Source organism: Simochromis diagramma, unplaced genomic scaffold (assembly GCF_900408965.1).
Source record: "Simochromis diagramma unplaced genomic scaffold, fSimDia1.1 OVJJ01000618.1, whole genome shotgun sequence".
NCBI lineage: Eukaryota > Metazoa > Chordata > Actinopteri > Cichliformes > Cichlidae > Simochromis > Simochromis diagramma.
In genome coordinates this window covers 181,685-253,773 of record NW_024387423.1, presented here as the reverse complement: position 1 = coordinate 253,773, position 72,089 = coordinate 181,685, and the positions used below count along the sequence as shown (strand labels likewise).

The 72,089-nt window shown below is 39.7% G+C and overlaps 1 long non-coding RNA gene across 1 annotated transcript; it reads left to right on the top strand.

Moving 5' to 3' along the window:
• Positions 1-18,950: 18,950 nt before the first annotated feature.
• LOC120721960 lies at positions 18,951-25,304 on the top strand. The gene is made up of 4 exons (XR_005693310.1): positions 18,951-20,607; positions 21,046-21,127; positions 24,607-24,643; positions 25,263-25,304. It is a non-coding gene; the product is annotated as an uncharacterized LOC120721960 (long non-coding RNA).
• The last annotated feature ends 46,785 nt before the right edge of the window (positions 25,305-72,089 follow it).

Sequence of the window (72,089 nt, the reverse complement as noted above, 5' to 3'; positions counted from 1 at the left end):
GAGAGCATAGAAGTCCATGAGCTTATTTTCCAGGGGCCTGCTACTGGTTGCCTGGGATTTAATCACCAAGTTCACCAGTGGATCTGGCATGTGTAACAATGGTCTGACAATGTGTGCCACGGCGGCAGATGGAACACATACCTGTTCATCTTGTTCAGATGGCTGAACAGATAGGTAATCACCTGAAAAGGGAAATGTTGTCCTATATGGATGCAACACACTGGAAAGTATCAACATTAATCTTTGCTGGGCCTTTGCGGAATCACTATCCCTATCAGAGAGAATTGCCTCTGAGGTGGGCAGGGTGTACTGAAAGTGAAGCAGTGAACCAGATACAAAAATATTATCTTTGTGGTAAAACGGTAACACTCTATTGGACTGACACACCCAATGTGCTGTGCAGGAGGGGGCAACAAACAAAATAAGGTTGCTTTCCCAACAACAGGTCGAGATAGTATTATTTATATATCTCAAAATCCCAAATTTACCTCAGTGAGCAAAATGGGAACAGGATAACACACCGTCTGTCCTTATAAATAACATAGACTTCTCTATTTAGATTTAGATCTACTTAATTATATACATGTGAGTAGCAAAAATAATGAATGGGTTCCACAGTAATAGCTCAATGTTTAATTCCAGGCTTCCTTGACACACATTTGTAATGTCTACTATGTGTCCACTTTCTGGAATACGCTGACCACCCATCTTTTATGTTATCATAGGGAGGCTGTAGCTCAGGAGGTAGAGCAGGTCATTTACTAATCGGAAGGCTGGTGGTTTGCACTTTGGAAAAGATACTAACCCCAAGTTGCTATCGGATGCATCCATCAGAGTAACGTAGAAAAAAAGTGTTTGTTTGAATGGACGAAAGAGGCAAGTTGCATAAAGTGCTATAAGTGCTCAGGAAGAGTAAAATTAATAAAAAACTAAAAAACAAAAAACACAAGATAAAATATTAAAGTTGCTTCCATACACGATGTTTCATGTATCTCATGCAGCAGGAACATTACAACATTACTCTGGCTGCTCTAATAGCTGTGATGTCAAACGATATTAATTTAGATCAGATCATGCCCAGAAGCAAAGGTGGTGGTAGGCCAGTTTGCTGTAACTTTGGAAGTTGCTTTCTCACATCCATGTAAATATTTTAATACTCAAGTTTACAGTATATACTATATGCTGGCTTCCTCCTATTTTCTAGGTTGAATGACAAATATTTCTCTTTGGAGGTGGAGGAGAGTGGTAGAGCAACTACCTCCTGACTGTTGTGATAATAATTCAAGTGAATTTGAAATATGACATTTTATTCGTTTTGATTCTTTACATTGTATTTTTTTTTTTAAAAAAACCTCTTTAAATTTATATGAATTGTATATGCTTTACACTTACCAGGAGGTTATGATTTCACCATCCACAGCAGCACTGCATCAAATGAATGTGTGACTAAATTTCACTCCACTGGCTGCAAATGTGCAGCAAAGAATGTATTGTGCACAATTAACCTTCCTCGAGAGACAGACAGAGAATATGACAGGGGAACTGTTGACTGAGAGTTTTTTTTTTTGTTTGGTTTTTTTTTTAAGGTAAAACCTCAAAAAGTAGACACTTGAAGGAAAGTGAAATAATAGCTGTGTCCGAAGTCAGGGGAAGGATGCTAATAAGGACACTACCTACCTACGTCACAAGGTAGTGTCCTTAGATGGACGGGTAGTCAGGAAGTGAGCGGCTGTGGACAGCCCCCCCTTTTTTTTCCATAGAAACTTTATTGAGCAAACAATGAGTATCCAACATAACCGATGGGCTGTGGACAGCCTCCTAGCCTTCAACTCCGCCCTTGCGTGTTTTTCCGGTCGCTAGCGCCACAGCGCGAAAACTTTAAAATAGACCCAGAAATGTTGCTCTGTTGTAGGGCTGGGTATCGTCACTGATTTCTAGAATCGATTCGATTCCGATTCACAAGGTCCCGAATCGATTCGATCCACGATTTGATTCAATTCGATTGATTCAATTTAAATCTGGGAAATTTTGCCTCAGACAGTCAGAAATATTATAATTCAGATCAGTACATTTACATATTTTGGTGTCTATAAAAAGGAAGCTGACACTGGCAAGACTTTATCAAAGGTGTAAGCATCACAGCAGATGCCTTTGTGTCAAAGTAGCTGAAGATAAAACACAGAAAAACATGAAGGCGATTTTCCTGGCCTGGGATTTTATAAAAATATTCTGCAGTACATCGAAAACAAAAGAAAACCATTAATCAAGATATGAACATTACCTGATGCTGCTGAAGTGAAGCAGAGCAAAGTTACAGCGGTTTTATTAGAGACACGGCTTTTGCATTTTGCATAATTTTAAAAAGTTTACATTTGTTCAGAAGCCTATTGAACAGCAGAAATGAGGCTTTCTTTTCGGAAGTAAGTAAAAGGAAAAAACACAGCGGCCGACAGCGTTTTAAACAGGCACGTGCAGGGGGGGTAGAGGGGCTTGAGCACCCGCCCCTCTTTTTTTTTTTTTTTTTCTTTAAATGACATCAGAAACAGCAGTATGCGACATTACGTGATGGCAGAGCTTCAGTTCATCCTTTGTCATTTTTTTTTTTTTTTTTAATTTTTTTTAATTTTTAATTTATTTATTTTTTTAATAAATAGGACAGGGGGAATGAATGAGAGAAAGAGGGGGAGAGAAAGAAAGAAAACCAAAGGGGAGAAGAGACGGTGAGAAGGGGGGGGAAGAGAGAGAAAAAAAAAAAAAAAAAAAAAAAAAAAAAAAAAAAAAAACTCCTGGGTCACCTGTATGGAGAAAACAAACAAACAAACAAACAAAAAAAAACAAACAGAGGAGACAGCAAACAACAAAGAGCAACATAATAATAGAGAAAACAAAGCACCATCACAATAAACTAGCTAGTCATAGATATCAATAGTTACTAAATAATAAACGATATTGTGCAGCACGCAAGATAGACAGCGCACAGTGTGCTTTGAGGCAGCAGCCAAGAAAGCTTTAGTCCGCGTCTGTGAATACCCATGTGTACACCTGTGTGCATACCTGTGTGGATCAGCATGCTTGCATTCCAAAGGTTTCTCCATGTAATGATCTGCTAGGGAGTGTGGGGGGGCCACAGCCCCGTCCTCCAGGGTGTGAAGCGGGTATGGAGGAGATCAAAACTCCAGACACCCGCCCCTTTCCTGATGGGTGCCCAAGGTGCCCTTTCGTTGAGGCAACTTTAAAAAAAAAAAAAAAAAAAAATTATTATTTTTTTTTAATGTGTGTGTGCGTGCGGAGTCCTGTCTGTGCCCCTCAACAATAATATTTAACTATTAATCACAGTTTTGCTAAATAAAAGGATCTGGCTTGCATCAGTCACATGATCACATTTAACCAATGATCGCCCTTGACGGCAGAACGCGCTGGTTACGAGCCGGGAACGAGCTCACAAAGAGCACGCGCATTTTTTCCGGTCCGGAGCTGTAGGAGAAACACAAGTTAACTCAGAGACACAGACTGATGCGACAAAACCAGTAAGTAGGTGTACAGCGTACACTGTAGTGTGTAGCACCCAGGAGTATTGGCTTATTACGTACACATTGGTAAGCTGTCTTGTTGCAACTGACGAACTGAAACAAACGAGCGTGCTGTGTGTGCAACAGCGCGACAAACATTACCTGTCCTTTTATTAACTGCACAGGTAGTGCTGGTCATAGCTGCTGGCTACCTGTGTAAGGCTGTCATGGGTCTGTAGCTCTGTCACCGTTTTAGGGAACATATTTAGTTTTAAAGTATTTAGAAACATATTTAGTTTTAAAGCAAGTTACAGGGCTTTTCCTGCCTTTCTGGAGGGATTATATTTCACTAAAAAACGATCTAATATGCATGTCCACATAATTACGCATTATTATAATTATAATATATTAAAAACACGCTGTATTTTAAAGAACATACATTAAGAAGCAGATTATATTAGATTTATATTTTTAAATAAGACAAAATTTGGATTTTACAGCAGTAAAATTATTGTATCTCTACAGTTTAAAAATGTAATAAGCTTTGCCCCTGCACAGAGTGGATAGTGAAACAAATGGAATCATCATCAATACATTATTTCATATTTATTACTTCCCCCTCCTCATTGCTTTATTATTGTAGCTCTGGTAATAAATAAATAAATAAAAAAGATTCTGGATCAGCACCATGATGCCCATAGTATATACAGTATTCTGAAGAAGGTCTAAAATGTCATTGTGTGTGCGTGCATGTGTGTGTTTTATGTATATGGATTATTTTAAATTATTACTCATGATATAACATTGTCCAGACATGCTTGGTAAGGACATGAGGAGGAAACAGTAGGAGCTGTGTGAGGCTACTAAAGGCAGTGCTATAACATTTTTCTGTCATCCTTTTATTTTAGATTAAGTGCTGGAGTTGTTAGGTGTGGATAATTAGTAGGGGTGCAACGATATTCGTATCGATATTGAACCGTTCGATACAGTGCTTTCGGTTCGGTACGCATATGTATCGAACAATACAACATTTGTAATTTATTTTATCAATTTTCCTTCTGACGATGCTGTCTGTGTTGAGCGCTCAGTGAATCTGTGTTCGACTACTCCGCCTAGGCTGCACTGTCGAGCGCAGATCCACTGAGCGCTCAACACAGACAGCATAGTCAGAAGGAAGAGCGCAGGGCAAGCTAGCGAGACAGAAGTTAAGCTCTACTTGCAACATTCAGATCTGGCGTTTGGAATTATTTTGGTTTTCATGTGACGTATGACCCTGAAGGTAAGCGAGTCATGGACTAAAGTAAAACAGTATGTTGGATGTGCCATGCAATGCTCAATTACATTGGTGTGAACTAGTGTGTTAGCGCAGTTAGCTCGTTAACGTGTTGGCCGTCTAGCCCCATGCACGGAGCGATCGGCGGTAGCTCGTTAACGGAGATTTGCCGTGTTGTGGCGTTAAGGTCATTTCAACGAGATTAACCTGAAAGCACTAGTGGGAACACAACGAATATGACTGCACATTTACGCCGACATCATCCTAGTGCAAAGACAAGTGGAAGCAGACAAAAAAAAGCAAGCATGCTACTAACTTTAGCCGAGTCATTTAGACAGCTGTTAGCACATGATTCTCCTTATGCTGCTGAGAATATAGCCCAGAAGAAGCGGATAGTATAGCTTTTATTTTGGAAAGAGCCATTTCTCTGTAATAAACTCTCTTTTCCAAAGATAAGTGATTCCTCAATCAGATACAGGGCTTGCAATATCGCTAGCCCGACGTCCCGGAGCTAGCGATTTTTTCAGTCGGGCTACCAAAATCTATCTCTTCCCTGCCCGTCGGGCTATTGTAGGAAAAATATATGTCAATGCTTTTGCATTCTTTCAGAAATGTAGCTGGGTAATTATGTCATTGGCATCGGTGAGCCACTGTCAATATGTGACATATTGAAGTCGCGTTTGAATTTGCGCTTGTTTTTTTGCTTTCACTTTGCAATCGTGCGAACTGTGTATAGAGAGCGACAGCACTGATCTGTGAGTGATGATAATTTGTGCACCAATTCCTCTGACATCGTCTTATTAATCGTTAGCTTACTATGCAAACATGACAAGTGAAATCTCCCGCAGCAAGCTTAAACATGTGAGAGGTTGATCGCGCAGAGAATCGCTGAGCTTATGTGAGTGAGCGTGTAAAAGCATTTCAGTTCTGCTGAGCCAAATAAGACAGGTCAGGGTGAAGAAGTGACAGCCAAAGAAAAGCTTACCACAAAACGGAGAAGTTATGACAAATCAGACTATAAGGCAAAAAGAAAGTGCAGCTTTATGGTTTCATGGACAAAAGAATTTCTGCGGCTGCAATATGATGAGCTAAATAACCAGGGCTGCACATAAGTGGTCCGCAGGTGCGCATTCGCTGTCAAAATAAAAAACACGCACAAGGGTTAGGGTTAGGGTTAAATTTAAAAACTGTACTTTTGAGTTAAAATATATATTTATAATTTTAATAAATGACAAATTAAAAATGCATGAACATTTTTTTGTATCGAAAAAATATCGAACCGTGACACCAAAGTATCGAACCGAACCGAACCGTGAATTTTGTGTATCGTTGCACCCCTAATAATTAGATTATAGTTTATTGCAATAGCAAGTTGTGCCTTGTTCTCAGATAGACAGCAAGTGGAGAGTGATATATGAAATGATAGGATGGAAGGAAGAAGAGAAGCAAAGAGTGAATCACAGGCAGAGCCCAAATTATTTCTCACAGTTTTTTGTTGCCTTATGGTTCCAAGCGCTGTCACCAATCTTTGCATTTTGTTATTATCTCATGACACTTGTTTAATCAGCTACCACTTTTTAATGTTTACAGTCTCAGATCAACACAGCCCTGCCCTCCAGCACTATCCACAGCAACCCCTCAACAGCAACATTGTACCCATCGGGTAAAGCATCGGCTACGTTTGCTTTGCCTTGTTGCCCATATTAGATTCTTGATGAATGTGTGTTGTTGTTATTCGGCCTGGTTCAGTGTGCCCCTTTTTAACTTTGAGCACCCGCCCCTTTAAACCTCTCTGCACAGCCCTGGTTTTAAACAACGGTAGACTTGTGCGTAACAAGCAAGCGAATAATGCAGAAAACAGATTTTAAGATGGGAAACTGTTCTTGAAGTATACAGAGAAAGCGAGAGAGAGAGAGAGCTGTGCATGAAGTGTGATTTTTATCGTGGTGGAAGCAAAACAGCAAAAGTAAGAGGGAATTCATGACGATGTTTTTGTGAAGTGTAGTTTGGATCTTCTTTTGCTGCTGGTTCGGTCAATAATGTTTGGAGAGAGATAAAACTAACAGCTTTAGAATCACCGCAAAAAGGGCGTAAACACAAAGCGCGGACCCGCCGAAACATCGGAATCAGCGAGCTGTTGGCTTTCAGCCCCGACCGTGTCTGTGCCGTCGGGTGAGAAAGGCGACATCTCACTGATTCTGATCAGTCTGTGGTCCGAGCTTTGTGTTTATGTCTTTGTGCAGAATCTGTGTACCTGCTCTAATTTACTGTTTTAGCTGTTTGGTGGTTCTTGAAATTTTGTGAGGTTTAACCTGAGATTCTGGCGTTTCTGGCAAAATAAATTAATATTAAAAAAATCGATTCAGGATTTTAATGAATCGATATCACGTTATCCAAGCCAGAATCGATTTTAATCGATAAATCGATTATCAAAACCCACCCCTACTCCGTTGTTTGGACAATTTTAATTCTCGAGGAGCTAGAAAAACCTTATCGTCGTCGCCCGCAAGTTTTGTACCTTAGGCTCATCAGAGACAATCAAATCTAGGTAAAATAATTTCCTTTAATCTACACGCATTTAGGAATTACTTAGCTAATTACACGGATAATTGAATTATAGCCAGCGTTGTGCCAAAAAGTGTTCGCCTGCCAAAACTGATTTCCAATGTTTCCGTTTGTAATATCTTTATGTATGTTGGTAAATAGACTTCGGTGAACATGGTTTACAAAGGGGTTTTATATATACAATAATTACCTGTTGTTCAAGTATCTTTATAACTCTGGTTATAATGTAGGTACGATTGATATATTTGTTGCGCTGCCTGCTGTCCTCTTGACCAGATTACTCTTAAAAAATAAATTTCTAATGTCAACAAGATTATTTATCCAGTTCAGAAACAAAGGATATATAAAAGTCACTGCCAAAAACTGACTGTAGCTTCTACCTTGTTACAGGAATGTTGCTGGTGGCTCAAAGTGACTTGATATCATTAATGAGGGATACATTTTGACATATGTTTCACGTATTATAGACCAACAAGTTATTCATAGCAGGCAGGTTAGTTTGCAGTTTAGGGCAAAAACCGGAAATCAGTTTTGGCAGACGATCATTTTTTGGCACATTGGTCATTCTTACACATGTACTGTATCATATAAAATATATAAACTAAATATCTTTGAAACGTATAGAATCTAATCTTTTGTTTGTTTTTTTACATAGCACTTTATCAAACTGTTGTCTGCTACAGAGTTACAAGTATTATACTAATAATATAACATCTTCTGCTTGCATATTTCTGAAAACATCTTAGTGGTGTGGCAGCCGTTGATTGAGCCAGCCCTGCAAACCCTGTGAGTAGTATTACGATGGCACTAGTCCAATATGGCGGCCAACCAAACCGGTTTGACAACCTGTTTGACCGGTTTTGTGTGTGTGCGCATGCACGTTCAGGTGTGTTCGGTAGTGATGTGCGATACCACTGATTTTCTTTCCGATCCGATACCAAGTAATATTCAGGGTGGTATCGACGATACTGATCCAATACCGATACTTTGTACAAAAACTTATTTATTGTATCTCAAATTATAGCGTCATAATGATTACAGGACATCAGATTACTTGTTCTTATCACTTACTAATGCAGAGTTCATCATATAGAAATAAAAAAACTGAAGTTGTGCTCTATTTGAACACCTTGCCTGCCTGCAGCACTAAAGGACTCCGTGAGAGACGTCTGTCTCGCCCTAGCAGCACCTGACTCTCTCCTCCTCTTCACTTTGCCTCAACATACGCTCGTCATATTCTGTGATATGATTTACTCTGAGGTGTTTGACAAGGTTAGTGATGTTGCCACAACCATACATGCCAACCCTCCCGATTTTTCCGGGAGAATACCGAATTTCAGTGCCCCTCCAGAAAATCTCCCGGAGCCACCATTCTCCCGAAGTTTTCCCGATTTTCCACCCGGACAACAAAATTGAAAAACCATATCGCAGAATTCATAGCCCGGCCCAGCCAATTCCAGTTTCCAACAATGGCGGCAGCTGCTTAGTTTTAATATTACTCTTATTTCTCTTTCTGGGTCGCAAAAAAACTTTTAACATATTTTCAGGTGAGAATGTAGCTGTGTAAACTTCAAATATCTGAGCCGAGGAGACACATCGTTTTCAAACCCCCGCGGTCTTTCGCTACTCGGGTTAAACGTGATATATAAGTCACTTTGATAACTTAAAAATCTTATTGGTTTTTTTTTTCAGTGTTTTATTTGTTCGTGACTAAATCGGTTTGGCTGAGATTAAAGTTATTAGATTAGATTAAATTAAATTAAACTTAATTAATCCCTCGGGAGGGTTCCTCCGGGGTTTTCACACAGCTGAATAAATGTCAAACAGAAAATAATTAAACAGAAGAGTTTACGTCAGTGCCCGGTTATATATTAGATAGCAAGGAGCAGACGGCAGAGTTTCACTCCACAGAGGGAGCTCGTGACCTAGGCCGGGTCCTCAGGTGGAAGCAGCCTCTGAATTTGGACATCCCTGCTGTTTCCGGGCCGGCCAATAATAACGGTGACATTTAACGTATTGTATCTGCTAAATAAACACTGTAAAGTGTATTTATCCCCCCCCCCCAAAAGCCCCTTTGAATGTCTCCCTAGTGTGGCCACAAACACCTCACTCTTGGAGCACTTTTTTTGCCACGTGTATCGCAAACCACGTCTCAGCTGTTTGTGGAGGTAAAATACGTCTGCACAATTACGCTCAGCCATTGTTGTGAGTGCGCACGCCAAGGGGCTGCGAGACATTTATGCAGCCGTATTTCGCACATGACTATGAAAGGCGGAAGAGGAAGTAGTTCCTCTGAATGTAGACAATCCGAATGTTATAGTTTCTTTCCACTGTGTTCCTGTTATCGATAAACTACAAATTTACTCTAAATTACTAAAATATCGATATTTTAATGTGAGAATCGATTCTAGAACATAAATGACTGGTATCGGATTGATCCGCACATCACTAGTGTTCGGGGGAATGCGAGTTCATGTGTGGAAACACACAGGGCGTCATGTGTTTTTAACTGGGTTTTAATTTAAACAAACCATATGGTTTTTAATAGCTAGGTTTCATTTGACGTAGACGTGACGTCGACGTAAAGCGCGAAATTTGACTGGCGGTCGGAAGTGAAAAAGATAAGCGCAAAATCACAGACAGACAGTACGCAAAATGCCTATGTCCTGTTGTGTTTACGGATGCTCCAGTAGGTCGACCCGAGAAACTGATAAACGGTATTTTAGGGTACCAAAAATAGCCCAACGAAGAGGAGAAAAATGGAAAATTCTAACCGAAAAACGTAGGAAAAAATGGATTTTAAATTTACGTTTACAGTCGGGAGGAGCAGAGTCTGCCAATGCCCGTGTCTGCAGCGACCACTTCGTCAGAGGTAATGTTATGTTTGCAAACGAACTTATTAGCATTAGGTTGTCGTTGAATTCTCGTTTACTTAGTGCTTTTAAGTTAGTAGTCTAATATTGACTTGATTGGGACTATAGGCTGCCCAAGTGCTTTGGATGACGAAGAGTCGGAGGACTGGGCTCCGACGGTCAATCTCGGCTACGAACGAAAACCCAGATCGGAATCAGTTCTCAAACGAGAGAAAAGAATGAAGCTTAAGGCAGAACAGCATCGATGTGCAGAGGCGATTTTGGATATGCAACAGACGGCTGAGAGCCCGGATTTGAGCCTAGTGACAGTGGAGAACCCCGAACTGCAGCTTCCAGCTGAGAATCCACAACCAGAAGACTTCAGTGTGAAGTTAGACCTCGTTAGACCTCTGAGAATGGTTTACCTTGAAACAAACAACTGTCACTCTAACGAAGTCCTAAGGATGTGGCATGTTTGTTGACGTTAAAGCCGCTACCGCTAACTGTTAGCGTGTTTAAGATAAAGCAATATAAGAACAAACACTCACCCTTGCAAACACCAAACTGTATCCATCACGGAGACGTTTTGTTCCAAGGTTGTGGACCCACCCGCTGACAAAAAAATTGTACGCCTCCAGACTCTTGAAAGCTTTCATTTGCTGCCTAGTGTAGTAAGAAGTCTGGAGGACCAAGTAGTTGGTGATATCCACAGCCTCGATAGTAGGCAAATCCTTTACTTCTGTGGTGTATTCGGACATTTTCAAAGAATACGGATCACGTCCGATATATTTTTTAACTATCTGTTTATATCTCTCCCGAGAAACGGGGTCTAAAGTTGCACAATAGCTGCTCTCCTGACTCTCCACAGCGTCCTCCATGTTTACTTCCGCCCTCCACTCAAAAATCGCGCTGCCTCCGCACGTCATCAGAACCACGTGACCGCAACCCAACTATTAAACTATTTCTATCGCTTTGGCGTGTCTCAACATTCAGTTATGCAGACATATGTGTTCTTAAAAGCAATTCTTTGTTTTTGCGTGGAGGGGTGGAAGCCGTTTTGGTTCACAGTGCGCCTTAACAGAGCTGGAATGCTTTTTATTTACATCTAGTCAAAAGCGTTGGTAATAGTGTTTTAATCACACTAATTTTGTGATTCTGACAATGTCTCAGCTTGCGGTGATGCAAGCATTTTAATTTAAAAACGGCACAAATGGGAATTTCTTCTGAATGGGCAATGTCAGCTCTTTCACAAGCGTTTCATTTAATCAAACCACTAGTTTTAATCTAACTAGTTTTTACGCATCTACTGGGGTTTCTTTCACAGGTTGATGTGATCATTTTATTTAAAAATCGGGATTTCGGAATGTTGAACTAAGAGGGAGACAGCCAGCTAGTTCTTTAACACAGTAAATGGTCACAAATAACATTCAGCCCCTTTAGAAAATAAATGCTATAAGCAGGCAGTATCGCTCTTTCAAACTAATTGTGTCTTAATTACACTAATTTTATGATTCTGATGTCACAGCATGCAGTGATGCAAGCATTTTATTTATTTAAAAATGGCCCAAGTGGGAATTTCTTATGTACGGGTAATTTCAGCCTTCATGACTGTTCAGAAACATTTCATGTAATCAAACCACTAGTTTTAATTTAACTAGTTTTTACGCATCTACTGGGGTTTATTTCACGGGTTGATGCGATCATTTTATTTAAAAATCGGGATTGTTGATCCAAGAGGGAGACAGAGTCTGCTAGTTTTTAATGCAATAGATGGTCACAAATAACATTCAGTCCCTTTAGAAATACAGTGGGGCAAAAAAGTATTTAGTCAGCCACCGATTGTGCAAGTTCCCCCACCTAAAATGATGACAGAGGTCAGTAATTTGCACCAGAGGTACACTTCAACTGTGAGAGACAGAATGTGAAAAAAAAATCCATGAATCCACATGGTAGGATTTGTAAAGAATTTATTCGTAAATCAGGGTGGAAAATAAGTATTTGGTCAATAACAAAAATACAACTCAATACTTTGTAACATAACCTTTGTTGGCAATAACAGAGGTCAAACGTTTACTATAGGTCTGTACCAGGTTTGCACACACAGTAGCTGGTATTTTGACCCATTCCTCCATGCAGATCTTCTCGAGAGCAGTGATGTTTTGGGGCTGTCGCCGAGCAACACGGACTTTCAACTCCCGCCACAGATTTTCTATGGGGTTGAGGTCTGGAGACTGGCTAGGCCACTCCAGGACTTTCAAATGCTTCTTACGGAGCCACTCCTTTGTTGCCCGGGCGGTGTGTTTTGGATCAATGTCATGTTGGAAGACCCAGCCTCATTTCATCTTCAAAGTTCTCACTGATTGAAGGAGGTTTTGGCTCAAAATCTCACGATACATGGCCCCATTCATTCTGTCCTTAACACGGATCAGTCGTCCTGTCCCCTTGGCAGAAAAACAGCCCCATAGCATGATGTTTCCACCCCCATGCTTCACAGTGGGTATGGTGTTCTTGGGATGCAACTCAGTATTCTTCTTCCTCCAAACACGACGAGTTGAGTTTATACCAAAAAGTTCTACTTTGGTTTCATCTGACCACATGACATTCTCCCAATCCTCTGCTGTATCATCCATGTGCTCTCTGGCAAACTTCAGACGGGCCTGGACATGCACTGGCTTCAGCAGCGGAACACGTCTGGCACTGCGGGATTTGATTCCCTGCCGTTGTAGTGTGTTACTGATGGTGACCTTTGTTACTTTGGTCCCAGCTCTCTGCAGGTCATTCACCAGGTCCCCCCGTGTGGTTCTGGGATCTTTGCTCACCGTTCTCATGATCATTTTGACCCCACGGGATGAGATCTTGCGTGGAGCCCCAGATCGAGGGAGATTATCAGTGGTCTTGTATGTCTTCCATTTTCTAATGATTGCTCCCACAGTTGATTTTTTCACACCAAGCTGCTTGCCTATTGTAGATTCACTCTTCCCAGTCTGGTGCAGGTCTACAATACTTTTCCTGGTGTCCTTCGAAAGCTCTTTGGTCTTGGCCATGGCGGAGTTTGGAGTCTGACTGTTTGAGGCTGTGGACAGGTGTCTTTTATACAGATGATGAGTTCAAACAGGTGCCATTCATACAGGTAACGAGTGGGGGACAGAAAAGCTTCTTACAGAAGACGTTACAGGTCTGTGAGAGCCAGAGATTTTCCTTGTTTGAGGTGACCAAATACTTATTTTCCACCCTAATTTACGAATAAATTCTTTACAAATCCTACCATGTGAATTCATGGATTTTTTTTTCACATTCTGTCTCTCACAGTTGAAGTGTACCTCTGGTGCAAATTACTGACCTCTGTCATCATTTTAAGTGGGGGAACTTGCACAATCGGTGGCTGACTAAATACTTTTTTGCCCCACTGTATGTAGTTAGGTAGGAGTCAGGCCATGTTTCTTTTTAGCTGAAAAACATTACACCCAAGTAACTTGCAGTGTTGAAAACTTTTCCAACGATGTTTGCTACCCTACAATCCGTCCTTTTCTGTTGTAAAATCAGCAACATTTGACCGTCCTGTTGCTCCCATTGAAATGTATACAGCCTATTTAAAATCTAAAATTTAAAATTGTCCGTAGCCTACTGTTGTTACCACTGTCCTGTTTGAAATGGATACTAACTGGCTAACTGACTGAATTCCTATTAACCTTATAACTCCCGGTGTGTGTGTGTGTGTGTGTGTATGTGTGTGTTTGTGTACAGAGTGACAGCCAGGTTCATAATGGATATAAGGAAGTTTTTTCAAAAAAAAAAAGAAGGAAAGAAAAAAGGAGCCACATTTAGGTAAAAGTGTAAAATCAAATGATCCGTCAATCAAGAATAATGTTGGATCAGTGTTTCAATATTTATATCTTTTATTAGATGTTCATGTGGTTTGGTTATTTGCCTTTTGGTTGAAAGTACACTGAGAGAGGACTTTTTGTTAGTGATTTTAATTGTATTTTTTCATATTAATGTAATTTTTCACCTAATTGAATCTATTTGTGTATGATTGTCAGTCCAAAGAGGGAGCGAGGAAAGAGGGGAACGTGAGGAGAAAGTACAAGGTCAGGAAGAACCAGGTAAGCAAACAGACAGGGAACAGTGACAGGCACAACAGAAACTGTTAAACTGACAAAGAGAAAAAACCTGATTTTACTCACAATCTGGAAGTTGTGTCCTCCCTATATTAAAGCTGCTGTACAGAATCTGCAAAACAAACTGGGTTGAAACATTTTTGACCCTCTTTAACAACATTCCAACATAATGTTATCATTGATTGGGGAGATTAAAATTAATGATATATTTTTATGTGGTTCAGCCACAACTCTACTAAAACCTCAGCCAGTAATAGGTAGGCCAACTTTTGGACCGTCCAGTTGTCTGTATGACTGCCGCAGTACGTGCGCCACATTTGCGCACTATCAGAAAGTTGCAAACGGTGCCCTGGTGGAGTGAGGAGCTGTAAAGAGAAGCAGAGTGCTCTGTTTATATTCTAAAAATGTTTTAAGCTAGCTTGTTTCAAAGATTCTGTACAGCAGCTTTAAATGTTGTCCAAAAGCACACATACACTTATCAGTGTTTCTCAAACTTTTTACAGTGTGTATATGGGCTCAAAATGTGGTCATAAATATTTTGTACTTGTAAATCAGGATTTGTATGTGTGAAAAGAATTTGTGTGTGTGTAAAAAAAGATTTGTGTGCGGACTTAGCCAAAAAACAAACAAACGTGTGAATCTCTGCAAGTTACAAGTATGAATTTTGACTCTATTTTTCTTCCTTTCATCTGATTGGTTCATCTGATTCATGTCAATCACAAATTTAATAATTTTTGTTACAGACTTTTCAAAGAAGTGTTTTGTTTTTCTTTCACGAATGTGGGATTAAATTCTGTTAAAATGTACAAAACAGTGATGTCATGTTTTGTGATGAGGACCCAGGCACAGAGAGACTTGATGAATTTAAGAATCTTATGATTTAATAAAGAAATTTGCAGACTTGCACAGAGATGGTAAAATTTTGATGACTGATAACAGAGATGAAGACAACAGACGATGAGGACAGGGAGGAACAGGGGTTTAAATGCACCAAGGAGACAGTCATCAAGAACTTGGGACAACTGGAGACATTTAAGGATGCAGGGACTGACAGAGACAGGGAAGAAGTCTTATCGTGACGTGTAAAGTTTATCTTGGCTGGCTGGGCAGCTCTCTGGGTGCTCAGCACCCCCAAAGCTCTAATCCTAGAATTGCCCCTGCACAGTACATTCACGTTTATTATTATATTTACAAAATATCGCAGTTTTTGTCCTGGTCGGATCATTTTATGTTGTTGTATTTATCCGCGATACCTTAAAGGCTGCTCCGTATCTGACATAAACCGATCTGTGGCGCAAAAAGGTTGGGGACCGCTGCTGTACAGCATGAAGGTTAATAGGACCGTACTCATATGACTATGATGTGTACATTGATTTATTCTTGTACCTCCACGCCGTAGCGGCCCAATTCGTCATCCCAGTAAAGAGGTGATCGTTTTCTCCACGTTTTAATAAATTAAGCCGTTTGGTCTTTGTTCCCCACAACATATCACCAATTCGAAAAAATCTAAATTAGCAGTATGTAAGCGGCAATACCGCAGGACCCGACATACAAGCTGGTTTACAGTTATTTAAATAAAAGAAACATGTCTATGCAGATGCCCAAAGCTTAACAACACGACCGCTATAACAATTTAACTTTTGTACAACCAGATTTTCATATACTTACATTTGAAAGTGTTTTCCTCTCCTGCTTCGACCACCATCGTTATCAGAAACAAATCTCCTCTATGACCCGCAATGAATCCTGGGATATAGTAGGACACAAAGGATACATTGGACCCATCCTTAAAATTTGGGGAAATGTAGGACGCATTTGTTGCCACATTTTGAGTACTCTTTGAATTCGGACAGCCTTCGTCGCGTCGCTGTGACGTCATTGCATCCAAATATGGCATTTTAAGCATCCTTCCCCTGAATTCGGACACAGCCATAGACAGTGTCTGAGTGCCATCAGTTGTGTGTATAGGTTTATGTGTGCAAGCTCCAGACTATTAACTTGATGTGCCGGTGAGTCAGTGTCCATATTTAACAGCTGTGCACTTTTCTGTGTCACAACCCTGACTCGAGGAGTACTGAGCTCTGATTCCGACAAGGAGTGATCATCTACCAACAGAGAGCACATGTGAAATATTCCAGTTGCAAATGGCATGACTAACACCCACCAGCACAACGTGCAGAAACAAATTATTCACTCAGCCTAGTGTCTATGAAGTGCTTACCGGACAGTGAGAATTCCAGCTTAAACAGAGAATGAGACACTATAGTGCTGCTCCACAATTAATAGTTTGGCCCCAATTAGGCTCCCAGCACTCTCCTTCTCTCACTCACACACACACTGTTAGATGGGTATACAAGTGCACATAACCCATATAGATTCACACAAACACAGTTTTTACAGTAACACAATGTACATACAGTATGAAACCTAGGGAAGGGAATCATTGCCATGGTAACAACAAATGGTAGTTAAAAAAAAATGTAGCATTAACAAAGATGAGGAGATACATTTACTGAATACCAAATAAAGACACCTTCAATGCTAAAGATATCACAGGTGTAATGTAATGTTGCTATGATTTAGATTTTATTTTCTATCATTCATAGACTATGATGTGTTTGTAGCCACATGGACATCTCACACTGATTTCAGGACCCTGCAAAGAAAACAACATGGCCACCATGTTGGATTTTTGGAGTCACAAATCTGGGCTAACGTTAGCAAGCTGCATTCAGAGAAACTATGGATTTTGGGACTTGTGAGCCATACTTTTCGCTGGCAGCTTTATCTACATTTAAATTAAATCAATGTCTCTCCCAGAGCTCCAGTTCAGTGGCGTCTTATATGGCTCGATCACCTTACACTGGTACCAAGATCAAAGCTTTCAAAGTACGGACATCTACATGCGTTTTCGATCTGGATGGGTAAATATGGTTGTCGTCAGAGAGGTGAAGAACAAGAAATTGTTGTTTGCTGAAATGAATGATCACGTGTAAATCTTATATTTTGTTGACTTGGAATTTTACAGTGAATCAGTCCTACAGTTTAAATGAGCCTCCATTGACAGACTAGGTTACTGTGGAAATGCAGGGATTGGCGTGATTTGACCTGTAAGGCAGGGTCAGGAGGGGTGTGTTCACATGTTGGTGCCATATTCTACGCCCTTCTGGCCGCTGTAAAGAAACACGAAAAGGCAGCAGCTATCCGGCATTTTGGCTAAACTCAAAGACGTTCATAAGATGGCTGGAGAGCAAAGGACTGCACTACTGTTTTGACTTTCATGTCCCAGTAGCTCTGATGTCACGTGAAGACTCTTTTAAAGCAAAGAAACAGATGAATAAAATACTAGCATTTTACTCAGCAAAACTGAAGTGGATGGTTTGTGGATGGTTTGTAGCAGTTAGCAGGCCAGACTATTTGTCATAAAAAAAAAATACTCCAAAAGGCACCATGAGCACAAACACAGTTGAGAGGTTCAGTTCAGCCACAATGTATTAGTGGAAGCCAAAGAGTTCATCAAAGAGGACATGCACCCAAACTTTAAGCCTCAGCAAAACTGAAGCAGTTTAGTTCTGAGAAAGAGTTCAGTTATCATAGACAGAAACTATCCATGTTTAAAGTTGGACATTTTAACATGGGACACCCATGATTCCCAGCCTCAAGTGGCCACTATTGGAACTGCATCTTTCAGCACCTCAGTGCTGCTTTTCTTTTCCAGCCCCAGATGATGTAGCTTTGTGTACCTATCTACACCCTAATTACAAACATTGGCAAAAAAAAGAAAAGGGAAAAAAAAAGTTTTCTTAAGTTTCTAACTTTGGCTTGATTCATGGCTTCCTCTTCATTGGTCCATACATGATGTAAGTATGTATTCTAGTTATCAACTAGAAAGTGCATTTTCTGAAGAAACTGCAGTGTGAATGCTTGAATCTGAATGTATGCATTGAAATGAATTAATTGCTGAATTTTAAGTTAAAAAGTTTGAATGAGATAAAAAGAAAAAGAATTTAATCTGAAAACAAAAGTGCTGAAGTGCTAAAAGCTGACGTTTACACAGAAGAAGAAGTTGGAAAAAAGCTGAAAATGTTTTAATTGTAAATTAGAAATACCTTAGAAATGAGAAAAGAAAATTTAGAGTCAGAAAACCTCTGAATGAATATTAAAAGTTCATATTCTTTGAGTCACTGAATGACTAAAATGTGATCCCTCCACTTGGATCCACACAGTTTAAAAAATTTAAATGTCTGAGCTTTGATTGTCGTTTGTGCCGCTTTCATTTTAAAGATATTAATGAAAATGTAAAGGTCAAAAGGTCAACCAGCCCCCCCACAGTAATGGAATCAAACAAAACTGGTGTCAAACGTTTGTGCTGGTTTGTGCTGCTAAAATTGTCGTTTGTGCCGCTTTCATTTTAAAGATATTAATGAAAATGTAAAGGTCAAAAGGTCAACCAGCCCCCCCACATTAATGGAATCGAACAAAATTGATGTCAAATGTTTGTGCTACGTTTGTGCTGGTTTGTGCTGCTAAACTGTTTCGTTTGTGCCGCTTTCATTTTAAAGATATTGATAAAAATTTCTAGAGGTCATCAGAGGTCAACCAGCCCCCCCACAGTAATGGAATCAAACAAAACTGGTGTCAAACGTTTGTGCTACGTTTGTGCTGGTTTGTGCTGCTAAAATTGTCGTTTGTGCTGCTTTCATTTTAAAGATATTACCAAAAGTTTCTAAAGCTCAACCAGCCACTTTCTTTACTGTAAAGAAATTGAGAGATATTAACCAGCATTGGATATTTTTTTCTTATGATCACACTCTTAAACCTATTAATCAAACTGCAATAACTTATTTAAAAACTAGGTTAAATATAGCATTTAAAATAATTAATGCATTCGGTTGGAGAAAAAACTTTATTTGCTGGTAACAAAATACAAAACTACGAGAACAATGTAGTATATATGTTTCCTGTTAGAAAAGGTAAATACATTGAACTGTCTGAGCCTCACAAGTCTAATACAATAACGGAAAAATAACAGCTATTTCCATCATCTAACTCACAAACTAGAAAAGGACTTTCTTTCATGAGATTTTGCCATCATTCCTTTGTGTAGAGCACAGCGTGCGGACATACGCTGGTGTTTTCAGATGCTATGGTTTTTCCTTTCTTAGGTCATCATACATCTCCCAGATGTACGGGGTCCTGTTACAGAATGTGATATAATGCCCGAGTGTTTCTGGTGTTGGGCCCTCCTGAAATGTAATGACTGCTTTCAGTGTGAATTTCTCTCCTTGAAGTAGCAGAGTGGATGGGAATTCAGTAAGCAAAAACATTTTTGGACTGTGAAAACTGTGATCCAGAGTTTCTGTAGAGCATTTTCCAAGGTCTGTGTCAATCCATACAAGCTCTCTCAGGGTGAAACTGTGACAAACAGTCCCTGTGCAAAGTTGCTTTCCTGATGAATCTGTTTTAAATGCTGTTGGAGATGCATCAGGACTTTCGATTGGTCTTAGGCATGGCGATGCTGGAAGGTTGAGCCCTTGTTCAACAGCAGACTGAAGGTGAGCTATGCCAGAAGCTGAGAGGACTGACAGATCAATGGAAACAAAAGGTATTTGTCTTGTGTTTGGTGTGTAAAGTTTGCAGTACTGGGAGGAACACTGTCTTGTGAAGTGAACACTTGGATTTTCCGTCATCGTTTTTTGAATTACTGTGGACACATGGCACTGTGCATCAACACGATGAACACCAGTCTTCAACTGAACAGGGCAGAATATTGAGCTCAGCACCTCTGCCCTCAATGAATAGGCATGTTGAGTGACACCCTTTGAAGCAAGGGATTTCACAAGCTGGAATACTTTGTTCTCCTCTGAACTATTCAACATGTTTTGAGCAGTACGACTGTCACAGTAAGCGCAGCACAGACTTTGACAGAAGGCATCAAAGGCACAGGTGTTCATGACATAGTATTGTCCTTTGCCAAGTTTTACTGCACTGTAAACCCCAACAGTCTACCTGACTTAAAGTTTGTGGATATAACAGTTGAAATTCCTCAAAGTTGAAGCAACTTAAAACTTTTCTGTTCTGTTAACGATTCAAACAGTTATAATTGTACATGGCTTAGAAGTTAAGAGTAAATACTGCTTTCTTAATGATTTTTGAGTAAATGTTTTTTTTCCGAGCTCCGCATGTGTACGTCAAGACGTTTTCTCTCTAACCTGAACGACGCTGACAGAAAATTCTGTTCAATATGGCTGCCCTTCTCGAGCAACTGGAGAGCACATTTGGAGAAACTTGTAAGTGAAACGGAATCTTTGTTATATTTTTTCTGTAAAAAGCAAGTATATTAATATGTTGCAGGCAAGAACTTCTTTTCGAATGCGCTGTTGTGTTAAAAAGCACAGACCCAGGTGGTGAATAGTTGTTCGCGCTCTTTTTCAAACATAGATTATGTCGTCAGTTTTACCCGATTAAAACAGTTTTACTAAGAATTACATATAAAGAAAGGGTCTTAATGATATTTTAACGACCACTTGCCAACGCAAGAAAGTTGGCGTTTTTACAACAGCAGCCTCATTGTTCGGCAGGTTTTTTTTCCCCCTGTCTCATTAGCATGATTTAAAACCGACTTAGCTAGCAGTGGCAACTTCAATCTAAAACAATTGAAATATAGCAAGGTTTTGTATATTTAGTGTGCTATAAGGTTTTCAATATTTTTATTTTTTCCTTCCAAGGCTGAAGACCGAAGACAAAAGGACAGAAGAAAAAAAAAAAATTCAGACTGCAATTAATTTCAGGTGGAGACAGTAAACACAGGTGAGTTGAAAGATCTATTGAAGAGTCCTTTCTTCATGGCCATTAAAACATTTTTAGGTTAAAAGACCCGTGTCATGAATCGCTGTGCGGCAGGCAGGAGTTGGACCCAATTCAATTCAATTTTATTTATATAGCGCCAAATCACAACACAAGTCGCCTCAAGGCGCTTCATAGATACAGAGAAAAACCCAACAATCATATGACCCCCTATGAGCAAGCATTTTGGCAACAGTGGGAAGGAAAAACTCCCTTTTAACAGGAAGAAACCTCCGGCAGAACCAGGCTCAGGGAGGGGCGGCCATCTGCTGCGACCGGTTGGGGTGAGAGAAGGAAGACAGGATAAAAGACATGCTGTGGAAGAGAGACAGAGGTTAATAACAGATATGATTCAATGCAGAGAGGTCTGTTAATACATAGGGAGTGAGAAAGGTGACTGGAAAGGAAAAACTCAATGCATCATGGGAATCCCCCGGCAGCCTACGTCTATTGCAGCATAACTAAGGGAGGATTCAGGGTCACCTGGTCCAGCCCTAACTATATGCTTTAGCAAAAAGGAAAGTTTTAAGCCTAATCTTGAAAGTAGAGATAGTGTCTGTCTCCTGAATCCAAACTGGAAGCTGGCTCCACAGAAGAGGGGCCTGAAAACTGAAGGCTCTGCCTCCCATTCTACTTTTAAATACTCTAGGAACAACAAGTAGGCCTGCAGAGCGAGAGCAAAGTGCTCTAATAGGGTGATATGGTACTATAAGGCCATTAAGATAAGATGGGGCCTGATTATTTAAGACCTTGTATGTGAGGAGCAGGATTTTGAATTCAATTCTGGATTTAACAGGAAGCCAATGAAGGGAAGCCAAAACAGGAGAAATCTGCTCTCTCTTTCTAGTCCCTGTCAGTACTCTTGCTGCAGCATTTTGGATTAGCTGAAGGCTTTTCAGCGAGTTTTTTGGACATCCTGATAATAATGAATTACAGTCATCCAGCCTGGAAGTAATAAATGCATGAACTAGTTTTTCAGCGTCACTCTGAGACAGGATATTTCTAATTTTAGAGATGTTGCGCAAATGGAAGAAAGCAGTCTTACATATTTGTTTAACATGTGCGTTGAAGGACATGTCCTGGTCAAAAATGACTCCAAGGTTCCTCACAGCGTTACTGGAGGCCAAGGTAATGCCATCCAGAGTAAGAATCTGGTTAGATACCATATTTCTAAGCTTTTCAGGGCCGAGTACAATAACCTCAGTTTTATCTGAATTAAGAAGCAGAAAGTTAGCGGCCATCCAGGTCTTTATGTCTTTAAGACATTCCTGCAGTTTAACTAATTGGTGTGTGTTATCTGGCTTCATGGACAGATAGAGCTGGGTGTCATCTGCATAGCAGTGAAAATGTATGCTATGTCTTCTAATGATGCTGCCTAAGGGAAGCATGTATAATGTAAACAGAATTGGTCCTAGCACTGAACCTGTGGAACTCCATAATTAACCTCAGTGTGTGAAGAGGACTCTCCATTTACATGTACAAATTGGAGTCTATTAGATAGATATGATACAAACCACTGCAGCACAGTACCTGTAATACCTACAGCATGTTCTAATCGCTCTAATAGGATATTATGGTCGACAGTATCGAACGCTGCACTAAGGTCTAGCAGGACAAGCACAGAGATGAGTCCACTGTCAGAGGCCATAAGAAGATCATTTGTAACCTTCACTAAAGCTGTTTCTGTGCTGAGCTCTGAAACCTGACTGAAACTCTTCAAATAAGCCATTCCTCTGCAGATGATCTGTTAGCTCTTTGACAACTACTCTTTCAAGGATGTTTGATATGAAAGGAACGTTGGAGATTGGCCTATAATTAGCTAAGACTGCTGGGTCTAGAGATGCTTTTTGAGTAAAGGTTTAACTACAGCTAGCTTGAAGGCCTGTGGTACATGCCGATCATTAGAGATAGGTTGATCATATTTAAGATTGAAGAATTAATGGCAGGACTTCTTTGAGCAGTTTTGTAGGAATGGGGTCTAAAAGACACGTTGATGGCTTGGAGGAAGTAATTATTGAAGTTAACTCAGAAAGATCAATTGGAGAAAAAGAGTCTAATATAACATCAATGGTACTAAGAGTAGCTGTAGATAATATTACATCTGTGGGATGATTATTGGTAATTTTTTCTCTAATGATAAAAATTTTATTTGTGAAGAAGTTCATGAAGTCATTACTAGTTAACGTTAAAGGGACGGTTGGCTCAAAAGAGCTCTGACTTTTTGTCAGCCTGGCTACAGTGCTGAAGAGAAACCTGGGGTTGTTCTTATTTACTTCAATCAGTGATGAATAGTAAGATGTTCTGGCTTTGCGGAGGACTTTCTTATAAAGCAGCAAACTATTTCTCCAGGCTAAATTATGATCCTCTAAATTTGTGACACGCCATTTCCTCTCCAGATTACGAGTCATCTGCTTTAGGGTACGTGTTTGAGAATTATACCACGGAGTCAGGTACTTCTGATTAGAGACCTTAGTTTTCACAGGAGCTACAGTATCCAGAGTCGTACGTAGTGAGGAGGTGAAATTATTAACAAGATAATCAACCTCTGTTGGGGTAGCGTTCAGATAGCTGCTCTGCTCTATGTTGGTACAGGGCATTGAAGATGATAACAGTGGGTGGATTATATTCTTAAACTTAGTTACAGCGCTTTCAGAAAGACATCTACTTTGATAAAGTCTATAGATACCCAAAATGCAGGACTCAAACTCAGGGGATGAACTCAAAATCACAGCTTTAATTGCTGGTCACAGAAAACGAGCATACAAAATTAAACTGGGGAAAATATAAACTCACACCTTGCAGAGAGTCACACAAAGAAACACACAGCTTGAGGGACAACACAGCACTGATTCAGAGAAACACAGGGTTTAAATACAATGGGAAGTAACGAGGGGAATGAGACACAGAAGGAGAGCACAGCTGGGAGAAATCAGAACTGACCAGACAAGGGAGCAAAGTAGGATACACTCACATGAGACACAGACCTTCAAAGTAAAACAGGAATTAGCACAGATGCAAACTAGACTAGGGGAGACAGAGCAACTAAGAAACACAGAGGGCAGCTACCAAATACTCAGAACTAAACAGAATACAAGAAAACCAAACTAAGACACTACACTAAAGAATACGCTGGGACAACAAAGAGAACTAAGAACATAATACAAAAAACTCAGAGGCACAAGAAACTCAAAACACTGGGTCACTGACCCAGGACCGTGACAACCTGTTTTTTTTTTTTTTTTTTTTAAATCATGCCCTGGCTTTGTCACACTGAATCATGTTGAAAAGATATATTTTCATGGCTCCCCCCATTACCATTTCCTTGTACTTCTTTCTACAAGTCTATTTTATTTTGTGACATTAACATCTTAAATGTACCCCACCAGTTTAATTATTAATAGCTGTGTTAGTATTTATAATGCATTTTTTTTTATCATGTGCAGATCTACCAAGGGTCAGTGGCACAGTTCACCTTTTGTGGTAAGTTATAACACTCAGTCACATAAGTAAGTTGTTTCATCAGTTGTTCAGTTCTTATAAAATGTTGTATAATTGTACCAAATCACTGAGGATGCATCCAATGTGTAAATCACAATCAACAATTTTACTGTGATATTCGCTCGTGTTTAGAGAATCTCCATTATCTTTGTTACTGAGTTTCCATTTTTGTAGGGCCAAATTTGTATTAAAAATTAATATTTTCATATGATGTGAAATGACTCAATCATTTCTAATTTTTAGAAGAAACCATTCATTAAGTCCCTTAAGGTGAAGATTTCATATATTGATAATGATAAAATTAACACAAATTAAAAGTTTCACTGATAAACACACAATTTTTCCTTGCTTTGAACCCCATGTTCTATATAGATTACAGCTCTGATCTGGAGAACACTATTTTAAAATACTGTGTAGGGTTTTTGTCAAATGATTAAGAAACAGACTCTCTGTCACAAGAGACAGAAAGGTTGTATCTTAAAAGAAAAGTCTCCAAAATTTAGTAGAGTCTGATGTCATGCAGTTTCATAAACATGTATTCTCCCCAAAGAATGACACCTGAAAACTTTGCGTTAAATGAACTTTTCTTTTCCCTTTTTAGGAGGCGCCTGATATCAACGTGAAACACACTGCAGTACTTCATGCCCTTCCTGTATACCTGCGGGAGGAGGACCCAGAATGTTTTTAGACATGTAATGTAAGTGTATTTTTGCATTACTTAAATTCTGCCAGTAAGATAAAATGCTATGGATTTTTTTAAATACAATTTAATACCCTAGCAGCTACCAAATTGTACAAACAAAATACCCTCTCTTTAGAAAACCCTCACACACAAACACACACAGGTCAGGAGCAGGGCACAGGTGTATCACAGCACTATGGCTATGCTGCAGGTGGCCCAAAAACCAGGCTGAAGTCAAGATTTAGTTTCTTTTTGAGATAAAGTCATGAAATAAAAAAATACTTTTTTTTTTAGAAAAATAACAAAAATACAAATTATGTAATGCAAGAAGCTAACACGTTAATGTACATTTTTCAAAAAAAGTAGAGTACCCTAACTCGTTACAAAGTAACCCACTACACTGCTGAATGTTTTGCTAGATTACAGGTCATGCTTGTCACATTCTCTCAAACCAACCTTACTTATTTAATTGGGGCGATCGTGGCTCAAGAGTTGGCAGTTTGTCTTGTAATCAGAAGGTTGCCGGTTCGAGCCCTGGCTCCGACAGTCTCGGTCGTTGTGCCCTTGGGTAAGACACTTCACCCGTTGCCTACTGGTGGTGGTCAGAGGGCCCGCTGGTGCCAGTGTCCGGCAGCCTCGCCTCTGTCAGTTCGCCCCAGGCTGGCTGTGGCTACAATGTAGCTGCCATCACCAGTGTGTGAATGTGTGTGAATGTGTGGATGACTGAATGTGTAAAGCGCTATACAAATACAGGCCATTTACCATTGATACTGTGTCTATTCCAGGCGGATGCATTGGATGAGTCGACCCTCATTGACACTCCAGTTGCCCTTCTCACTTTGGTTGGACAGCGCTTCCCAGTCCAGTCCATTTTACTTCCTCAAGCATGGCTGTTGTGGTGAAAGGCGACTAGGTGATGCGTGATATTCCCAGATTTGCAGATGCATTTGCTTTATTGTTTGGCTTGATCTATGCTCTGCATTTAGACTACCCTAGGAAGCTGGTTCACACATTTGCCTTTGTCCAAAATATTTTCATGGGGCTTGATGACAGCAAACCCCTGAAACCCCTGCCTACATGCTCTTAAGGAATATAAGGCAATGTTTGTTAGGACACGCACTCTGTTACTGAGCACTTTGTTTGAAGCACTTTAAGCACTTTAAGTTTACTACAGGCTTTGGGTGGATTTAACTCCATCAGTTTACCTAATTTTCCTATACTTGACTGCCTTATCTGGTTATTTGGAAGCTGATCGTCTTTGTACCCATTTTAAAAAATTGTTTTTCATTTCTATTTAAAAAAAAGTGATTAGTATTTGACTTTTTGTTTTGCATTTTTGTGTATTCTGAGAAAGATGCAATTAGGACTGATGTCGTCCTTTGTGATTTTATAAAAAGATAAATGTTCTACACAGAATTTATAATGCTCACTTTATGGTGCCGATGTCCATGTTAATGGTTTTATAAAAACCTTTGTGATGTTTTTACATTTTCATGAAAAAATGTTAAATAAACAAAAAGTAACTGAATTTCCGTACTCTTTTTTTTTTTAGTAGTCTACACTTAAACATTGAAACATAAATATCTTTTAATTAATAATCAGATAATTTGAGTTTAAGTTGTAATATAATTGCATTGTGTTGCATCAAAATAATAAACTACAAGAAACACAAAAATATTGAAATTAAAGTATACAGTCTTTGAGTAAAGCTCAATTAATAAAATATAAAATATAATTTAAAATTTTTAGGTTAACAATAAATACAAATTTTGAGTACCCCCATACTTAGAAGATATGAGTTTGTGTACTTAAATCTTTTGAGGTAATCAGTTTCCACAAAAGTTTTAAGTTCAGTCAACTTGTTCGGGTTTACAGTGTGGTTGTTGATTATTTCCATTTTTTAACAGCCCTAGCATTACTCAGCTGGATCTGAGTGGAGCCATTCAGGACAAGGGGAGAGGTATGAGGTCAATTTCCTCTTCTTTGGTGGAACTGCAAGGCCTCTCCAGTTTTCCAAAGCTGCTGTTTCTTCAATGTCTATGTCTGTGTCAATTTTGGGCTCCTGAGAGGGGTTATCATCCACTTCCTGCTCCACAAAGGCTTTGTGTGGATACTGACGCTTCACTGTACCATCCTGTCTGGCAACCTCTGCTTCTTTTCGTAGTTTTTTTGCAGAACAGATCCGCATGTTCCCTTCAATAAAACCAAGATGACGTGCAATGAATTTATCCTTATAGGGAGATTTTCATGCTTGAACAGACCATGTTTAATGTTCTTGAACTCTGCTTCAACATTAGCTAAAGTTGCAGTGAGTTTTTTGCTCTGAAATAGGGGAACCATTTCTCCAGTCCAGAGTGGTAGGTATCCTCCCAATCTAATTAGGTGTGGGACGAGCTCAGGTAGATAGTGCATATTGTCTCGATCACCATGATCTTCAGCATGGCACCTGCTCCCCTCACAAATATCTGCCACCCACTGCCTTAAGTCGGTGTTTATTTCTGTGCATGGATCCAATCTAATGTCTTCTTCTTCCTTGTCATCAGAAACAGACATAGTCTCATCTGCAATTTTTCTTTTCAGATTTGATTTGGACACTTCTGACATAATGAGGTTTCCAAAACTGTCACAGCCTTCTGTCTCACTTAATGCCGCAATAGCAATGCTGCGTATTAGGACCTTTGCTTCTTCCAAGGATTGGGACTTGACAAGTTGTGCCATTGATCGCACGTAGAAATCCCTCACCCGATGAGGCTTTTTTCCTCAAACAGTCCCACTGGCAAATCATTTTGATTAAGTGTGCCACATCCACTCTAATGAAACATTCAATTCAATTCAATTTTATTTTATTTATATAGCGCCAAATCACAACATAAGTCGCCTCAAGGCGCTTCATAGATACAGAGAAAAACCCAACAATCATATGACCCCCTATGAGCAAGCACTTTGGCGACAGTGGGAAGGAAAAACTCCCTTTTAACAGGAAGAAACCTCCGGCAGAACCAGGCTCAGGGAGGGGCGGCCATCTGCTGCGACCGGTTGGGGTGAGAGAAGGAAGACAGGATAAAGACATGCTGTGGAAGAGAGACAGAGGTTAATAACAGATATGATTCAATGCAGAGAGGTCTATTAATACATAGTGAGTGAGAAAGGTGACTGGAAAGGACTTTTTGACCTTTACATTTTCATTAATATCTTTAAAACAGAGGAAGCACAAACGACAATTTTAGCAGCACAAACCAGCACAAACACATCATAGTTGATTGACAACAGTTTTGTTTGATTCCATTAATGTGGGGGGGCTGGTTGACCTCTTGACCTTTACATTTTCATTAATATCTTTAAAACAGAGGCAGCACAAACGACAATTTTAACTGCACAAACGTAGCACAAACGTAGCACAGTTGATTGACACCAGTTTTGTTTGATTACATTACTGTGGGGGGGCTGGTTGACCTCTGATGACCTCTACAAATTTTCTTGAATATCTTTAAAATGATAGCGGCACAAACGTAAATTTTTGCAGCACAAACGTAGCACAAATGTTTGACATCAATTTTGTTCGATTCCATTAATGTGGGGGGGGGGGGGGCTGGTTGACCTTTACATTTTCATTAATATCTTTAAAACAGAGAAAGCACAAACGACAATTTTAGCAGCACAAACCAGCACAAACACATCATAGTTGATTGACACCAGTTTTGTTTGATTCCATTAATGTGGGGGGGCTGGTTGACCTTTTGACCTTTACATTTTCATTAATATCTTTAAAACAGAGGCAGCACAAACGACAATTTTAGCTGCACAAACCAGCACAAACACATCATAGTTGATTGACACCAGTTTTGTTTGATTCCATTAATGTGGGGGGGCTGGTTGACCTTTTGACCTTTACATTTTCATTAATATCTTTAAAACAGAGGCAGCACAAACGAAAATTTTAGCAGCACAAATGTAGCACAAACGTTTGACATCAATTTTGTTCGATTCCATTACTGTGGGGGGGCTGGTTGACCTCTGATGACCTCTAGAAATTTGTATGGATTTCTTTAAAATGATAGCGGCACAAACGTAAATTTTTGCAGCACAAACCAGCACAAACACAGCATAGTTGATTGACACCAGTTTTGTTCGATTCCATTAATGTGGGGGGGGGCTGGTTGACCTTTACATTTTCATTAATATCTTTAAAACAGAGGCAGCACAAACCAGCACAAACGTAGCACAAACGTTTGATACCACTTTTGTTCGATCCCATTAATGTGGGGGGGCCAACTTCATTCACATGCTTAATGGCTCAAAACACCTTATCCAATTATAAACTGATACGCACCTACTGGCATGCCCCTTTAAATTTCTTCATAAATGTTATTTAATGTTATTATTACGGCAGCACGGTGGTTAGCACTGTTGCCGCACAGCAAGAAGGTCCTGAGTTCAATTCCACCATCACGCCAGGGTCTTTCTGTGTGGAGTTTGCAGGTTCTCTCCCCATGTTTGCATGGGTTCTCTCCGGGCTCTCTCCAAAGACATGCAGCTTGTGGTGACAGGTTAATTGGTTAAACCGAATTGCCCATAGGTGTGAATGTGAGTGCGAATGGTTGTCTGTCCCTGTGTGTTGGCCCTGTGACAGACTGGCGACCTGTCCAGGATGTACCCTGCCTCTTGCCCTATGACAGCTGGGATAGATTCCAGCACCCCCTGCGACCCTTAAAAGGATGGATGGATGGAATTTTATTAATATCTTTAAAATAATAGCACCACAAACAAAATTTTTTTGCATCACAAAGTTGATTGACACCCATTTTGTTTGATTTAATTAATGTGGGGGGCATGTTGACCTCTGATGACCTCTAGAAATTTTGATTAATATCTTTAAAATGATAGCAGCACAAACGACAATTTTTGCAGCACAAACCAGCACAAACGTTTGATACCACTTTTGTTGGATTTGAAGAAGGTGGGGGGGCCAACTTCACTCACATATGTCATATCTCATTTTTCATGCCTGTGGAGTTTATTATATGGACGTGGTGACAGTGTAAAGACAGCCGGCTCTTCTGATTTTACTTTTCAAGCATTCACACTAATTAGTGTTTAAACCTCCCATGGTTCTATATCTGGGGATGTGGCTTTGGTTTGCACTGATGAAAGCTTATAGTTGAAATGTGTTTGACTGTAAATGGTCAATAAAGAAGACAGCATTTTGTTTTGTTTTTACACAATGATTTTGTCATGTGCTGTGTGCAGGCAGGAACTGTGGACCCAATGTGGAGACACTTGGAGGTAAAAGTGTGAACTCAAAACCGCTTTAACGCTAAACACAAATGTAACAAAAGCAAGAATACCAAAAGAAACTTACACAGGCAGCCAAACAGAACACACAGCATAGGATGAGGGAGATCGCAACAAAGACCAAAGAAAACTCAGGGCTTACAGTGGGGCAAAAAAGTATTTAGTCAGCCACCGATTGTGCAAGTTCCCCCACTTAAAATGATGACAGAGGTCAGTAATTTGCACCAGAGGTACACTTCAACTGTGAGAGACAGAATGTGAAAAAAAAATCCATGAATTCACATGGTAGGATTTGTAAAGAATTTATTCGTAAATTAGGGTGGAAAATAAGTATTTGGTCACCTCAAACAAGGAAAATCTCTGGCTCTCACAGACCTGTAACGTCTTCTGTAAGAAGCTTTTCTGTCCCCCACTCGTTACCTGTATGAATGGCACCTGTTTGAACTCATCATCTGTATAAAAGACACCTGTCCACAGCCTCAAACAGTCAGACTCCAAACGCCGCCATGGCCAAGACCAAAGAGCTTTCGAAGGACACCAGGAAAAGTATTGTAGACCTGCACCAGACTGGGAAGAGTGAATCTACAATAGGCAAGCAGCTTGGTGTGAAAAAATCAACTGTGGGAGCAATCATCAGAAAATGGAAGACATACAAGACCACTGATAATCTCCCTCGATCTGGGGCTCCACGCAAGATCTCATCCCGTGGGGTCAAAATGATCATGAGAACGGTGAGCAAAGATCCCAGAACCACACGGGGGGACCTGGTGAATGACCTGCAGAGAGCTGGGACCAAAGTAACAAAGGTCACCATCAGTAACACACTACAACGGCAGGGAATCAAATCCCGCAGTGCCAGACGTGTTCCGCTGCTGAAGCCAGTGCATGTCCAGGCCCGTCTGAAGTTTGCCAGAGAGCACATGGATGATACAGCAGAGGATTGGGAGAATGTCATGTGGTCAGATGAAACCAAAGTAGAACTTTTTGGTATAAACTCAACTCGTCGTGTTTGGAGGAAGACGAATACTGAGTTGCATCCCAAGAACACCATACCTACTGTGAAGCATGGGGGTGGAAACATCATGCTATGGGGCTGTTTTTCTGCCAAGGGGACAGGACGACTGATCCGTGTTAAGGACAGAATGAATGGGGCCATGTATCGTGAGATTTTGAGCCAAAACCTCCTTCCATCAGTGAGAACTTTGAAGATGAAACGAGGCTGGGTCTTCCAACATGACAATGATCCAAAACACACCGCCCGGGCAACAAAGGAGTGGCTCCGTAAGAAGCATTTGAAAGTCCTGGAGTGGCCTAGCCAGTCTCCAGACCTCAACCCCATAGAAAATCTGTGGCGGGAGTTGAAAGTCCGTGTTGCTCAGCGACAGCCCCAAAACATCACTGCTCTCGAGAAGATGTGCATGGAGGAATGGGCCAAAATACCAGCTACTGTGTGTGCAAACCTGGTAAAGACCTATAGTAAACGTTTGACCTCTGTTATTGCCAACAAAGGTTATGTTACAAAGTATTGAGTTGTATTTTTGTTATTGACCAAATACTTATTTTCCACCCTGATTTACGAATAAATTCTTTACAAATCCTACCATGTGGATTCATGGATTTTTTTTTTTTCACATTCTGTCTCTCACAGTTGAAGTGTACCTCTGGTGCAAATTACTGACCTCTGTCATCATTTTAAGTGGGGGAACTTGCACAATCGGTGGCTGACTAAATACTTTTTTGCCCCACTGTACATACCCAGAGAGAGCCATCAGGGAATGGGAGACAACAGAGAAACACAGCTGGGACAAATAAGGGTAGCGAGACAAGGGAAGCAAAACCAGATACATTAACATGAAACATGGACTTTCAAAGTAAAACAGGAAACATAACACAGACACCGCGAACTTGACGAGGGGATACAGCAGACAGGGGGAGACAGAACAACTATGTAACACAGAGACAGAAACCAGAAGACAGAACTCTAAGAAACCAAAAGACTAGAAATGATAAATAATGGCAAAATCAAAGTTCAATAATAATGTAAAACTCAAAATTTTGGGTCAACGAACCCAGGCACCCTAACAGATTTATTTTTACAGTTAATTTTTTTCTATTTAATTATTTAGTTACAGTCCACCATACCTCTGATCCCCTGTCAATCCATCCACCCCCTTTTTAATGGTGTATCTGATTCAGGGTCATGAAGGGCTGGAGCAGCTGTCACAGACTGAGCAAGGTACACCCTGTACAGGTCACCAGTCTATGGCAGTGTCCCACTGTGTGTATTTTAAAAAGTACCGCATCTTAAAAACCACGGCTGCAGATAGATGGCCTTGGCAACTCTTCACTACATTATGAGGGGGATTTTATTATAGCAAATGACATAAAAAATGGACCACTCATGATCTATTCAAAATACAATCTAGAGATGTTTTAGTCCCTTAAAGAGAGCTAATTATGTTTATTTCCAGCTCCATACTTTAATTTGTGGACTACAGCAAATTTGTGTGATTCATTGCTGAAAATATGCTTATTTATCCTATACTGAGTCTTGGTGCAGTCCTTCAATTTATCTTCCATTTGAAATATGCCAGTTTAGCTGTCCTCTCTTTGAGCCAACCTTTGTCTTATTGGCTGCTCCTCAGAAGTTTTGAATAGCAGGTGGGTGGTACTTCTGTGCTTGGAGCAGGGATTACTTGTACATATACTGACCTCATTATTTGAAACTTGGCCCATGTTCGATATGAGCATTCACCATTTATATATACACAATATCTGTTGGTGTGTGTGTGTGTGTTAGAAAATATGGAAAAGGAATATTAAGTATTGGTCGAGGAGTTTGATTTCTAAACCAAATGCAAATCTTACTTTCATTCAGCAGTCCACCTTTTCTCAAAGCTCAGTTAAAGACACTTTTGACAATGTCATCTGGGTTGTAGCTTTGTTCCTGAAGATGTGCATGTCTTCAGGAATGAAAAGAAAGAAAGAAAGAAAGAAAGAAAGAAGTCCAGGAGATCTGAGTAGTTATTATGTCTGATGAAAAGAACAATCGAAAACAACCAAGGCACTTTGTCTTCAGGTATTTGTATTAGGATCAGCACAGATTTCACTCTCTGGCTTTATTTATAGCATAATAAGACATTTTACTTTTAAAAATCAAGGACACCAACAAGGCAGATAGGGCACATGCACTGGGGCCACAAATGTCCCAGGTTTAGTCCATAATTCAATTCAATTCAATTTTATTTATATAGCGCCAAATCACAACAAAAGTCGCCTCAAGGGGCTTCATAGATACAGAGAAAAACCCAACAATCATATGACCCCCTATGAGCAAGCACTTTGGTGACAGTGGGAAGGAAAAACTCCCTTTTAACAGGAAGAAACCTCCAGCAGAATCAGGCTCAGGGAGGGGCGGCCATCTGCTGCGACTGGTTTGGGTGAGAGAAGGAAGACAGGATAAAAGACATGCTGTGGAAGAGAGCCAGAGGTTAATAACAGATATGATTCAATGCAGAGATGTCTGTTAACACAGCGGTCCCTAAGCGCCACGGACCGGTTCATGCCCGACAATATTTTTACGGACCGGCCTAGTACCGGTACCGTAAAAAAGAAGATTTATTCATAACACACGTGAAAAGACCCAGGAAAACAGAGTTAACGATAAAAACGATAACAAAATAACGCTAAAAAAACGATTAAAATCCTGAAAACCATACATTTCACACCTGAGCCTCAACTCTCAACTCTCGCGGCCCGGTACCAAACGACTCACGGACCGGTACCGAGGCCCGGGGGTTGGGGACCGCTGTATTAACACATAGTGAGTGAGAAAGGTGACTGGAAAGGAAAAACTCAATGCATCATGGGAATCCCCGGCAGCCTACGTCTATCGCAGCATAACTAAGGGAGGATTCAGGGTCAGTGCTCTAAGTGCTCTAATGGGGTGATATGGTACTACAAGGTCATTACAGTTTTTTCTGATTGCTTAAGCACATTTCTTGTAACTATTGGCTAATTTTGCAAAACTCTTCACACAAATAAGAAAACCTGTCACCCAATAATCAAAACATTGTAGTTCTCTTGCAAAAGCAAACACAGCTAGATTAACTCTTCACACCTTCATAAAAATGGTGTTTCCATATCAAACAGTACACACAAGCCATCATCTACTAAGCACACAATGCGCCAACTGCACACTGATGGTATGAATACAAAACACATCTGGCTTTTGCTTTCTCTGTGCACAAGGTAGGCTATGTCAGTTTGGGCTCATACTTCTGTCATAGATCCATAAGCATAGAGGGATCCAAACTTCAAGTACTGGTGTTTATTCAGACACATCAAAACAAACACAAGTGTTCATTTCCAAGTATAGGATTATTTGCAATCGCCATAATGACTATATGGGTTACTTGGTCTGCAGTGAACATGCTTCCTCTGCCCCCAGCATCTGGTCATCTAGCAATTCTGTAAAGTAACAATTTCAGTATTTTTACATCAATGGTATTGGTGTGTTTCTCATTGGCATATGGCAGTGCTACAAATCTTTGTGCGAAGTGACTGTACTAACCGATTCTCATTTCAAGATGTCCTTATGGTACTTGCTACAGTGTAGCGGCTCGAGTTAGGCTGGACCCGTTGGCCAGCTACCCTCAGGGTCATTCCACGGTTGATTACATGGTCCACTATTGTAGCTCTGATGTCATCAGCAATTCTATTTCTTACTCTTCCTACCCTTCCTCTCCCCCCTCCTCGTCTTCCTCTTGCTCCTCCTTGTCCTTGTCGTCCTCTTCATCCTACTTCTTCACCTCCACATCCTCTTCCTCGGCCTCCTCTACTTCTCACTCTTTCTGCTCCCTCCATTGTACTCCGCACACACAGCTTACCTGTATTATAGTGCTTAGGCTGATTGCAAAGTGAACTAATTATCTAAAAAAGTTTTCACATGTGAAAGTGTGCCAGACAGTTGGCAAATTAGTGTTAATGATAGCCATACATGTGTATACTTTTGCTAGGAGTGTGTTGGAAATTTGGTAATTGAGTGTTGTGCAGTGAATTGTGCCTACAGTTTTGCAAAGTGTGTGTTACAAAATTGCAAACTGAGTGCAAAGCAGTTTTTGTGCTTTTAGTTTTGCAAACTCAGTGAGTGGTTTTGCTATAAGTCTGAATAGTTTTAGAGATTGTGCTACAGGAATCACAGTTAGGGTTTAAGCATTCAGAAAAAACTGTAAGATAAGATGGGGCCTGATTATTCAAGACCTTGTATGTGAGGAGCAGGATTTTGAATTCAATTCTGGGTTTGAAGGGAAGCCAAAACAGGAGAAATATGCTCTCTCTTTCTAGTCCCTGTCAGGACTCTTGCTGCAGCATTTTGGATTAGCTGAAGGCTTTTCAGCGAGTTTTTTGGACATCCTGATAATAATGAATTGCAGTAGTCCAGCCTGGAAGTAATAAAAGCATGAACTAGTTTTTCAGCGTCACTCTGAGACAGGATATTTCTAACTTTAGAGATGTTGCGCAAATGGAAGAACGCAGTCTTACATATTTGTTTAATACGTGCGTTGAAGGACATATCCTGGTCAAAAATTACTCCAAGGTTCCTCACAGTGTTACTGGAGGCCAAGGTAATGCCATCCAGAGTAAGAATCTGGTTAGATACCATATTTCTAAGCTTTTCAGGGCCGAGTACAATAACCTCAGTTTTATCTGAATTAAGAAGCAGAAAGTTAGCGGCCATCCAGGCCTTTATGTCTTTAAGACATTCCTGCAGTTTAACTAATTGGTGTGTATTATCTGGCTTCATGGACAGATAGAGCTGGGTGTCATCTGCATAGCAGTGAAATTGTATGCTATGTCTTTTAATGATGCTGCCTAAGGGATGCATGTATAGTGTAAACAGAATTGGTCCTAGCACTGAACCTGTGGAACTCCATAATTAACCTCAGTGTGTGAAGAGGACTCTCCATTTACATGTACAAATTGGAGTCTATTAGATAGATATGATACAAACCACTGCAGCACAGTACCTGTAATACCTACAGCATGTTCTAATCGCTCTAATAGGATATTACGGTCGACAGTATCGAATGCTGCACTAAGGTCTAGCAGGACAAGCACAGAGATGAGTCCACTGTCAGAGGCCATAAGAAGATCATTTGTAACCTTCACTAAAGCTGTTCCTGTGCTGTGATGAGCTCTGAAACCTGACTGAAACTCTTCAAATAAGCCATTCCTCTGCAGATGATCTGTTAGCTGTTTGACAGCTACTCTTTCAAGGATGTTTGATATGAAAGGAACGTTGGAGATTGGCCTATAATTAGCTAAGACTGCTGGGTCTAGAGATGCTTTTTGAGTAAAGGTTTAACTACAGCCAGCTTGAAGGCCTGTGGTACATAGCCGATCATTAGAGATAGGTTGATCATATTTAAGATCGAAGAATTAATTAATGGCAGGACTTCTTTGAGCAGTTTTGTAGGAATGGGGTCTAAAAGACACGTTGATGGTTTGGAGGAAGTAATTATTGAAGTTAACTCAGAAAGATCAATTAGAGAAAAAGAGTCTAATATAACACCAATGGTACTAAGAGTAGCTGTAGATAATATTACATCTGTGGGATGATTATTGGTAATTTTTTCTCTAATGATAAAAATTTTATTTGTGAAGAAGTTCATGAAGTCATTACTAGTTAACGTTAAAGGGACGGTTGGCTCAAAAGAGCTCTGACTTTTTGTCAGCCTGGCTACAGTGCTGAAGAGAAACCTGGGGTTGTTCTTATTTACTTCAATCAGTGACGAATAGTAAGATGTTCTGGCTTTGCGGAGGACTTTCTTATAAAGCAACACACTATTTCTCGAGGCTAAATGATGATCCTCTAAATTTGTGACACGCCATTTCCTCTCCAGCTTACGAGTCATCTGCTTTAGGCTATGTGTTTGAGAATTATACCGCGGAGTCAGGTACTTCTGATTTGAGACCTTAGTTTTCACCGGAGCTACAGTATCCAGAGTCGTACGTAGTGAGGAGGTAAAATTATTAACAAGATAATCGACCTCTGTTGGAGTAGTATTCAGATAGCTGCTCTGCTCTATGTTGGTACAGGGCATTGAAGATGATAACAGTGGTTGGATTATATTCTTAAACTTAGTTACAGCACTTTCACAAAGACATCTACTTTGATAAAGTCTACTTTCCACTGCTGTGTAATCAATTATTTTAAATGTAAATGTTATCAGGAAATGATCAGACAGGAGAGGGTTTTCAGGAAACACTGTTAAATGTTCAGTTTCTATGCCATATGTTAAAACAAGATCTAGAGTGTGATTATTAAAGTGGTGGGTGGGTTCTTTTCCTTTTTATGAAAAGCCAATTGAGTCTAATAACAGATTAAATGCCATGTTGAGGCTGTCATTTTTAGCATCTACATGGATGTTAAAATCACCCACAATAATTATTTTATCTGAGCTGAGAACTAAATCAGATAAAAAGTCTGAGAAATCAGACAGAAACTCTGTGTAAGGCCCAGGTGAACGATAGATGATAACAAGTAAGACTGGTTTCTGAGTTTTACAGCTGGGGTGGACAAGGCTAAGCATCAGACTTTCAAATGAATTAAAAGTCTGTCTTGGTCTTTCATTAATTAATAGGCTGGTGTGAAAAATTGCTGCCACACCTCCCCCTCGGCCTGTGCTTCGAGATTTCTGGTAGTTAGAATGACTCGGGGGTGTTGATTCATTTAAACTAACATAATCATCCTGCTGCAACCAGGTTTCTGTAAGGCAGAGTAAATCGATTTGTTGATCAATTATTAAGTCATGTACTAACAGAGACTTGGAGGAGAGAGACCTAATATTTAATAATCCACATTTCACTGTTTTACTCTTTGGTTCAATGTGGATACTGTATTGTTCTTTCTTTGTAATTGTTTATGTTTAAGTTGTTTGTTGCTGGTTTTTAGTTTGTTTTTTGTCTTTTTGGGAGCTGACACAGTCTCTATGGAGATGCAACTCTGCTTCCTGGTCCCAACTCTGGATAGTCATATTTTGGGGGGTTTAATAAATTTGTCCATATTTCTAGAAATGAGAGCTGCTCCATCCAAAGTGGGATGGATGCCGTCTCTCCTAACAAGATCAGGTTTCCTCCAGAAGGTTTGCCAATTATCTATGAATTCCACATCGTTTCTGGGACACCACTCAGACAGCCAGCAATTTAAGGAGAACATGCGGCTAAACATGTCACTCCTGGTCTGATTGGGGAGGGGACCAGAGAAAACTACAGAATCTGACATTGTTTTGGCAAAGTTGCACACCGATTCAATATTGATTTTAGTGACCTCCGATTGGCGTAACCAGGTGTCATTACTGCCGACGTGAATTATGATTTTACTGAATTTACGTTTATCCTTAGCCAGCAGTTTTGCATTTCCTTCAATGTCGCCTGCTCTGGCCCCTGGAAGACAATTGACTATGGTTGCCGGTGTCTCTAGCTTCACATGTCTGAGAACAGAATCACCAATTACCAGAGTTTGACCCCCGGCGGGTGTGTCGCCGAGTGGGGAAAAACAGTTAGACACATGAACGGGTTGGTGGTGTACCTGGGGCTTCTGTTTAGGACTATGCTTCCTCCTCACCGTCACCCAGCCGCCCTCTTTCCCCAGCTGCTTGGGGTCTGCCGGGGAACAGCTAGCGGGGCCTACGCTATCTTCGGCTGCACCAGTTACAGGGGCCTGGCTAGCTACGGGTGAATGAAGGGTGCGAAGCCGAGTCTCCAATTCAGTAATCCTGACCTCCAGAGCTGCAAATATGCTACATTTGTTACAGATATCATTACTGCTAAAGGAAGCCGAGAAGTAACTAAACATCTGACACAATGAGCAAGAAAGTGCAGGAGGGACAGGTGAAGTAGCCATGGTGCTAACGAGTCGGCTACGAGCTAAGCTAAGCTAGCGAAACAGTACAGAGACAGTGAGTGAATACTTTGGCTATAAATTAGGTAGTGAGTACACAGAAAGTGTGCTTCGGATGACGCACGTGAAGATCTTATGAAAAAAGAATGTATTTAAAAGTTTTTAATTAAATTGCTAAGCAGATAAGCTACTCAGAAACACCACTGTGTTTGAGCAGGAACAGGAAGTGATACTCTACCACAGAGCGAGCGAACACCAAGTGACAGCACCACCAAGAGTGCGTATCATTTAGATATGCATAATTAATTTTAAATGTACGAAATTTGCACAACTATAGTAGAATATCAGCAGGCCCTGCATCTTGAGACCGTTTATTCCAGGTTTACGATCTTTCTTACCTCCACCAAGGAGGTTGTGTGATTGGTATGGGTTGTGTCTTAGCAGAATTACTCAAATCATGGTAAATGTCCTGTATTTGTATAGCGCTTTTACTTAGTCCCTATGGACCCCAAAGTGCTTTACACTACATTCAGTCATCCACCCATTCACACACTGGTGATGGCAAGCTACATTGTAGCCACAGCTGCCCTGGGGAGCACCAACCCATCCAAACACAACCCCAACAACCATCGTTACACCTCGGACACTCAGAAGTTGCTACCTCTGAAAAGTGTTAATGGAGAGTAAAGAGACTTCTGCACCTGTTTCTGTACTAGAACTCAAAGTGATGTAATGAAATATTGTACAAAATTGTAAATATTGTAAAATGCTTAACGTTTCAATGACCTTTATTTGTAAGGGTCACAGTACAGCTTCAACTACAAGGTCAAACATGTAAAGATGTTATTGCAGTGCAGTTTTCTGCTGAAACTGTCAAGGGTCACTTGGAAGTTTTCTCAGTGTTTGTTTTTATGTTATTACCTGCTGGTGTACATCTTTGTTTGACTTTGTGTAAACAACAACTACCCAGAATGCATTGCGATTCCCAAGCTCTCTATATGTCAGAGGAATTTTTTTGACAATGATGTTGTAAGAAAATATTGAACAATTATTCCTTGAAGCCAAAAAGTAAACATTAAATTGACTGAGTGGCCACTCAAAAAATGACAAAATTCATTATACAACTATCAAAAAATATTGCCAAAACTTTGTCAGCCTACATAATTTCAGCTTTAAAGTGAAGCTTGTTTTCCAGCTGTGTGGGAAAGTAATGAAACTGAACTGCACTGAGGCTCTCCCCAAAAACCATCGTCCCCCTTGGAGGTTAATCCAGTCAGGATCTAAATCAGACACACACACACTAAAACGCTGGCTGGTAGCAAGTTCAGCACACACTCACATTCCCCCACACATGGCATCAATGCGTGCTCAATTTTGAGTTTACTGCAAGGCTCAGAAACACTCAATCGTGAGCGCACACCGATTTGCTAGGTTTTATAATTCTGCTCATACAGGCAAATTCAATACACACACAAAACCAAGATAGCTACACACACAAACACACACACTTATACAAATCCAACTACAGCCCGCTCCCTGCTGTGAGTGTTGACCCTGCAGATGTAAAGCTTTTCTGGTGTGCTGAGTTTTGGCCTCACTGCGTTGTCTGCATGTCACTGTACACACAAACAAAATACACACAAACGCACACATGCACACACATACAGCACAACAACTAGCATGAGCAGATGTGACTATAACATATGAGCAAAATCCAAATTGCTTCAGGTCATCTGTATCTTTAAATAGTGTGAATGCATCTCTATGTGTGCATCACAGACAGAGAAAAATACTGTGTGTGTTTGTGTGTGCGTGTTCCTGCCAGGCCTGCACTAATAGTCTTAATGCTTCCTGAGGAGTTGCCCAGAGCTGCATTAGCCTCTGGATGGGCCATTGATTTGATGCAAAGAGCATCAGCCCTCCACCCTCCCTATCGCAATACACACACTCCACCCATCCAGCTCCTTAAAGCTCTATATGGCTAAGGCTTCCTGTCTTGCGCCCACGGGGTTATCTCCCCAATGCAATTAAGGTGCTTTAAAAATGCATTTTCAGGAAGAAGAAGCATGGGGGTAATGAGCGAGAGTGCTGGCTGGTCAGCTCCGCCGCCGAGTGCGATGGGAAACCCCCCACTACTCGCCAAAAGCCCGACCAGACGCTGAGATGGATGGACACACCCCAAATAAGAGGAGCGTGATGAGGGGGAGAGGAAATGGATGCATTACTAGAGGGGGGAAATGTGTGCATGCTTGTAATATTAGAAGGGTGGGGGGATTATAGTGCAATAATACTTAAAGGAAAATAGGTTTTACTATCATCTTTTTTTCTGCTACAGTAGACGCACCTACATCACTGTTGATGTGCCGATCAATATGCAATTCAAAGTTGATTATATCATTCAGCTAATAGGATTTATTTGCTTAGATAACTCCATCAGATTTCATATTGCATCTATTTCAGGGTAAAGCTTGCCAATTTGTTGTTTGTCTGCAGGGAAATAGCTTCATTGGTCTTTTCAGACAACGGCTTAAAGGTTCATGCAGTTGTTAATCTGAGTGAGAAAATACATTTGTGGGTAAACTACAGCTGAAGTTTTACCTTCAAAATACGTTAAACTGCGTCTGCTGCTCAATCAGTCAGGAGTTTGATTTTTCTTGGTCACTATCAATAACATCTTCTTGAAACTGCAATGCTGAGATCCAAAAATTAGTTTAATGGAGACAGAAAGCCAATGAGGGCTCAAAATCTGTGCAATTTTAAAGTAGCGGTATTGGTTTTGGGCCTTCCTCAAAAATCAGTCCCAGGATTTTTTTTTCCTTATCTAAAACTGTTTGTTGTTAAGACTGGTGAGGAACTTGTGGGAGAATAAAGGTTTGACATTACAAATCCAAAGACAAGCTCATCCAATCTTCAACCTGTAGGGTTGAAAAATGAAAGAAGCTAAAGCCAAAATCTGCAGTACCTCTAATGTCCCCTAATATATTAATGTAAAATTGTCCTCTGTGACAGCATTACAAAGCATGCTTAAAAAATTGGTACATATGGATAGTTTCACCTATCATAAAAACCAACAATTTTTTTACATTTTGTTTTAGTGAGGTATCGGTTTGATTTTTGGTAAGGTTTAAAGCTGTTTTGTTGTTTTGCTAACCAAAAACTACTTTGGATTTGTCGCATTTTAAATAGATTTTTTCTGCTAATACAGTCAGTAGTCAATACTGAAGTCTCGTCTCACTATTGCTTAAAACCAATGCATCATGACACAGATGCTGAAAGGTACAGATGCATACCTTTGAGAATCCAGTAACAGTGTTTGTTGCCTTGCCTGATGTTGATGTTCATTTACAGTCATGAACACTAGTCACTGGATCCCAAACACACCATCATGCCACCAGAATTACAACACAAAGTCTCAATCTGTGACCAAAAAGGATCCCTAACAATACATCTATGAACAAGTGGGCTTTAAAGCAGTAGATAGAAGTCAGAAAAGACTGATTGATGCATTGACACAATTCTTTATTGTGATTTTTGCAGAACTTGTAAAAATAATTGTCCTTACACATTAAGTGACTAGTTGCTTGACTAATTAATCATCTCTAGCAATTGTAGAGGAATAATGAACAGGAATTGACATAGAGCAAATAGTGGTTTATCCCTATTATAATATGGGTTTTCAGGTTGAGGCTACTCCACAAAATAGCCTGCTTGTGCTCTACAGTAAGCCATTTCCCTGTCCAGATGATTTAGACACATTAGGGTTAATGGGCTAATTACTGCGGCTGCTCCAGCTCTCTCACTGCATGTTATGCAATATCGGGGAGGATACAGACAATTGAGTTTCAGCATCTGACACTGACGGAGCACGTCTGTCTGGCTGCTTCCCTGCTGCCCTAAGCAGTCCTCCAGCCCCTAACAGAAAACACCACACACTGTGATTGGGTTGGAGCACTTTCTAAAAAAATATGGGAGTAATAACCTCCAGTGTTTGGCTCTGTGTGAGGGTTCTCATCAGTCTGTGTCTCTGCGATTCAGCTGACCCTGAGGCGTGATGCGAAATTGTGTTCCCTGACAAAAAGAAAGGCGGAGAAAAAGCAAAGAGACTCGGTTTAATAGGTAACATTTATTTTGGAATAATGCACAAATTGCAGCTTTGGTGTTTTGACTAAAAGACAGTAGACAAAGAAAAGGGAAGAAAAGGAAAGCAACAGTGAGAGAAAAGAGACAGACACAGCTGATGTCCCCAGGCTCAAATGAATCATAATGGCTTTTCAAAGAAGATCTTTTAGAAAATGAAGGCCAGAATATGCTGTGAAACTTTATGTAAGGTCAAATCAAATGAGAGGGAGAAAAGATGGCAGGTAAAAAAGAAAGAAAATGAAAGAAAAGGCAAAACAGAAGATAAAAGAGGAAAGAAGAGGCTACAGACGAGGAGGTGGAGGCAGTGAGCTAACACCCTATAAGCTAATAAAGTGGCAGTACTCTGCTCTCCCAGCCTGCTTCTGGTCCTGCTCTGCTGCTCTCAGTAAAACTGCTCTCATTCTGCAATCAATAGCCCCATAATTTCACCAAAATAGCTACCCCGGCTGCTGTGAAATGGCGACAAATCACGGGCGTGGTGGCGGCAGCGGCAGTAGTACTGCCGCAGCTCGCTCAGCACCACAGCTTTGGCGAGGAGCCAAATATTCTATTTATCTTCCTTCAGATCACTAAATGCAAATGGTGAATAAGTGAGAATGGGAGAAAGAAAGAGGAGAGCCGCAAAAAAACCAACCAACGAATATAAAAAAAAAACCGGAGCAAGTTCGGCAGCACGTATTTAGACAGGACTTACAGGCATGGAGGCAATGAGGCATTTGATACCAGCTGGCTTTGAAGCAAGCAATGATGTTTTGATTGCATTGTTAGGGCTTTGTTTGAGGTCCAGGCACCACTCTTCTGAGAGGAACTGCGATGCTCTACCCCATTTTGTGCATTTGTGAGTCACATGTGCTTCTTTAAAGTCAGGCCGAGCCCATCACGCATCACTATCATAAAGAACAAATAGAAAGCTTGGTGAGAATTCAACATCTTGCTGTGCATAAATGCTGTTCATGGACAGCTGATTCAGAGCTTTAATGGTGCCAACACAGAAACAATTCCTCTGCACTTTTTTCCATCCGAGTAGGGCTTGTAGTGTCAAATTTTGTCTCTACCCTGGGAATACTCACCCTGTCATTAACAGCATTTAGATCACATTAAGTGGTGTTATAGCGACCGTAACATGCGGCCGGAAACAGGCCAATATGTCGGCAGCAGTGCTGGGGCTTTAAAGAGGGGAGGAAGTGCTGGTCTGGGGGTCATTACAGAGTGTAAACGTGATCTAGCTGTTTTGAGGTGGACACACACCCGTGATAGGATTAGAGATAAAACGATACACATAAGCGCAAATGCAGACATGAATACACCAACACTATAATATACAAAGGCAAAGCTCTTATGGATGAAAAAGTATTTGACTCATCCGTACCTCTGAGAGCCTGATAAGCTTATAGGATTCACTGCGGATGGCAGGCTGCCTATTTTCTAAAATGAGTCTTGTCATTTGCAGCAGCAGCCCCGCCAGTCGCTCTGCACGCTCAGTGCCTGTCCCTAGACATTATAGTGATGATTACAATCTTTTGTATCAAACTAGTTGACCATTATTGAGTGGGAAAAGAGCAGGAGAAAATTAGTATTTGTATTAAGCATTGTTCCATCAGCTTGACATACATTTGACTAAGCAGGATAGAATATCAGATTGCATTTTAGACACTAGTGATGAGATTAGAAGGAAACTGTAGCTTCTTAGTAACATAAGAAAATGATCAATATTACTATATGGTTTTTGTGTTCCGCTGGTTCAGACCAAGTTGTTGTTGTATCTATTTTGTCAGGGGTACTGCAGATGAGTAAGAAGGAGATATTCAAGTCAGCCAAAAAGACTTTTTTGCGAAACTATATTGGACAATGTTACATTAAAAAGCTTCACTTCGTGTAGTGTCCACTCGAGGCTGGCTCCAAAGGCAAGTGAATCCTCACAGATTCTTATGTGCTTAATTAAAAAGGATGTTTCCAGGCTGGTACAAAAAAAACTATGTTGGCGTCAGCAGACAGTTTGTGTAACAAACAAGAGAAGAGGAGCCAAATGCAATACAATCCAAACCTTCAATTCAGCCAGAGCTCTTACACAGGTACACAGTCATCGTTAGAGTAAACAATCAAGGCAAGCAAAAAGGCAAAGTCCAAAAAACAGCCATACATTTAAAACACATAAGGAGAAGAAAAACTAGAGACTAGAAAAACTGACTGTGATGAAGAAAAATGGAATGCTTGATTCCATTAAAATAAGACTATCTTGCACCTGGGGAAAGCTAGACATGTAGTTGGACATTAGCTCATTGTTTACTGTTTGTGCTGTTAGTACCTTTGGGAGCATTTTTAATAGAATTATCTGACAAATATAAGGTGTGGTGTTTAGTAACATGTTTCCTCTCGAGCTTTGGTTGTTGTACATTTAAGTTACTTAAAACTAATTGGCAGATATGTGTGTAGACCTGTACAAGATTATTAATGTTAGCTATAAACTTTGCACTTCATGCTTGTATCCAGTGGAGTCACTACTGGCTCCAGTGACTAAAACAAGGTACCTAATTTTGACGTTTTGACGTCCATTAGTAAAACTAATGGACACATGACTGTGTGACTCCTCTACATTGAAAGAAGCCAGTTCCAGACCCAGGATACACTGGAGAGATTACATTTCTCAGCTGGTCTAGGAATGCTCCGGTGTTCCCCTAGATGAGTTTGAGGTGGCTGGGGAAAGGGAGGCTTCTCTGCTGAGGCAGGTGCCCCAAGGAACTGGTCTGACAGACAATAGAAAATGTACGAATGGATGAACATGGCTGCACCCTGTCAGCTGCCCACGTTCGACACCTTCTGCAGTCTTGATCAAATTCAGTCAAGGTTGTATATGGCTTTGTAACCCATAGCAACCACTATTTTGGTCATCTGTCCTCCTGAAAAGATGTCGTCTTACCTGAGAGTGTTTGCCTGATTGATTTGCCTGCTTCGCGTTTTTGCGTTTTTGCTATCGTCTAGCCTGGCGTGGCTATAACCACAGATGGGCAGTAACGCGTTACAAGTAACGCATTACTGTAATCTGATTACTTTTTTCAAGTAACGAGTAAAGTAAGGGATTACTATTGCAAAAACGGTAATTAGATTACCGTTACTTTCCCGTAGGAACGCTGCGTTACTGCCTACCGCAGTCCTGCTTTACAGGTGAAAATAGAGCAAAAGTACCACTGAGTCTTTGACTTTATTTATTTTCTGCTGTGTTTTACTTGCATCTATTTGAAAGACTGAGCGTAAACACAAAAAATATTTTATTTTATGTGCTGGAATGTGCAGAAAATAGGTTTAAATGTTAAACTAATTTATTTAAGTCAGAGAATGTTGCATATAATTAAATTTTTGCTTGATGCATAAAGTTAAAAGATTAAAACTGATAAAACAAGTTAAAAAAGATACTTTTCCATTTGATTACATTTTGTATGATGGATTATGCAGAAAAAGTAGAATTGGGCTGAAAGATCTATCGCTTTGTCACCTCTTCAGGTTGTAAATCGTGTTTTTAAAAAGTAACTAAGTAACTAAGTAATTAATTACTTTTGAAAATAAGTAATCAGAAAAGTAACGGGATTACTTTTTTGGGGAAGTAATCAGTAATTAGTTACTGATTACTTTTTTCAAGTAACTTGACCAACACTGGCTATAACATAGCTGCAGTTTTGTAGGTGGACTCCTTGTTCACTTGGTCATGGGTATAACTAGTATCATCTGGCTCAGGTGGCAGTCTAACTTTTAATGAGAAACATTTAATGAGAATGAGAAAAACAAATGGGAAGACGACTCCGGTTGAGTTCCTCTGTCTCCAGGCCTGTGCCCCCCAGCTTTGTGGAGTCTTTGATAACCTGTTCATAATGAGTTTGAGTTTGCAGAGTTTGAGTTCGTTCCTGTACCAAAGACATCACATCCCAGTGGCCTCCAGGATTACAGACCTGTGGTACTGACTTGCCATGAAGACGCTGGAAAGACTCACCCATGACCAGTTCAGACCTATAGTCGGCTCACATCAGGATCCACTTAGATACACATAGATAATAAACTGGACTGGGTTAAAATACCACTGCACTCAGTTTTCAATTCAAGTCAATTTGATTTTATTTATACAGCGCCAAATCATAACAACAGTTGCCTCAAGGTGCTTTATATTGTAAGGTAGACACTACAATAATACAAAAGAGAAAACCCCAACAATCATATGAACCCCTATGAGTAATCGCTTTGGCGACTGTGGGAAAGAGAAACTCCCTGTCGCGCCCTCCATGCTGTGAAAGAGAGCCAGAGATTAATAATAAGTAATGATTTGATGCAGAGGGGTGTTTAAACACATGAATGAGAAACTGAAGAAGGTGACTGAAGAAGAAACACTCAGTGCATCATGGGAATCCCCCAGCAGTCTACACCTGTTGCAGCATAACTAAGGGAGGATTCAGGGTTGCCTGATCCAGCCCTAACTATATGCTTTCGCAAAAAGGAAAGTTTTAAGCCTAATTTTAAAAGTAGAGATAGTGTCTGTCTCCCGAATCCAAACTGGAAGCTGGTTCCATAGAAGAGGGGCCTGAAAACTGAAGGCTCTGCCTCCCATTCTACTTTTAAATACTCTAGGAACAACAAGTAAGCCTGCAGTCTGACAGCGAAGTGCTCTAATGGGGTGATATGGTATTAGAAGGAAGTTTGGTGTTCGTGTGTCTGTGTCTTTATTCCCCCTCCCTTTGTGGTCCTTGGCTACTGATATCCTTTGCCTGTGTTTGTAGCTTGTTATTGGTACTGCCTTTTAGTACAGCATCTACACAGTACTACAGGCTAGTTTTGTGTCCAGGCCTAACTGCACTGCCATATTCTGAAACCATAACTCTCAAAAAGAACATTAATATATGCTTGTCTAATTTGGTACAGTCTAGTTTTAAACATTTTCAAAACATGTAAAATCAAAACTATCTATGTAGTTACAGTCCTCGTGATGCATTTAAGAATTTATTATTTAAGAGAAGTGCATCTTTAAAAATGTCACTTCGTGTTTGTTGGGCAGATGCCACCAAGCTCACACCACTATTGTACATTATCCCTTCATCCTTCCACTTCTCTAGTGTCAAGTCATCAACTCTGTGATCAATTTTTTTTTTAAAAAAAACACGGGAGTATTTTTTTAATGGGCTCTTGAAACATTCATACATTGAATGGGGTTTGCACCTCTGCGTTCTACCTGCACAGAGCTGCGTAACAGCAGACGGCATGTTACACAATAAGAGGCTTGTCCCTGGAGAGGTCCACTAAAGACTGGAACTTAACTCTGAAATGGCTATCTGTTCAGAAGGAAGGCTTGTTTTTGTTACAGCAGCAGATGAGAAAAAAGTTAGTGAAGGCTGCAGAGCAGAGAGAGATAGTAGATGTATTGGGCGTTGGGGCAAAGAAGAGGAGAGGAGGACTGGAGGTTAGACACTGATGAGTGCAACAAATGGCCACATGGTTTAGGTTAAGATGAAGTGTCACAAAAGCACAATGACACAGGAATTACTCCCTGTCCCCAGGACACGCCATGCAGCATCAGCAAATGAATTCTAAGTTGTCATTCAGTCTTATGTTATTATGTCGTAGATAATGTAGAACAGACCATGAATGGAAAACACAGGTTCGAACTTTTTAGATCAGATTACAGCCGCGCCAGTTGGTTAAAGAAACTTTTTGTGCTTTACTAACACAAATTCAAATATTCTCTCAAAAGAACAGCAAAAGTTTGTGTGCAGTACAGTGTGAATACACAGCTGTCACCTCACTGGGGATTTTAGCCGCTTTAATTAGTTATATTATATTCCACAAGACTGCAAGCACATTGAAGTTTCTATTCACTAATAATTGCACTAGTTCAACTTCATAATTGACAATGGGCGTTATACGGAGAGAGAAAAAAAGCTCTGATTAATTATCTGCCTAAAACATAAAAAGCAATATTCACGGTGTGAAAGATACAATAAAACATGAAAAACTGAAACCCACAGTAGAGGAGAGGAAAAATGATTATATGGATGAAAAAAATTTTAATTATTATTTTTCCAATTTTCTTGGCCAATTCCAGGGTGACCTGCCAATACAATACAAACAACTGTAACTGACAGCATTTAAAAACAAAAGACAACTTTTTTCAATGCAAATTTATTGTTATTTTTTACAATAAATGAAATGATGAAACAATTTCCCCCAAGCTGCACTATGCACCCAAGTCACATGTGCAGCATATTTATGTAACAAAACAAATGTCGGTTACTTACATCATTTTTTTGGTACTTTAATAACTTGGCCAGGTAACAGGAAACCAGCCCTTTTCTCTTTTTCCCTCATCTCCATAATTTTCCTCATAACTGCTTTGATCCTTTGATCATGCCATCACTGCTGGCTTGTAGCTGGCTCTGGACTCTGGATAGATTTAGGTTTAGCCACTTTTCCTTTATTAAAATGCCTTTGTTCAGCTGGAAGTACCATTTTGATCACTTTCAAATGGTTGCTGGATTTCCTCTACATTGTCAAAATGGTAACCCTCCACCTTGAATTTCTTTTCATAGTGGGGGACAAAGTCACAGGGACCAAATGGATTAGGGCTGGCGGTGAGCACCACTGTTAAGCTGGGTTGCATCACTTGTCCTCCCTTAGATGCCTCATGAGATCAGCATGGTTCTCTGCTGGCACTGCGCTGGGAGACTGTAGGGAATTACGAACAGCCTGTCTACCTGTAGTGAGCATCTGTTGCTAGATGGAGACAGTGTCTCAAGCAAGAGTAGCCAACACTCTGGTTCCACCAGAGTGCTGGCTACTCTTGCTTGTGCTTTTGTAGAAGAAAAAAGTTATACCATAGAAAGAACTGAAGAAAAACTGAAGGTTGAAACAAACAAAAAGTGTCACTGTAGCCACTCTGTGCTTTGTATGATATTTTTATTTTTGTACTTTTGATCTTTTATGCTTTTCTTCTTTTTCAGGTGAACTTCGACATGGTGTGGCATCGCTGTTCCGGCCATCATGTCAACCTATCAGCATTCAACCTATGCACAGTTGATTTACACACAAACTGGAATTCTGGGATATGGTTTTTCATTTTTGTTGTCTGGGTGGAAAATCAGGAGAAATTCGGGAGAATGGCTCTGGGAGATTTCTGGGAGGGGCACTGAAATCGGGAGGGTTGGCATGTATTAGGGCTGGGCGATATGGCCTAAAATTCATATCGTGATATAATTTGAAGCATGTGTGGTAACGATATATATCACGATATATTCTTTTCTTCTATATAACGTATTTTCCACACTGTAAGGCACACTTAAAATCCTTTAATTTTCTCAAAAACCGAGAGTGTGCCTTATGTATGAATTCTGGTTGTGCTTACTGACCTTGAACCGATTTTGGCGTGCAGAAATCTGTTAAAAAATGTTTTAGTACAACTTTGGTAAGCCACACTGCTTGATGGATTGTCAGAGCATTACGGCTGCCGTAGTGAGGAGCTTCGCGGAGTAATCTGGGTCCAAAACTCAGTCTACTTCAGGTCCCAAAGTCAAACGAACACCAAGAATTAAAAACTGTCTATATTCTTTCATCTTTTAATTAAATCAACAGCGTTGCTGCTTTATCGGGTGTAACAATTAAGTTTAACATCTATGCATCCATGAAAACAGAATTTATTAAATTTAACGGAGTTAGAAGTTAACAGGAAGTTAGCTCACTAGTTTACACCTAAACATTTCATACCGTGTTCTGACTGAGAGATTTTTTTACCTCTTCCAACATAAATGAAGACAGAAAACTAAACAGCAGTGGTGTTTGCAGGGTTACTGAAGTTGGACTACTTGGTATATAATGTTGTGCTACATGATTGCTAGCGACACAGCTATGTTAGCATAACATTAGCACAGTGAAGCTGGAGGATGAACGCCAACTTTTTTTCCACTCATTAAAAGTTAACATGAGGGATTCTGGTGGTCAGGGACAAATGCAATCGCATAGCAGGATTCTATACACGGGCCAAACTTCAGTCAGGAGAACAACTGAGATTATTCATCCACAATACGAGGTTAGTTATTAATATACTGCAACAACATGGGAACAGAACAGCTGCGAGAGAATTCAACATTAATCAATCAATGTTACGGAAGTGGAGGAAGCGCAGTTTTTGGCTTTCCCCATATTTCAAAAGTGCTTCATCTCTTTGCTATTACTGTCGCCCGGCATAATTTGCAGATGATAATGGTTTTAGCCGCTGCGATGCTTTCGACCAAAACAGGCGCAGCTTGATGACATCATAAACATGCGCTATCACGATAGAGCGATATAGTCAAAATCTCTATCGTTGGCTAAATTTATATCGTTTCTATCGTATATCGTTTATATCGCCCACCCCTATGGGCGATATGCTATAGCATGTATGGCTATAGCATGTATGGCATGAAACAAGCATTGTTTGATTGGTTGATTGTGTAACAGAGGACAAAATGACAAGCACCTCCCAGTGGGATTCCACTATGTTAAACACTACAGATTTACTTGTCACTGTGGACTCTTTCAGTGAATTGTTTGGTGTCTGGGTACAAGTGACGATCATTGATTTAAAAGTGTAGTTAGTTTTATACAGCTGTTCATGTGTAATTTGTGATTGGCGCAATTTTGAAGAAAATCTGTGGTAAAATTACAAATACGGGTACAGTTTTTCTTTTATTCCTGACATACAATACAAGACAAAACTAATAATACAAAACTGCATACAAATATTTAAAAATGTAATATGTAAATAATTTGAACAAGTGCTATTTTAATTATGTAGACAAACTAAGCCACAAAAGAAATGACAGAATCATTTACACAAAGCAGAATTCAAAATAAAAAACTGTCATGAAACCAGATGGGCAATTCATTTTGAGTGAGGCTTTATAATCGAAGGCACTGCATTATAAAACCATATAAACAGTGTGATGTCTGTGGTTATCGCTTGCAAATTACATGGACATCTGCACAGCAGACTGAGGGAGAGACAATAGTTAAACTATCCAGCAGACACACAAGGAGTGTTATGATTAAGCACTGTACTAATGTATCTTACTGCTTTGTTATACTAGTAAACATTTTTCTTTACTCGTGGGTTTTCTCCAGGTTTATAGATGCAGCTCAGGTCCCCGTCCACATCCTGTATGCTTAAATGTGCACACTTAAGCACGCAGGATTAAGTATGCACACTTAAATAGTCCCTGCGTAAGTGTGCACACTTACGCAGGCACTACTTACTACTAGGGATACTTAACAAGTCACTAGCTTCTGCTTAGGTCCCAGTGATGTAAATTTTAGCATCAAATGGTTAGTGCAAAGGTCTGTAATGTCTAATTTTTGTGACCATGTCCACAAAGGAGTATAATCTAGGCTTTACACCATCATTTCGAGGTTTCATTGTCTATTTTGCTGACAATTTTTACACCAACACAGATTTCATCACTGTTATTATACTTTTATCACTAGTTTAATATGGCGTTATCCCTGGTTGTCTGTCCGATGTCTGAGTCCTCACCCAGCACATTGTGCAGTACAGACTCCCTGCAATAAGAACACTTCATGTTGCTTTTTTCCTTTAATTGGTCATTCATTTGCATATTGATTATATTGTTCACTAGGAACCCTGAGCACATCATGCACATATGTGCATTTATTTATTTATTTTTGCTTAGTTTTTATTTGTTTCAAAATGTATTTGATGTATATACTAAAAAGTAGCCTGTATGCCTAATTGTTTAGAAGACTGCGTTAGGGGTTGTAGAGTTGAGGGGAAAAAAGAACAAAGAGAAGTCATGGTGAGAAAATCACAATGAATGACAGTTGACTCTGTAGTAGGCTCTTCCTGAAAGTGAAGTTGTCTAAAAATAGTTTTGTGTGCTATTTTAAAAGCACAACCCAAATTACAAATAAAGATAATGCAGTGAAGCATCTTTGTGTGTGTGTGTGTGTGTGTGTGTGTGTGTGTGTGTGTGTGTGTGTGTGTGTGTATAGAGGTGGGACAGCAAAGGATTTGCACTTTTCATGTTTTCCGTCATGTATTAATGAAATGTTAGAACTGTAAGCCGTTGATAAATGGTTCAATATGTTCATTATTTGGAGCCCATTTTTCTTCCAGATAAATGGCTGTATCACCACAGTAGCTTACAACCCTTCAGGTTATCAATGCTGTTGCACATTGGTGTGAAGATTTGAGTCTTTCTGACAAAAAGGCAAAAAAATTCAACCAGCAAAACGGGAACAGTAGCCCGACAGATGAACAGAGAGCGGCGCATTGCTGATGGAAAGTGATCTTCAACACAGCCCAGTGTGCATTGTGCTGCCTTGATTAAAGCCTTCAGCATCCACTCACTCAGTTAACATGCAGGGAAGCGGGCAGGAGTGAGGAGAGGGTAGGAGAGGCAACCTGAGGAGGAGACAGGAGACAGATGGAATGAAAAAACTGAATACAAGTGCATGAATGTGCATCCGTCTATGTGTGTGTCTTTGTGGAAGTCAGAGAGTGGGGAGGAGATTTTAGGTGGATGCAGACAGGAGCGGCAGTTCCGTTGCATAACGGCTGCTCTCAGCCAGGAAGCAGCCTCCTCACTAAACTTGTCAAGAGCTTCTCAAAGCCCCAGTTGCTTAATGCTAGAGCCACACAGAAACACACACGTGCCAAGAAACCACATATATGTGCATATTTGTTTATGTAAAGCTAAAAGCCTAAGCAGGTGGATATGAACCCTTTGACCTTCCATAAATACCCACATAAACAGAGGTGTAAGTGCTGTCACAGCTACTAAATGTGTCTCTGCATACATGTGTGCATTAATAAGGGATGGATGTAAGTAGGGTGTGTGTGTGTGTGTGTCAGGGGACTGGTGGTGAGGAGGAGGAGGAGAAGAGGCTAACAGCATATTAACAACACTAAGAGTAGGTGGGAAGAAGCTTACTGCCTATTTTACAGCAATTAAACACCGCAGTGGTTTCAGCCTAAAGTCTGCCGCACCTCCCCCCTCGCTCTTTGTGTCTCCTTTTCTCTTCATCTCTGTGTCTACCACTTCTCCCTTGTCTCTTTCTTTACTTGCTCGAATTTTCTCTTTCTGTGAATCAACGTTTCGTCTTTGTCTTCCTTCTCTCTCTGTGTTAACGTCTCCCTCACTCCCTACACTTTCTGGCTTTTAGCAGTGATGAATGGAGTTTTGATTTTAAGCTACATGATGATGGATGGGGATTCTTTCTTTTTCTTTGCGCTAAGATGTTGCTCTTATCAACATTTCTACGCCCTGCAGATAAGTTGTGTTGAAAAAAATAAAAATATCAAATGTATGACCTTCATTACCTGTATACTCTCATAAAAGGCATTGTTCGTTTTTAGTCATTTTCACCTATTCAAAGTAGTCTAATTATGTTTCGTTGGTATGTTACGTGTTCGGAGGCATGACAGCCATTTGGAATGACTCTATACTAGAGATGGACCGATCCGATATTACGTATCGGTATCGGTCCGATACTGACCTAAATTACTGGATCGGATATCGGAGAAAAATAAAAAATGTAATCCGATCCATTAAATATCACGAAAGCACCTCACAAAACTTGCAACACGCCGTAACTCACCTCAGAACGTTAGCACGTCGGAGCAGTATGCATCACGTGATAGAGCGGCTGTGGCATGCGGGACCTGTCGGTGGTCTGGATAGCATTTGGAGCTTCGCTAGCAACCCGGCATTTCATCTCCGACAAAGTTATCCCCGAGAGAAGTAAAGCAAGTGTGTAAGTCCATCTCTGAATGTTTGTAAAGCATTCCTGCGTTAAGCTTAACAAACGATATATGGAGCGACTGCCTCTTCTTGCTGCTACTTCAATCATGAAACTGCTTAATGATCAGCTGATCGGCTTTTCTGTCTCGACTCCGTCTCTCTTCTTTGTTTTTGGCCCACTTTGCACCAGAAAGAGGAAACCAGCGGCTGAACAACAGCAGCACGTTTAAGCTTGATAAGCTGTTGTTAGAATTTATTTAATATTACTTTCTACTCGAGGATCTTTTTCTACGTAGCTGACGGCTGGTAACTGTGCAGGGGCAGATCTAGCAAAGTTTAGCCAGGGGGGCCGATAGGGCATTAACAGGGAAAAGGGGGCACAAAGACATACTTTTCTTTCTTATTCTCATTTAAAATGTCTAGCTTTTAATAAATAATTATCTGACACCCAAAGTTTTAATTTGATGTAAAATGAATAGAAGTCAATTACTGTATATAGTGACTATTAAGTCTAATATATATACCCTAGTAAGCTATAGTACTTTTTCCTTTGGGAAGGTACCATCTGTGCAGTCTGCAATTTTGTTGAAGAAAGATGTTGAATCTATTTAATATTTCTTGAAAAATAATTGATTTCTGTGCATTTTTTTTCACACTGCATCAAATTAAGGTTGATTATGTCGATTAAGCATCATGAGGTGGAGCGTGAGGGGTGGTTCCCTATTTTTTATTTATTTATTTTTGTTGCTGGGAGTTGGAACCCTATTAGTTAGGTTGCTTAATATTTACGCTAAGTACTCTTTAAAATACCAGAATAGGGAGGATGGTGTAGGTTTAAGTTTATTAGATTGATCAGTATTGCTAAACTATGAAATATTTTTTTTGCATACAGGTATAACAGAATAGCTTTAGTGTAGTTGTTGTTTTAAACTTGAGTATGAACTTATACAAAATGCAGCAAGATATTTAAAAAAACAGTTTTGTTGATTAAAAAACACTGTATCGGATTCATATCGGTATCGGCAGATATCCAAATTTATGATATCGGTATCGGACATAAAAAAGTGGTATCGTGCCATCTCTACTCTATACATGTAAATGTGTTTTACGTTCTGATCATGAATCACTTTGTAAAACACTGTCTGATAGGGTTAAGGTTATGGTCAGGGATGGAATGGACAGCTGGAGTCAGTCTCTGCTCTAAGCATGTGTTACTGCCGCAACCGACATTCTATTAGATTCAGTTGAGAATCCGGAGAAAGGGTACCTTTCGCGTTACTATGAGACTCTTCGGGCTGTGACTAATTGTCGTTATATTACATGTTGGGAATGAGAATGCATCAACTCAACTTGCCGTATTTGGAGCAGGAAGAAGTCCCCACCATTTAACATGGAGGTGGAAGCATCATGCTTTGGGGGTCTTTTTCTGCCAAGGGAACAGGAAAACAGCACTGCATCAAAGGGAGGATGGGTGGGGACATGTACCATCAAATCTTGGGTGAGAACCTCCTTCCCTCAGTCAGAGCATTGAAAATGGGTCGTGGGTGGGTATTCCAGCATGGCAATGATCCAAAACACACCGCCAAGGCAACAAAAGATTGGCTCAAGAAGAAGCATATTAAGGTCTTGGAGTGGCCTAGTCAGTCTTCAGACCCATGGAAAATCTGTGGAGGTCCTTGTCAGTTATTCACTCCACGGAAGAGGCATGAGAAAATTTGCTCCTGGTCCAGCAACATCAACAGCACCTGTAGCAAAGACGACCAACGGACCATTATTTAATGCTTAAATGTTTGCTTAATACAAAAACAACAATTACACAATTATATATAACATTATGATATCTGCATTATTATTATTATTATTATTATTATTATTATTATTATTATTATTATTATTTACATATACCATATGCTAGCACTCATTGCAGGCCTCATGTTTGCAACATTAGTGTGTGAAACCAAACCAAATTGCTTGTAGATAGTTTTTAACATCATTCAATATTAATCCAAGCATTTAGTGACAAAATAGAGAGTAGAGAATCTTCCACAGGATATAAAATTTGGTTTGACCTGTTTATCTGAGCCCATATGTTGTATATTAAATATTGTCTCATATTTTTATTTTATTTACTATGTGCCAGACTTCAAAAGTCATTCCAGTGGCTCTGTCATTGCTCCTTGCTGCTGATGCTACACCCAAAAAACTCTGAGTCACCACAAAGTCACAAGCTGTGCAGATTTTAGTGGAATTTGATTGATGAATCTACAAAGCAAATGAGGAAGAGGAAGCTACTTATGACTCACAGGAGTTGGAAGCAGGTAATTCTCATAAAGTTTTTTATTTTGCCTTTTTCTCTAAGTTATTTTTTAGTTTGGCATGAGAAGACAAAACTAGCTGTGGAATTTAACATTTTACATACCAGAGGTGTGGACTCGAGTCACATGACTTGGACTCGAGTCAGACTCGAGTCATTAATTTTATGACTTTAGACTTGACTTGAAAAAATGTTCTAAGACTTGTGACTTGACTTGGACTTTTACACCAATGACTTGGGACTTGAATTGGACTTGAACCGGTTTACTTGAAAAGACTTGATATTTTACCCCAAATATAAAATTTAACATGCATATTATATAGAGATTGAAAATGTGACGTCATTCACGGGTAGAACCGCAAAGGATTCTGGGAACTCGTGGCAAGCGGTACTAGCGCACGCAGGCTTTCAATTGAAATCAGTCACACAGCGATAAAAAGAAACACAAAAATGTCAAGAAGCTGTTGTATTATTAACTGCAATAGCCGGTCGCATGACAGCCAGGGGAAGCCGACGGGTAAAGAGATCGGTTGTTATCGGATTACGTCGTTGAAGAGAAATTGTTCAGCCATGTTTCCGAAGTAACAAAGAGGCGACTGGATTGCAGCCATTCAAAGACCAATTATAACGTCCCAGAACACTCCAGCTCACAGGTTAGTCTGCTCCAAGCATTTCCACACAGGTCAGTCTGCTGTTGTAGTTAATGCGTCATTTTTTCTTAACATATAGGTGATATAGGTTACAAGCAAGTCTGGCGCTGAACAGAAATTGTCACGCTATGCTCCTTTGTTTATTGTGCATAAATAGTGAATTGTCCTGACACAATATTGCGTTTCGCTTCTGTTATTATGGTACATTGACAAAAACATACTTTTATTCACAGGGTAAAACAGTTGTTTTGTATCACTAATTGCCCAGTGCGATTACAGCATACAATATTATTGTCACTGCTACATTTCTGTAATGCTACCAGAAATTATTTCCACTGCTAATTAATTACCATTGAGCTCAAAGGTCCTATTAATAAACGGTTAAAGAATGTGTATTTATGACGACGATTTGTGAGACTGGTAAACTTATGATATGTACGATGGTCTTTACTTTCTACACAGTGCATTTCAAGGTCCTGCACCCATCCGTCGGTAAACTGTACCTGGGCTTGTTGCAGTGACCGGAAGTTACTAAACTTCACGAGTGTATGCACTCACTCCAAGAACCGTATAATTATAAATATGCATATAAATATGCTACGATGAGATGGCTGACTTCATCTAACTAGCAAATGTTTTCCAGGCTACGTTGGTGATGCAGTTTTTTTTTAATGTGTATGATATTTTTGTCATGCGATTTTAAAACCGGTCCTACAACCGCATCCAAGAATAACATGCAGCTTATCTCAGAACTGTCGGTGAAAATTATTCTTGGAGCTAGGTTTAATTGAGCTGCATTTTAAAGAGGTGCAATTTCACAATTTGTGTATATTTTCTAAGTTCACTATTTTGTCATGTGTTGAGAAAAACACAGATTTAAAAATTACATGGTCTAATATTTACATTTAGCATATAACTGCAACATGCTTTTTTTCGGGGTTTTTTAAAGACTCGAAAGGACTTGAAATTCAAAATTTCAGACTTGTGACTTTACTCGGTCTTTTACACCAGTGACTTGAGACTCGACTCTGACTTGCCTGACATTACTTGAGACTTGACTTGAGACTTGAGGATAAAGACTTGAGACTTACTTGAGACTTGCAAAACAATGACTTGGTCCCACCTCTGTTACATACATCATCATTTTAATCTCATATATCATTTAATCTCCTGTAAAAGCTCCGTATTGATGATAATCATTGATTCACACAACAAACAAATAAAATTCAGTGCCATACCATATGCTGGTAGTCCAAACAGTAAGTCCAAAGGTCTACAAACACATGTTAATGTACTTTCTGCCACTTATCAAATCATTGCCATTTTGATGCATTTTTTGTGATCGTATTAAATTAACACACATGGAAATTTGGCTGGATGACATCAAATGAACCAGGTAATCGACCAGCTTCTCTTTGTCCATGCAACATGTATGCCTGGGTGATTTTTTTTTTTTTTTTTTTTTTTACCATATATCAGTCTAAAATCCAGTTGTGAGTTTGATCCAGTTGTGAACTGGATTTTAGCTTAGCAGCTGTGTTGGGGAATAATTAGTAAAATGTATAAGTGCATTTGTCACGGTTTGCGGGGCAAGCCGTGTGTGAATTATTAAAGGACCCAAGATGCAGGCAGCTTCTGAAGTGAGCGAAGTGAGCCTTCTTTTTTAATATGAAGGGCGAAACAAACAGGAATGTAGTGGACAAAAACCAACACCTAACAATAACCTAAACTGGGAAAAGCTAAGCAAAAACAAACCTGAAACCTTGAGACATGAAACAGAGATGCAGGGAGACGTGGAAAGATACAGGGGAAACCACACAGGACGACAGAGGGAGTTACACAGATAAACCAGCAACTAACAGGCAAACACAAGGCTTAAATACAGAGAGGGATAATGAGGGAATGAGACACAGAAGGAGAACACAGCTGGGAGTAATTGACAAGACGAGACAGGGGAAGCAAAACTCAATGCATTTACATAGGACACAGACTTTCAAAGTAAAACAGGAAACATAACAGACGCGGACTTTACTAGGAGGGAACAGCAACCATGGAACACAGAAACAGAAACCAAAAGACTAGAAAAGATAAACAATGACAAAATTTGCCTCATAACAAAGCCACATAGAGCAATTCAAGAATTACTATATGTAATGATAAGAATTGGAGAAGGTAAGAATTAAGAATTTCATTACAAGAGTAGCATGCATATTAACAAACTATATGCATGTTTGTAAGTGTGAGTGTGTGTTTTCCAACACTTGATTGTGCCACAGAGACGGCCCAGTGATTCAGTCATTTCTCACTGTCAGGGAGCCAGACTTTGCACTGATCCAGGATTCCCATCTCTCAAAATCACAAACAGATGAAACACAACACCAGGGGAAATTCCTTAATAAAATGTACATGTGGTGCTGCTTTAATATGGTATATTAAATTACAGAACAAAACAAGAGAAATTCAATCTGTGCTGCCTGCAATGACTCTGCAGATCAACTTTTTGTGCTCTCTGTTGAGTCAGTTTCCCATCCACTGACAATGACGCTTTTCCAGAAAATTAGTCATTTGATGGATTACTGTGCGCAGTTTCTAAATGTTGGCGTCCCCAAACCTTTAAGTACCATAATTTCAGTGGTGAAGGCAAATAAAAAAATGTTCTTTGCAGTAATATCTTAATAATTTATTCATTCGCATTGTTTGGTTATCTTGTTGTAAAGCCTAAGGCATGATTCAGTGCTCACAATAGCTGAGGGATGGAGCTGCTGTCTCTCTAAAATGAACTGACAGTTTAGATCATGAAAAATATGGATGCAGTCAAACTCAGTGTTCTTCGCAGTGGGGTAATTTGCAGCCCTGTGTGTTGCCAGACTTGATTGATTGTTTCCATGGTGTTTCTTGATGCACATTCAAGCATGAAACAGCAAGATGCAAAATATCACAAGTTGCTGAATGACAATTGATTGCTGCAACTGCTTAATGCTGCAGTTAAAGGGAAAATAACATGTCACGAAAGCATGCGGCTCTTGGTTTATGATGGCTTTTCAATTCACGACTGCCCCCAAAGAGCAAAACTAAATGTTTTTAAAACAAAATATTTTTATGCTATGTTTTTAAATGTAAATATTTGATTTCATTGATTATGCATACACATTAGGGACAGAGTGTTTCTGGTAGAATTAATGAGCACTCTTTATTTGCACAGCACTTTCGACACATTACTAAAAGCCTTTGCTTTCCAAAATTGATTTTCTCAATGAACAACTAAGTGTTTCTATAAACACTGTATACATAACTATATACTGCAATTATGATGCGTGTGTACACATAAGAAAGATAATCACTCTAATGAAGCACTAAACTTCACATTAGGCCCAATTATTTTCCACCATGTTGATATTAAACAAAACTGTGTAATGTACAGTAGAGGGCTGCTCATGTTCATGGATGGATTTACGTCAAGCTTTAAATTCATATGATTCTGTATATACTGAAAAAAATGTTCCCTGGGCATTTTAAGGATATTTGGCAGACACAGATTGGACTGCAAGATAACCATATGGTAGCTGTGCTGAAGCACAAGAATCAGCTGTGATGTTTATTTTAATTTCACCTTTTCCAAGTAAAAGAACTAAGGAATGACAGGCAGTAGACAATGTGGCATCTAGAATCAGCACAACAGATTTCAGTGCATGTTCTTATATGTTTTAACATTATATCTAAATATATCATTGTATTTACAGTGATGCATTGAGAACAACACTGTTTATGAAGAGGACTAGAAAAATGGGACCCCTCACCAATTTCCTTGTAAAATCTGTCTTTACAACCCAGTTTCTGTGTCCCCATTTATATAGCATGCATGTAATATTGGCCTCACTTTAAATAACAGTTTCCACTTATAATAACATTTCCATCAATAGCGAGTTGTAATTATGGCTATGAAAGGTACAGAAAAGAGAGTTCAATATAGAGTGCTATATTGAATGAGGACTGTATATTTAAACCTCGTATCACTATTCCACAATTACAACTGAATAATACTGCTAAATTCAAGCATTTATAGTATTTTTAGCACTTCATCCTTTAACATTATGTATCTTAGGTAGTATGATCTCCAAAAGTTGATTCTGTTCATCTGGATGTAGCGTTTTGTGGGAGAAACGTTTCATCACTCATCCAAGTGACTTCTTCAGTCTCAGCTGACTGCAGGTTTCCCCAGTCTTATAAACAGTACATTTGCATAATGACTGAAACCAGCCCACTGAAGGAACAATGGGCTGAGAGGTCAGTTCCTTAATCTTAATTATGCAAATTCTCATGACCATTGATCAACAACCACTCACCAAAACCCACTGATCAAAGACCACTGATCAATGGCCATGGCTACATTCACAGAGAGTTGGGATGATGTTCTTTGGAGAAAATTTAGCCCAAATGTTTTCTATTCAGTTGTTAGTGTAGGGGCAGTACATCAACGTGCAAGAGTGTGAAGTAAGATTATGGCAGACTCTGACTTTAACTTTGATTTATGAGCTCGAAAAGCTCTGTGACTAATCGGCTCTAGCTAACATGTTAGTTAGCTTGCTAGCTTTAGCCACTGCTGCTCGTAATATGTCACCATCATCATCATCAATGATTTCACAAAGTTCATGCTTTAGTTTCGCCATGATCCTGTGATAAAAAGAAACAATGCAAAGAAAATTCAGCTATAATTCATTTTTTATCTACTCCGTTTTTTGCAAAGACTAGTCAGACAGTAAAGAAAAAAACAAACAAACAATTTTACATTGGTAAATGTTGACACTGACTTGTCAAATAGTCCAGTACTCTGAATAATTCAGTGCTATCTACCAGGATAAATAATTAATTCTTATACTTACAAACCTGTCCGTTTTTGTGGGAGAACAACATGTCAGAATATTGAGGCTTGAATTCATTGAGATGAAATGTAGCGAGGGCAACGTGGGCATGAGCTGATAACATACCGAGCACATGGTTTGGATCTTTGTCTGACCCATCTGGATACGCTACATATGTAACAGTGGGGCAATGCTCCTGCAAGTATGAGTATATCCTATTTTTATTTAATTACACAACGGCCAAATCGGCCAGTGTATTCTTAAGCCTTTTGTCATCGTGACCTGAGTCATGATGATGATGTTTCTTTTTTGTTGATGATTATGAGACCGATTATTGTTATAGTGACAATGCTAAATTACACTGATCACTGCCTTTGTGCCGAATCACAGTGTATGGCTGATAATGATAAAATATTCGGTGCTCTTAGACACAGAAAGAGAGAACGAGAGATGAAAAGATACAGGCTGAGAGGGGAGGCTGACTCACCCGAAGGTAAGGAGGTAAGGGAGATGACAAGTGGACAGCTGGTGACTGGTGTCTGGTGGCTGTCATATTAATGACTACGGAGACTCAGAGATACTGGGACGTTCCACCTGCAGTCTTCGCACAGGGGTGTTTGCAAAGCACGACTGTGCACAAGCCATTTCACTTTGGCAGGCACAGCTACAGTGTAACAGAAAGTTACAAACACAGATAATATTAAAAGGAAGCTGTGACTCGCTGTTAAAGTCCAGGGGAATTCAGCCTCGGGTCCTGTAACAGCTCCTCCTGTGAAAGGATGCTGCTGATGCAACTGTCTGCACCTCACTGCGTATTTTTTTTATCACAGTCTCCAGTCACACTGAACTGCCAGCTATACTGAGTAATATTCAGTAACTACAGTTTTAAGTACAGCAAAACTATAGTTAAATATAATTAATTAAGTATAATTTAAATGCATGTGTACTAAATGCATCTTGAATAAAAATTATTTTATGTTTACCAGATGAATATTTTTTCATGCTGATTTGCCTTAAAGGCTAAATGCCACATGGTGAACTTGTTGGTGCTACTTTAAAGTACAAATAAGTACAGGTAAGGTTAAGCGCCACCGGCGACCCTGAAAAGGATAAGCGGAAGCGAATGGATGGATAAGGGTTAAAAAAGTACACCCTACTCAATTTAGTCCTTAGTCTTAAAAATGGATAAATAGATCCTCAGATGAGCAAAAACATTGAACATATTCCACGTTGTCATTACTTATTTAACAAAAACTAGGTATGCTGTTTTCCTAAATATGGTTCAGTCGCTTGCAGCTCAAAGTAATTGTTTTCGGTATGACTTGATCAGCCTGTCACACTGTTGTGGAGGAATTGTGTCCCAGTCTTCCTAACACCTGATTTCATTGAGGTTTATAGGCATCTATACATCGCTTACATACATTACTTAAATCACGCTGCTGTTATTGTGTATATATTTATTTATATTTCTTCATACATTCTTATATAGTTCTATATTGTGTATTTTGTTGTACAGTTATTTTATTTTCAACTTTAATTTATATATTTTATCTTATTCTCCCAGTTAAATTTACCCTTCATTCTAATTTGTGTTGTACAGTTATTTCATTTTTAACCTTAATTTATATTTTATTCCTTCCTAGTTAAATTTACCCTTTTTAATTTTTCATATTTATTTCCTATCTTATTCATAGCCTTTTCCTTTTTTGTTTTCTTTAGGTCACGAGCAGTTGTCCAAGCATTTCACTACATATCGTACTGTGTATGACTGTGTACGTGACGAATAAAATTTGAATTTGAATTTGAATTTGAATTTGAATTCTCTTAAGACACAATAATATTTCAATGAGGTTGAGGTCTGGAATTTAACTGGGCCATTGCAACACTTTGTTATATTTCTTTTTCACCTTTCTCTGTTGTAGATTTGCAACAGGTCCTGTTGCACAAACCAATTTTGACCAAGTTTTAGCTGTGAGACAGATGGCTACACATTTGATTATAGAATACTTAAGCATAGAGATTTCATGACTGCAAGGCTCCCAGGCCCTCTGGCTGCAAAACAAACCCAAATCATCACCCAAAGATTTTCTCCTGGCAACACTTCCAGACAAACCGCACTCACTGTCTTACTTTTACTTGTCATGATCTTTAACATTTAATGTGCTAACTGAGGTCTACTCTGAAGTGTATCTCTTGTATGTGTGTGTATGTATGTGTGTGTATATGTATGTGTGTATATGTGTATATATATATATATATATATATATATATATATATATATATTTATTGGAGGGGTGGGGTCTCTGAGTATTGCACAGTAGCACACCTGAATGCCCTCAACCAGCTTCTGCTTTTGTTCTTTGCACAGTTGCTGATGATAACTGAAATCCCTTTTCGTAAGCCTGCATAGTCCTGTGATAACTTAGGGCTTCCCTCCACATTTTCATACTTTACTTGAGCGTCACTCTGGATCTGGGGGTGTGTAGCTGCTAGTTTTGTGTTAGGATCACAGACAGTGTGTAAAATAGCATGTCTTTTGCAGGTGCTTGTAGATCTTCGATGTTGTGTCCACAGCAGTGAACTATGGATTCTGGACTGAGTAAATGTGCGTTTTATTTGCATATTCTTCTCCCCTTATGGTTGAGAAGTTATAAATAAGTGTCTCACTTGAACTAAAGTCAAGTGGTGGTTGTCTCAGTGTCCATAAAAAGGCAAGCTGAAATATTTATTGTCTATCCATTCATTTGTGCACACATTTGAAGAATATATTTAGCACTGTCAGTTGATGCCAACCATGTGCTTTGATTTTTTTTTTACAGCTCTGCAGGACTATGGTATATTCCAGGGGTCGGCAACCTGCGGCTCCGGAGCCGCATGCGGCTCTTTAGTCCTTATAATGCGGCTCCAGGTGGTTTGGGAAAATAAATTAGAAGTATTTAGCTGAAGTGTATTTATTTGTGTTTAGTTCTTTTTTTAACTTGTAGTTCTAAATTGGAAGATTATTGTGATTTTGAAATATAAAAATAAAATTATATCTTATTATTTTTTCATCGCTCAAAATAAGCGTCACACTCGCGGAAGCCGGTATACCCGCCGAAACACCGTGCAATTTATCGAGACTTTCGACCACAGGTAGCCCAATTATGGATCTTCGGATCCACATTATGTTGGCAGCTCCATCGTGAACTTAAAAACAAACACCGCTCACGCCCCATAGATGACAGCTTACAGTCACGCGTAAAGATGAAAGCCCCAATTTGCAGACGCTGTGCGCAGAGGTTCGGGACCATAAGTCTTATTGTAAACATATCACGGCAGACCCAACGATGTTTCCATGAACACGCTTTTCAGCATCTCGTTATTGACCACTTTTCACACACGGTTGCTGTACGCATACAGTCATTCAGCTCACAGTCCGACAACACAACAGCATAGATAGCACAGACTTTAAGGCGGCGAGGCGTGATTGCGGGTGCCGCTCAGGTGCGTCCAACTCCCCTGCAGCGGTGCTGCAGACCACGCCCCGCCACACACATTAACCAGGTAAAATACATATTTAGGCAGAATTTTGCAAATATCTATTTTTTTTTAGCACCATAGTGCTTTTTTTCCAATTATTTTTTAAAAGTCAGGTCAAGGCTCCAAAAGCCCAAAGGCGATATAAGGGTGGCGGCTCACAACTGTTTTTGTTTGCTACATGGATCATTTTAGTTCAGCTGGGTGTCTTTCCTTTTTTATATTTCTTTAAGAGTTCAAAATGTGTTAATTACATAAATAAAATGTAATTTTCTCTGTAGCACTTCATGGATTTCATAAGCAACACACTTTAGTTGCTCTGTGGATTCTTTTAAAAAGCAGTTAAAAACTTTTCTGTTCAAACAAGCCTTTTGTTGATCATTATTTACATTTGATCTTTTACATTGTGTATAATGTCTATTGATTGCATTGTTTATTTTAATATTTGTGTACAGCGCTTTGTGAATGCATGTCTGTGAAAAGCGCTTAATAAGTAAACTTTACTTACTTACTTTAGTTGTTCACACAAAGCATAAAGGTAAAAAAAAACCAAAAACAAACAAACAATATATGCAATGTTATCTTCATTTTAGATGTCAAAAAGTATTTGCGGCTCACAGTGTTTTCTTTTGCGTGGAAACCGGGTCCAAATGGCTCTTTGGGTGTAAAAGGTTGCAGACCCCTGGTATATTCTATCCTGTCCCTTATATGTAATTTTTTTTTTTCCAATTTAATAATACACTTTGAATTAAACAAAAATGAAATAAATTCCATCTCTAATTCATATTCAGTCAGTAAGATGTAAGATGTCACTGGCACCACCTAGACTGAGTTTGATTATCTGTTATTCATCATGAATAACTACACACCTTCACATTGCCTTCTGCTAGCTTATACTGCAGCTGCAGCTAAATGTTCCCTGTCTCAGTGCCTCATATCCAGCCATTTCAATACACATTTCATGATTCACCATTTTGTCTTCCACAGAATATTATGAATATGCTAACATACGTCCACGTAGCAGTAGTTTTGGAGATGATGAATTTAGCAAAATACAAAAACATGCAATCTGCCTCACAAAAGAAAGTAATTACAAGTTTAGTAGCTTGTTGCCTGCGGCCATGTTGGATATGAGACAATCTGAAAACATACAAAGACATCCACTTCATGGTGCTGCAGTTTGTCTCTCCTTATCTTTAATTGGTATGCCAGTGGCCTCGACTTTCTGAAACCCCCTACTGGAGCTTTTACAAGTCTTTCTCGTGTGTGTCCTGTATGACTCAGCCACTCTGTGAAAATGTTGTGAAGTGCCTCTTGTAGGTTCATACTCGAGCCCTGATGAATATCAGTAATGAGATTTTATTTCTGCATATTTTCTCTTTTAACCTCTTGATGTGCAGATGACTATTACCTCAAAACGTGTAATGTGACTCTTCCAGGGTCCCTTTTGAGTGTCAAATTGTGGTCATGACTAGTACTAAAATGTTGCCCAGGTTCGTCCATATTGCTGCTTTGTGTGCAGTCTGTCTCTCCACTTTTATAGTCTAACAAACAGACATAATAAGGCTTTGCTTTACTCACAGCCTCAGTCCTCAGCTTAGAGTCCTTGATATTACTTATTTATCTTCTTTCAGGGAGAATCATGAGAGCTGGCAGCTGTATACAACAAGGACAAACATATAGAACCCTATAAAGAAGGCTCAAAATTAACTTGAGACAAATTCAATCTGATTTTATGTCAGTGTGGTCTCAAATCTAAAAATAATTTGACTTTTAAAATAAGAAATATTAAATATTTCATATCGAAAAATTCAAGACCATAAATCTTTACCCACTGAAAGCCTACCAGGAGTAAAGCTTGAAGCTCTTTTGTTAACTGAGGGTTTTCTGTCATATTTTAGGCCAAAATATCCATCAGAAGTTAGTGAGGGTGGTTTCTGCCTATGCAGCTACCCTTTGAAAAATCCGAAGTTATTCTAATGGTCAGCAAACCATGTCTTTATTGATATCTAATGAAGTATCAAATCTCATCATTAAGGATACTGGAGAGGTTGTCAAATGTTATCTATACAGGGAGTGCAGAATTATTAGGCAAGTTGTATTTTTGAGGAATAATGTTATTATTGAACAACAACCATGTTCCCAATGAACCCAAAAAACTCATTAATATCAAAGCTGAATGTTTTTGGAAGTAGTTTTTAGTTTGTTTTTAGTTTTAGCTATTTTAGGGGGATATCTGTGTGTGCAGGTGACTATTACTGTGCATAATTATTAGGCAACTTAACAAAAAACAAATATATACCCATTTCAATTATTTATTTTTACCAGTGAAACCAATATAACATCTCCACATTCACAAATATACATTTCTGACATTCAAAAACAAAACAAAAACAAATCAGCGACCAATATAGCCACCTTTCTTTGCAAGGACACTCAAAAGCCTGCCATCCATGGATTCTGTCAGTGTTTTGATCTGTTCACCATCAACATTGCGTGCAGCAGCAACCACAGCCTCCCAGACACTGTTCAGAGAGGTGTACTGTTTTCCCTCCTTGTAAATCTCACATTTGATGATGGACCACAGGTTCTCAATGGGGTTCAGATCAGGTGAACAAGGTGGCCATGTCATCAGTTTTTCTTCTTTTATACCCTTTCTTGCCAGCCACGCTGTGGAGTACTTGGACGCGTGTGATGGAGCATTGTCCTGCATGGAAATCATGTTTTTCTTGAAGGATGCAGACTTCTTCCTGTACCACTGCTTGAAGAAGGCGTCTTCCAGAAACTGGCAGTAGGACTGGGAGTTGAGCTTGACTCCATCCTCAACCCGAAAAGGCCCCACAAGCTCATCTTTGACGATACCAGCCCAAACCAGTACTCCACCTCCACCTTGCTGGCGTCTGAGTCGGACTGGAGCTCTCTGCCCTTTACCAATCCAGCCACGGGCCCATCCATCTGGCCCATCAAGACTCACTCTCATTTCATCAGTCCATAAAACCTTAGAAAAACCAGTCTTGAGATATTGCTTGGCCCAGTCTTGACGTTTCAGCTTGTGTGTCTTGTTCAGTGGTGGTCGTCTTTCAGCCTTTCTTACCTTGGCCATGTCTCTGAGTATTGCACACCTTGTGCTTTTGGGCACTCCAGTGATGTTGCAGCTCTGAAATATGGCCAAACTGGTGGCAAGTGGCATCTTGGCAGCTGCACGCTTTTCTCAGACTTTTCTCAGTTCATGGGCAGTTATTTTGCGCCTTGGTTTTTCCACATGCTTCTTGCGACCCTGTTGACTATTTGGAATGAAACGCTTGATTGTTCGATGATCACACTTCAGAAGCTTTGCAATTTTGAGACTGCTGCATCCCTCTGCAAGATATCTCACTATTTTTGACTTTTCTGAGCCTGTCAAGTCCTTCTTTTGACCCATTTTGCCAAAGGAAAGGAAGTCTCCTAATAATTATGCACACCTGATATAAGGTGTTGATGTCATTAGACCACACCCCTTCTCATTACAGAGATGCACATCACCTAATATGCTTAATTGGTAGTAGGCTTTCGAGCCTATACAGCTTGGAGTAAGACAACATGCATGAAGAGGATGATGTGGACAAAATACTCATTTGCCTAATAATTCTGCACTCCCTGTATGGGGGGGAAAGACAAAATTTTGTAATCACAACTTTAAGATAATATAATGCACAAAGAAATGCAAGAAGAGAATGCAAAAAAAATACCATTTGTGCTTCCTGTCCTTTATTGTTTTAAATAAGCTTGCAGACTCCTGCACCTTATAGCACTCTATGTGGAAATTTTCACCTTTCTGCACTCCTTCCTGGCTGAAGAGCTGTAAAATATCATTACTTCTTCAGGTGAATAAATATCTATTATATTACCAAAACAATTTTAGTGGTGGAAGACTATTTAAAACATTCCTACAGGAAAAGAAAACAACATGAAGACACTAAAATAAAACTATATTATTGTAAAAAGTGTCAAAAGTAAAATTAAATAATTAATGATCATGATGATGATTACAAATTATTCTGCAGAGAAAAATGTTTACCATTAATGTTAAATAAATTAATATTTGTGCTGCATATCCTTTCAGGCAGAGCTCATTTTGAATGCTTTATACTTTTATACAGCATCAAGTTATATAAATCATATCACAGGCTTGTTGTACTGTCCTGTGAGGACACCATATCTCTGAAATAGAAAGTTGTTCATTAACTCAGAAACACAGGCCAAAATCTTGATTTTAAAAAGTCAGACATTAATTAGCAAAATAATCAGCTAAATCCCCTCCGTGAATCACCACCTTATCACGGTGGAGGGATTTATGTGTTTCAGTAATCTCAGGAGCTTTGTTGTTTGGGGCAGTTTACCTCTGGTAGGGCTCCTGAGGCAAATTGGTCCTGGGCGAGCAGTCAGAGCGTAAAAGTTGTTAGATACATTTACCAGTCAGTCTGTGTTCTTACCCTCAACTGTGGTCACAAGCTTTGGGTAGTCACCGAAAGACTGAGGTTGCAGATGCAAGTAATGAAAATTAGTTTCCTTCAAAGGGTAGCTGGGCTCTCCATTAGAGATGAGAGAAGCTTGGTCATTTAAGAGCAACTAAGAGTAGAGAGATTTTCCACATCGAGAGGAGCCAGTTCTGCTGGTTTGCGCGTCTGATTTGGACACCTCACAGGAGAGGTGTTTCGGGCATGTCCTTCAGAGAGGAGACTCTGGGGCAAGCCCAGAACTTGCCAGAGAGATTATATACCTCAGGTGGCTTGGGAACGACTCAGTTTCCCCCTAGAAAATGAGCTGGAAGGGCTGAGTCTGGGCTTCTGCGCTCATCTGCTACTGCCACGGCCCAAATGAGTGGCAGAAAATGAATGGATCAATGGATCAGCTTAAGCATTGTGCCACATAGTTAACTGTCAATTTCTTCAGAGAGATTCAAAATATTACTGAAAAATGTAAGTGGAGTGCTAGAAAAACAGACAATTAAATGTATTGTATTTATTCAACTGAGTTATTTCTCATAGTTGCTGATTTGAAAGTGCTGTTGAGCCTGCACCTGGTGAGCTTTTCTGTTTTATTAGACCGGTCAGACATGGTCATAGCTATCATCCCCTCTCCATCATCGTCAGAATGTTCTTTCCTAATGTGCTAAAGAAGTTCTAAACAAGTTTTCCAAACCCCACCTTCTCTACATTGCACATGTTGGACAAGGTGAAACACATCTGTCAAAATGACAAATCACTGGATCTTGTCTGGTTGAGAGCTGGTTCTCTATTAATCAGAAGGTTGGTAGCTTGGCTGC